Genomic DNA, 72,089 nt, shown 5'->3' with positions numbered 1-72,089 from the left:
GAGAAAAAATTTAGAATTTTAAAAAAGTGTAAAGGAAATTTTTTTTGAATGTTTAAGTGGAAATTATAGTGCAATGCTTTTATTGGCTATAATTTGTAAATTTGTGCGAATTTTTTAAATGAGTATCTGCGTTTAGATTTAAAAATTATATGTACATATATTTTAATTTCTTCTAGAATGAGCTTCAAAGATTTTCTGCCTCCATGGTTCAGACTATTACCTACTGTCGGTAAAGTACCATTCGCTAAAAATACAAAAGATTCTTTTTATGTATTATTATATCATTTTTTGGAAATTTGTTTCTTTATTTAATAACTGAACTTCGTGGATAAAAATTACTGCTGTGTTAAAAATTATTTTATAGTTTTTGAAGGTTCACCTCATCAGTTTGAAAACTTCATTATTTTTTTAAAGGTTCGTTTTTTTATAACAATTTTTAACCTTAAGATGTAAATTTTCTATTTTTTGTTAAACATTGATATTTTTACATTCTCATTTCTGAGAATGTAATGTAATCGTTCAAATTTTCGATCTCTGTTTTTTAACGGATCTTTACGTTTCTGCACTCGCAGAATCCGAAAATCATAAAATTGCATCGGTGTCTGTATGTCTGTACGTCTGTATGTCTGTATGTATGGTTACCTGAATTTTGTAGCCACGCTAACTTTTGAAGGATGTGTCCAATCAAGTCCGCATTTGATACACTTCTGAAGTTACCCAAAATGAAGGCTGAGTTCGTTAATCAGATGTTTTGAACCAAAATTAAAAAATTGGGCGCATTTACAAAATTTTGAAATTTTTTTTTGAAATTTTAAAAAATTTTGTGGAAGTTTCTTATAGATGGGGAAAAAACTTGCAAATTATCCAAATAAAATTTTTAATTTCGATGAAAATTATAAAAGTTATATATTTTTCAAAATTTTTTAAATTTTCAAAAAATAGAAAAATTTAATTTTTTTTAGATCTAAAAATTTCATTCAAAATTTTGCCTAGATACCAAATATATTTCAAAACTATTCTAGCCGAATTTTTGATTAGCCCAAATTAAAAAAAAATTAGAGCCTGTATAACCTATCTGTTAAGCGCGAAGCGCGATTATCACAATGAGAATGTAATTGTCAAGGCCGTAGGTACTTTGAGAACCTTCTTTAATGACAAATTTAAAAAAAGTGTTCAGCTTCACTTAAGAAAAGGGAAAATGATTAAACAACCACAGCAGGGCCCTATTAGGATCAGAAAAAAATAAAATGTGATCATTATTTGGCAATATCAGAATAAGCAGTACCAGACCAAGGTACACAAAAAAAGTTGTAATAGACATTTCATATAATAGTTTTCTACATAGAATGTAGAAAATTGCGCATTGTGGTCTGTGCACAAATGTGGAGGGTAATGCAAAGACCGACGCATTATCGAGCGCGGAGCGCGGGATAAATATATTATCGAGCGCAAAGCGCGATAACCAACAGTTCTGGAAATTCCTCTTTTTGTGTAGAAATGCAACGGTTGAAAATTCATATTATCAGTTTCAAATTTCAACTGTTTGACAGAATATTCACGTTTTAGCTTATAATTTCATCAACTTGAATGAACTTTTTTTCTTGGTAAATAATCTTTATTCATTATAAATGCGTCTTTTACGTTAACTGATAAGTTTATTTACTGACAATATAACTTTTCCGTTTTTTGTGTAAAACTGTTTTGTTTTTAATTGAAAAATTAACAATTTGGTTGAAAATTCGTCTTTTTGGGTTGATTTTAATGGTTTTAAATTAAAAATTGAAACAGTTTCTGGTTGCAATAACTAATATTATATTATTCACTGAAAATTAATCTTTTTAATTTCAAGGCTCAACATTTTCAGTAAAAATTACTACTGTGATCAAAAATTATTTTGTTGCTGAAGGTTCATATCATTGGTTGAAAATTGAATTATTTTCTTGAGACTTTTTTGCTTTTTGGCTTAAAATTCATTTTTACTATTAGAAATTTTAATTTTCCACTTTTGGTTGAAAATTGATCTTTTCATCCTCATAATTTATGATTGACAAAGTAATGAAAATTTCCGAAATTTGACATCACAGTTTTTCAACGGATCTCAACGTTTTAAGACCCCCTGAATCCGAAAATTAAGTTTTGGCAATGGCGCCTGTCTGTCCGTCTGGGCTCTTCCGTCTGTCCATAAATACGATTACTCGAAAAAATTAGCTGATCGAATCGGGCTTTGGTCCACTTTTTTTGGGTCATGAAAGAAAGAAAAAATTCGTTGGTTATAGCATTTGTAAGATTTAAAACATCATTCGAATGTGAACATTTTAATCCAAAAAACGCACATGTAAATAAATAAATCGAAGGAAAAGTTTGCTTTATGAAGCCCCCATTTTGTGGACAAACTATGGTTTTTGATTAAAGATGCAACAGTTGAAAATTCATATTATTAGTTTGAAAAATTAACTCTTTTTACGAAAATTCGTCTATTGATTTGGAAGTTCAACAATTTAAATAAATTTAGTTTCTTTCTTGAAAATTCTTGTTCGTGTTTTTAACTTTCTCTCTTTTGGCAGAAATTTGATGTTTTTTCGTTATCAATTTTTACTCTTTTGTTCAGAATCCAACCCTTTCTTTGGAAATGTAACTATTTAGTTAAAGTCGTAATTTTTGTTGCAAATTAGTATTTTTATCCTAATTAAACCATGTCTTTAATAATTTAAAGGTTTGTCATAAATGTTTTTTTTAATGTTACTATTTTTGATGAATTTAAATATTTTTAGGATTAAAATTGCGATCATTCCGTTGAAATTTTGTAAAATTTTTAACTAAAATTATAAATGGTTCCCCAGCCTAGCCCTACCTAAAAGCCTTTACAAAATGTATTCACTGTCATAAATATGCTGTTACATATTCAAAATTTGCAAATAATCTGTACTATCATCAGAGATATTTACCATCAATCAGTGCAGACATTATTCTCCAATCCGTGAAAATAGAAATCAACACTGCCAATCAAGCTTACTCTTCAAATAATAGAACATACTAAACATAATTGCAGACTAAAATGGTCCTGCAATTGGAAGTTCTGTGGTTGTATTCCCAGAGCAGCGAAGAGAATAAATCTTTTTTCAGAAAAAATTTCAAATTTAAGATTTTCATAAATTTATTCTCCATCTATTTTAAAATGACATTTATTATTTTATATTATTTGAAGAGTTGACTTGATCGATAGTGTTGATTTTTATTTTCGCTGACTGTGGAATGATGTCTAAATTGATTGACGATAACTTTCTCTGATGATAATACAGATTTCTTGACGATTTTTCTATCGATCTCTCTCATAGCTTAACAGAAAAGCATCCGACTGGCAATCGGAAATTCGGTGGTTCAGTTCCCAGTGGAGCCAAGAGTGTAGATTTTTGTTCCGAAAAAAATTTAATTTTAAGATGTTTTTGAAATTCATTTTGCATCTGGCCTGAAATGACATTTAGTATTTGCATTAAAAATTTATTTTTTGATTAAGCATTTAATTATTTGTCAAAAAATTAATCTACCGGGTTAAAGATGATTTTTATTTGAAAACTCATGTTCTTAAACAATCTTATATGTAGCAAATTAAAAAAATGTTTGACATCTTTTTTCATAAATGTTAAACCTTCTTGTTTGCAAATTCGTCTTTTGAATTTAAAAATTGAATTGCTTGGATGAAAAATCATCTTTTGAAATAAAAAATTCAATTCTTTAAAAATCATGCATTTTTTGGCAAATTCTTCTTTTTGGCAAAAAATTAATCTTTCAGGTTGAAATCCTATACTGTTATGAAAAATTCAATGATTGGTTTTAAAAAATCAACTTTGTAGAAAAATATATATTTTTGGTAAAAAATTATTTTTTTATGACGACAATTTTTTATTTCGAAATTATTCTAATTTGTACAAAATTAATACTCCTTGTAAAATTTTTTTTATTAAACATCCAACTACTTTAATGATTTAAATTTTAGTTTTTTTATGGAAATCCAATTCTTTATTAAAAAATTATTCTAATTTTCAGAAAATAATTGTTGCCGGTCAAATTTTTTGAAAAAATATTTTGTTGTTGTGAAAAGTTCAATTATTTTGATGAAAAATCATCTTGTTAGATTTAAAATTCGACTAGTTTGCTAGAAGATGTAACTATTTAACTATTAAATAAAAAAAGGCTTAACTAATTATGTTACAAATTAATCATTTTTTGTTTTTAATTCACGTGAGTCTAGTCCAATTATGTATATAACTTAGGTAATTCAGGGCAATCTGGAGTAATCTACCTTTTTATAACATTATTTGTATATAAAATATTTACTAAATATCATCAACTAATACCTATTTTTTTCTAGTTTAAGTATTGGTGCCAAAAAGAATGCTCTTAATGAATTTAATTAAAAGGCAATTTTTCTTCGTGATATACTTGGGTTTTTAATTCTAAATTTAAAAAAAAATATATCTCTTATGATTAATTTCATTTAAAAAATTGTTGAAACGTTAAGAATATTTTAACAGACAAAAATTATTGTCGCTTGACAAGGCCTTGGCCAAATTTTTTCACATGCTGGGTTCATTTCGGTGATAAAATCCTTTATCGCAGATATAGAAACTAGTTATTTTTGAGTAGAAGGACAGCTTACAATGTTTATTCAATGATATTCGTAATTCGAAATGTTTGTTCTCGCTTGAAAGCTATCGCAAAAGTCTCCACGGATTAGAAATTTTTTTCATTCTGTAGGTTTTCTGATAAATATTCACTGATAGTGACTAGCAGATATATAGAAGTCAGTTCTTCAAACATTATCAGTCTCTGTATAAGAAATCTACCGAAAAACATGAAAATTCTAATCAGCGCTCTGATTCTTGCCATGGTCATTTTTCTACATGTTTGTGGTGAGTGTGCGAAATATAATATGAATCTCAACCCTGACCTTGGGGGTCAAATTTCAATGCCATTTGAAGGTTAAAGCCAGTGTTTTTAAATTGGAACTCCTATTTTTGACACCGGATTCGCAAAGAGCGAAAAATTCTAAGTCCCTAAAAAAACAACGTATTACGTCCACGCCGTTGTTTCTGGGTAACGCTAAAGGTAAGATTACGGACGAAAGAAAGGTTGACCTTCGAATTACTGTTAAAGTTGACGTCAAGGTCATAATGGTTCAGATTTTTTCGCCCATAAATCCTCAAAACTTAAAAAAAACAGCTCCTGGAGGATTTTTGAACATTTAACCTTGACCTTTTGAAGGTCAGTTTTACAAATTATAAACTTTTTTTGACGTATATTTATTTATAAAACTGACTTTGACTTTTAAATGGCCTTGAAAATTGATCCCAAGCTCACAGTTATTAGTATATTCAGATTGCATGGTTAATAGAGAATCTTTCGGTAAGATAATTATGTCATCATACTGTGAATATAGATTTAAATACACTGGGACCGCGATTTACCTGGGATTTTGCGAGTACTCTCAATCAAGGCCGTAAACAGGGGGAGGGGGTTCTCAGATTTGACCACCTCTCCCGAAATTCTTTAACTCCGCTGACCCCGCAAACAAGCGCAACCCAGGAAAATAACCCCCTCCACTTCCAACCTATTCCTTCCAAGGCTATTGCTAAGCGTATGTGTGCCCTTTCAGCTTTAGGCAATATTTACGAAATAATGTCCGTGAAGGTAGCAAAATAACCATAAAATATCCAGCTTTTGTTCAATGTAATTGTTTGATCATCGTTTGGTCATGTTTGGAAAACAAGCTTTGTCGTTTGGACAAAAAAATGCAAAAAGATATTGAGTTTGCGAAAATTGAGTGCTAACTTCACGCTACACAACAAATTTTTGTATATTTTTTTATGCTTTTACCCATCGTTTTGATTTCATTTGGGCGCTTTGGAAACTCAACTTTAACGTTTAAACGTAGAAATTTCATGATTTATCGAACGAAATAATACCGATAATTTCCAAAAATTAAAAAAAAATCGATTATCTAAATTTCCGTATATTTTTGTAACTTTCTCAAATGTTTCAAAATTTACTATATTATAAAACTTCTAAACATTTTTGAATTTTATAAAATGGTCGAGTTTTCTGAAAGTTCCCAATGATTAGTGAACAAATTTGAAATAAATTAAAATTGGTTGTTTCTTGTGAAATTAGCACTCCAATTTTTTAAACCCATAATAAGCTTGTTATCCGTAGTAAAATTTTCTTAATTTTAAATTATGTTCCTTTAAAATTCAAATTACAAGCTTTTAAATTCACTAATGTTTAACTGTGCATGATATCAATCAAAATTATTCGAAATAGTTTAATGAACAAAGATTGAAACACAAGGTGGCCGTTTTAATTAAAGTCAAAAATGCCCAGTTGTTTCCCGGTTCACAAACATTTTGCACGGTCAATAAAATCAGAAAATTCAAACTCTAATGGTAAATTTCTCAATTTAAAATAATAAAAAGTAAACTGCAAATTAAAAAGCTCGGCGTAGAACTCTTGTATTTTTATGTTAAAAAAAGTTTTAAAGTTTAAATATCCTTCAAGAATCTCAACATTTTATTTTTAGTTTTTTAGAAGGAAAAATCGTATTCAATTTTCCTAGAAATCTTAAGAAAATGTTATCATCCTTTTCAAGCCTTTCACAATTTTTAAAAAGATATTTTCAATTTTTTGTTTGAAATACGCCAAAATCTGCCTTTTTTAAAATTAGGCTGTGACTTTTTGCACCGAAATTTCTGTACGAATAGCCGAATTTTTCGGCAAACACACTTTGTTCAATTCTTTTAAATCATTTCAAGTTTTAAATTTATTTTAAATCTTTTCAAAGCCTCTACAAATCTCTTAAAGTTACTAAAATTTTTTCCACAAATGATAAGTGTTTAATTGATATTTATAAATCAAAATTCAACAATTTAACTTACAAATTAAATACATTTTAAATAGAACATTTGAAATCGTAACGTTCAAAGTTGAAAATCTCTTCGAAACTTTAAAGATTCAAGACTTTCTATTTGAAAAAATTAAGTTTTAAATTATTCAATTTTAAAATTTCAGCTTCAAATTTTTTTAGTAAATATTCTAATAATGCTGAATATTAAATAAGCATTCTTCTTCTTGAATAAAAAATTTGATATTGAATGGGTTGAAAATTTAATATTTTAGACTGAAACAATATTTTAAATATAATGAAAACGTTTGAGTATGAATATTTTATTATGAAGTTATTTCTAAGTTAACAATTGTTTATAATGTTTCAATCTGACTTTTACATTTTTTTAACGACTGAAACTTTGAAATTGAAACAGTTTAATTTTTAACGTTAAAATCCTGAAATTCATACATTTTTTTAGGATTTAGAACCGTTTGCACAAATCAATCACCATTCACTTTTAAATACTTAAAGTACAGATTCATTTCTGGAATAATTCATTTATGTTTACGGCTAAGAAAATACAATTTTTTGGTTTAAAAATGTTCATTTTTATGCTTTTGAGTTCGTCAAAAATTCCTAAAGACTCCGAACTTCCGAAAATCTTTAAATTCCTTGGAATTATTTAATAACTTGAATTCTCTAAATTTCTGAAAATCTCTTAATTCCCTAAATTCACGGAATTCTTTAAATACCTGCATTCTCTGAATTCATAATTCGTAGAAAATTACATGACTTTTTTAAATCGCATAAATTCCCTCAACTTTTTGAATTCTTTTAATTCTATCAAGTTTTTAGGTCTCTTCAATTCTCACATTTTTTTAGAAACCCTGAAGTTTTCCGAATTCCCTAACATATTTCCTGAATTCATTGGAAATTCTTAATTCTTTCCATTTCTGGAAAACTCTGGAATATTCTAAATTCTTGAAATGCCTTTAATTCTCTGCATCGAATAATTTTCTGGAATATTCGCAATTCTTGGCATTCCTTAAATTCTCTGTATTTCCGAAATTCCTGGAAATGCCTGGTTATTTATAGTATTTAAAAAGTCTAACAATTTATTTAATAACTTTTTTCATAAAATTAAAAATTATTAGAGTTATAACATTTACAAAATTCCAAAAAACACACGAAAATGAACATTTTAAGCTATATAACGCAGGATATGAAAAAAGTAAAGAGAAGAAAAATGTTGCTTTTTTAATGCCCTACAATATTAGCATAACAACTTTTCGAATTTTCTTAAAAAATCAAAAATTAAAATTTTGACAGCATACAAAATAATCAACATTCCAAAAAACACATTCTTCGGCCATACTATGGAAAATACGGTAAAAGATAAATACACAAAAATTGTGCATTTGAAAACGATCTACAAATTTGTTATTAAAAATTTTTTGATAGAATGCGTAGTTTTGGCTTCAATCATGAATAACGTCATTAACAGTCAAAAAATGTGCCCGCTGCGTGGGCACATTATTATCATAACTTTTGCCTCTTAATTTGTTTTTCGTCTCGTGTGTGCGGTTTCAAAATATTTAACTTTTCACATTTTTGATGAGATTTTTTTATGATTAAAACGAAAAACAGAACTATCAAAAAATTACTAATGACAAATAAATCATTTCTACATTCTAATCAGAGAACTTATTAGATTTGTGTAAAATTTGATCTCCCTAGTTTTTGTCAAAAGGTCCACGTTTTTAAACACCCTGAATCCGAAAAACAGGTTTTTACGAATGTGCCTGTCTTTATGTATGTATGTCTGTCTGTCAGCACGATAACTTTTGAAAAAATTAATTTATAAGATTGGCTGTTGGTACACTCTTTTAATATCCTAATATAGCATTTACAAAATTCCAAAAAAACACACGAAACTGAACCTTTTAAGCCAATTAACGGAGGATTTAAAAATGGCAAGAGAAGAAAAAGTTTGATTTCTAAATGCCATTGAACATTATCGTAATAACTTTTTGAATCTTCTTGATAGATCAAAAATTCAAATTTTGACAGCATTCAAAATAATGGAAAATTGTTCGTTAAAGCCGAAGGAGCGTTAACAAAAGAGAATTCACAATCACCAAATTACTGCGTTTCTTATGCTTTCGCCTTTAGTTTTAGAAATTCTATGCACAAAGATCGAGCGCGTAGCGCGAGATAAATACATTATCGAACGTGAAGGGCGAGAACTAAAATGTCTGCAATCCGAGCGAATCCACCAAGCCCATACATTTCTGAGGTCGCTTAATCCGAATCTGGAGTCAGTTTGACCCTATCAGTTCAGGATCACGGTAAATTTAAGGTTAAAATGGATAAAACTATCATATCGGAGAAAACCTCCTCTTCCAGACATTTTTTGGTTCGCTAGAATCGGATGCAGGATCAAATTGACCGAATTGATCCGGGGACATTTTTACTTCACCAGGTCGGGATAAAGGGCATCCCGAGGTCATAATTAAGAAAACCTCGGAATCGGAGAAAACCTCTACTTTTGGACGTTTTTGAGGTCGCTGAATTTGAATATGGGGTTAGTTTAACCCCACAAGTTTGATTCCCTGGTTTTCTGAACTCAATTCAATATTGATTTCTCATCCTTAACTTGACCTTTATTCTAATCTAACAAGCTAAAAATGACCCTGGATTCAGATTCAGAGACCCCAAAAACGTTTAAGAGTAAAGGGTTTATTTGATCGAATGGTTTTCCTCATGTTGATCTTCACTTGACCTTCACCCTAATCTGACAGGGTCAAGCTGATATCAGATCCGGATTCAGCGACTCCAAAATCGTCTAAAACTAAAGGTTTTCCGCGATTCAATAGTTTCCTCTGATCCAATGGTTTTCTCCGATCCCATGGTTTTCTTCAGTTTGACCTTCAATCAACCTTCAATTGACCTTAATCCTGATCCGATAGCAGAATTTTGTTATGTGGCTGTGCTTTCAGTGCTTTAGTTTAAAATTATTTAGTGTTCAATTTTTTCTTAATTACAAATCCCTGCTTGCTTTTCACAGAATTGAATACTTCTAATCCTGCTGATAATACAAAACCCATTGTGGCATCAAGTTCAGACAATAGAAGACGCAGAGGTGGGGTGCCCGGTAACAAGGGCGGGCGTAAGCCGGGAAAACTTGTGCAAGGTACATTTCGACCGGGAGAAGTACCCCTTCGTCTTATTCGACGTGTATCAGATGGGTTCATCAATTTTATGGAGCACGATGTTCATTTGTGGTTATTTCCCTATCCAGATCCTAAAGGATGTTTAGTAGAAAATGCTTACTTTGTGGGCAATACTCTCCCTCATGGCCATGGTTCTCCCTTTTATAGAAATAATAATTTTCTAGTCCGTCTTGCTTCAATAGGAGGTTATGAAACGGTTATATATGTTAGACAAAATGGATCTCTTATGGGAGTCAGAGCACCGAGACCCACTCGTAAGTTGCCACAATTAAATTTCCCAACAGATTTTTTGCTTATTTATTACCCCACCCTTCCTCCTTATGAAGAATACTAAGTTATTACTGAAAATTTTTAAATTACTGATAAATGTTTTTAACTATTTAATATGGGCTCCAAATTTTTGTAAATTTTTCTATGAGCTAAACGTCAACTAAAATAACCTAAACACTGTATAGATCGATATTAATCGTAATACAGTAGAACCTCGCTAATCCGAGCTATTGTGGATCGGCCCAACTTTGATAAACAGGATACTCGGATACAACAGAATTTTAAATAAAAAGAACGTCAATATATATTAAACTGACAGTATAAATAAATAGTTTATATGGCATATGTCATGACGTATCTTTATTTAAGAGAAATGCACACAGTTTTCAACGCGAAAAGTATTCAGATTATTAACCAATCATAGCGGGTCAACTATTTTGTTTTAATCTTGGATAATCGCGAACTCGGATAAAGCGGGCACGCATAAGCGAGGTTCTACTGTAATCGCTAACCCCTCTAATAGTCTGATACAATTTCTTTAAATTCGTTTGAACCCTCTCAAAATCTTTAATATCATCATTATAGGTCCCGTAAACTCCTTTTAATTCTTAAAAAATTCTAGGAATTTCATTAAAACTACACGAAAATTTTTTTAATCTCTCATAATCATTGTCTTCAAAATTTGTAATTCGCATGGGAATCTTTAAATTTTTTGACGACATTTCGTAAACATTGGAGTCCACTTGTTAAGGGCTAATCTGAAATTAAGGTATCAGGTTATTTTGCTCGGATACCTACTCTCTACGATGCATCTGATTGGTCAGAGCGCCCCGCCATGAAGACTAGTCAGACCTGAGTGGCCAATCAAGTATTTTTTAAACCAGGAGGAGGGAAAGCCAAATCGGATTGGAATTATATCCATTGTCCTTATTGATGTTATTAGAACGTTTTTTAAGAGTTCAATTGCTTATCTGTGCTTACTTGGAAAAACCTTGTGTGTTTTTGCGATGACAATTGTTTTGTCAAATAAAATGCCATATCCTATTTCGATATGATGCTCAACTAGTGCTGATTGCGTGAAATGTTTAAGTAAGCTACTAACATCTTCACCTTTTATAAACTATACAGGGACAACAACATCGTCCCAGAATCCTTACAATTGAAAAACCATTTGGAGAACATCTAATTCTAAATCAATGCTACATAATATAAGTTTGCTTCTCTTGAAAGATGCAATACAACATAGCAAATATCTTATGCACACTAGCTCCAAAACACTATTAAAAGTTCACCTTTTCCTATCAAACACCCACAGATTTGACACTTTGTCTACATTGCACCTCATATCATTTGAACATTAAAAATAGGTTAAACATCTTTCCACTCAAAAGCAAAAAATAAAATGTGACAAATTACTTCCAATAGGGCACACGCCACTAACTAACACAGTGCAAAACACATATAACCATACTCTCAGCAATGAAATGATTTCAGCCTTGTCTAAAGGAGAACATTTCATATAGCTCCCTCCAAAATGCAAAAAGAAGAAATCATCAGTGATTTGGAATCCACAATATACACCCTTTCACCTGAAAAAGCGAATGACATACGGCGTAGGAGGGTCAACTTTTTACGCTATATCAACCTTCCCTCGTCAGACCTAACAAAACAATAAAAAACGGCAATTAAAGAACTTAAATTGAATAAGGACATGAAAATATTACCTAAAGAAGAATGCAACACAATAGTAATAATGAATAAAGAAGACTATAACTACAAAACCATGTACCTTCTAACTGATGATACACACACAAATCTTAAAAAGGAACCCACCAAAACAATATTCAGCAAAAAACCTTCTAAAAGACCATAAGCTTGATAGAAAGACAACATCTAAATTAATACCTACTAATACTATCTCTTCAAGACTTAACGGACTCCCAAAAATCCACAAAAACAACATTCCACTGAGACCGATCGTCAGCGCAATAAACTCCCCAATTTAAAACCTAGTACGCTTCCTTGCCAAAAAACTTAATCCTTTCACCGAAAACTTTGATCACTCACGTCAAACGCTCATCTGATTTTATTAAAAAGATACAACAGGTTCAAATTTAACCTCAAGACATCCTTTAGAGTTTCGACCTAGTATCTCCTTTTTACGAAATTACCCATCTCTTATACAATTGGTGTTTTGCCATCTTCTCGAAACTTCCCCTCCGATCTCGTACCTTTGATAAAACACTGTCTAAATAATACTTACACCAAACTCTCACTTTCAGTTACCCTGTTCTCAGCCTTCATAGAACTGCTAGATCCCTCGGTTTGTCAGGGGAGCCGCGTGAGAGCGGTTGCGACATTATATATAGATATATATTCCAATTGGAAGCAAGTCAGGCGGCCTTTACTGTTTACGTTTCGATCCCCCCGAAATCAGTCCAAGGTTATTTAAAGGCAACCTTCGACACTGGACTCAAATCGAGAGTTTTATGTACTTATTTTTCGATTACCAATTCTACGAACCAACCTCAGGAGCAATAATAGGATCCCCAATCTCACCTATACTAGCTGACATGTTTATGGAACATCTAGAAACTAAAATCTTTAACCAATCCAAATCCTGACCGGAATTTTGGTCCGGTTACGTCGATGACACTTTTGTCATCGTTGACATGCGCTAGATGAACTGAAGAAGTTTTTCGATTTCATCAACCGATTACATCCTAATATCCAGTTCACTATTGAAATTGAACAAAACGGAAAGTTGCCTTTCTTGGACGTTATAAATTACAAACAATCTGATAAAAAATTAGGAGATGAAATGTACCAAGAACTCACCCATACAAAGAGATTCCTACATGCCTCCTCCCACCAGCAGCGATCTCAAAAACAATTGGTCATCAACTCCCTTGTATGCTGTTTCTATAACAGATAAGGATAACTTATAAAAGGAATCACAAAACATTACAAAAATCCTACTTCAGAAGGATTACACAAACAAACAACTTGATAAATCAATAAGAAAATACACTCAAAAAACAAGTCAACACAACCTTCTAAAGAAAGAAAGAGGAAAAAGACCACTATCCTGTCTTACATCCAAGCTGTCATAGAACAAATAGGACAACAAACACAACATTCAAACTATATTTACACCACCTGAAAAAATAGGACAACTTATTAACAACCCTGAAGACAAAAAGGCACCTCTCAGTGATCCGGTAGTATATAAAATTCCATGTTCTTGTGGCAAAGTCTATATTGGAGAAACCGGAAGAGCGGTGAACCAACGTACGAAGAAACATGAGAGTGAAGTCAGGCTAAAGCATCTTACATAATCAGTACTAGCTGAGCAGCATACCAAAACGGGACATAACATTTTATTTGACAAAATAACAGTCATTAGTGGGAGGACCAACTCCTTCGGCTTGCGGGTTCGATTCTCGCCTCGCACTCTGGAAGAGTCTCGGTGGCCCATGCGATGAACACTAGCCTAGCAAGGTAGCCTAGTAGTTCATCTCCGAAGAGTCGTGGGATCGGTACCTCTAGAGAAAAAGGTTTTCTCTAAGTATTTAAGGCTGTTTCTCTTGGTGGTTCGGAACCCACCTTAAACTGTAGGTCCCCCTTCCACCACCAAGTAAGTGTGTGGAGGGTGTGTAAAGGAATATAGAAGAAGGTGTAAGAAAAATGTAAACCCTCAGGGGACACATTAGAAGCTTCCATTCCAACAACAGTCAATGCAGAAATACACAACATTATTCCAAGAAAACATAGAGAAGCAATCGTAATCTTAAAACAGCCTAATTATAACAATAGGTACAATGGATATAATACAACTCTAGTTTAAATTTCCGTCCTCCCAGATTAAGAAAAAACACTTGATTAGCCAATCAGGTTCGACCAGTCGCGATTGTGAGGCGTTCTGAACAATTACAGGCATCCCAAAGACTATACATCAGAACAACATAACCTGATACCTCAGTTTCAGGTTAGTCCTGGAGAAGTTAAGTTCACGAAACGTCGGCAAAAAATAGGTAGTTATTGTACACATTTGGAACCCGAAATAACTCTTTTTATCTCTTGAATATTTTAAAAAATCTTTCTAAAAAATCCTATCAGCCTTAAAATAACCTAAAGATTTGCGAATTTTATAATTTTTTTTTTAATTTCCTTGAATTATTCTAGAATCCATCCAATTTTATTGAAATCAGTGGAATATTTTGAATTTTGTAGAGCCACTTCACTTGTTTTTAAATTCAACCTGAATTTGCATGTCTTGTATAAAATTCTTCTCATTTACATTTAATTCCGCTAAATTTACTGGAATGACATTATATTTTTTGGTTTTGTAATTGATGTTATTAATTAGTCAATTTTGGTAAATTTCACAATTTAAATAGGCCAATATTTTCTAGTAAATTGGACTGTTTCAGCGCTGACTATTTTTTGTTCTTTTTCAACGGAAATAATATATTTGTGGACCTACTACAAACCTTCTGAAAAATATTTGCCACAATTTGAATAGTAAATGTAAAAAGAATAGTTACAAAAGCAATAACATTTGTTGATGGTAATAAAAAAACTCTTGTAAACTATATTTCGAAATGAACTATGAAAGCAACTATTTTTATAATAACCGTTACTGAAAAAATGTAATTATTTACCTATTAGCTACTTATTTACAAATGTAATTTCGTTGCAGCGCTATTATTACGAGCAAAAAAAACTAGTTAATGAAATCAGTTATTTTACATTACTCTTCTTTGATTCTTAACTAAACTTTTAATTTCAAAAGTTTAATTTTCAGATTGATTTTAAAACTTTTTAAATTCACAAATCATTATTGTATTTTCAAGATGCAAACGTTATGGAACCTAATAAAAATCAATGGTTTATCGTCTATTCTGGAAAGTACTTCAGAGTTCATATAGTTACTGATAGAGAAACTAAAACTCCCATTCCGGTAGACATTGAAATCGTGACAGGAAACCTTACACCAGGTGTTCGCAGGGAAATTGTTCATTTTCCTTGGGTCTCATTCATATTGTTCAAAACTCAGGGCTTCGAAGTTACGGGAGCTAGGCTTCCCGATGTACCAAATCAATCTGGAACTCCACCTTTGCCTCTACCTGAAGGTCTACGTCGCGCTATACTTCAAACTCCAGGTCGAGATCCACCTCCAGAGATGAGCGCTCCAGAGGATACCCTCCTCCAGAATACTCGTCCGCAAATCTCCTCTCCCCAACCATCAATGGGTAACGCATATTCAACGAACAGGGTACCCTGGCAGAGGGAATAATCGGCACGCGTGCGTTCACCGCGGATGACAGATGCGTCCTCACATGAGACGCATATCGTTCGCACGGGTGAGGGTCGCACGCGTGCGTGTGAAATGCAATCAGCGTGCGACTCTACCCTGAATCCTGAAATGCTATTTATATGGATAGTTCTCAACAGACAGTATACTTCGGGGTCTATGGATTATATTAATAAAATTATTGGCTGTATTGTTGTAGAACTTGGTAAACATCTTCATTTTAGTACCTAATAACGAGCTTCTCTAAAATTTATCTTAAAGAATCCTAAGGGACTTAAGAAGTACTTAAGATGGACTTAAGAATCCTAGAATTCTTCAATTTAAACAAATCATATTTAAAAAATGTCAACATCATAGGAATTTTGCTTGCAAAGCATGTTTGTAATTTGAAATTGCTTATCTTTATCATCACGATCATACTTGATCATTAAAATTTGTTGTCTGGTTTAATTTGTTTATTTTGTAAACACATGCATAATTTAGGCATTGATTGGCAGAAAGTAATCGTTTTTTTTTCTTAGTACCTTTATATTATAATTGTAAAAATATTTAGTGATAAAAATGAGTTATTCGATATTATTTGTTTATTTAATAAACAATTTTTATAATCAAATGCATATTTTGGTCACGTATAGACAGAATGTAATCGGTTTTCTTTCTAACCGCCTTCAAATTATATAAGTGATAATTTTTTGGGGTGATAAGTTCTGGTTCGATATTATTTTATATTATATAAATAAATTTAAAAAATAAATAGATAGTCTGATCATTTATAGACATAAAATTAACGTCTTTTTTCTTATCGCCTTCAAATTATATTACTAGTGATTTTTAATAATGAGGATTTGTTATTCCATATTATTTATATTTTTTATTACCAAATGCATAATTTGTCCATGTCCCTAAATATTATCATTTATGTGATTTAAAGACGATTTGAATAAAAAATACTACTTTCTATATATGAAAGACAAAACTATGCATTTCTTTATAAAATTTGTTTATTAAATAAACAAATAATATCGAATGACCAATCTGTACCACTAAATATTTTCATAATTATAATTTTAAAATACTTAGAAAGAAAAACGATTACTTTCTGCCAATAAATACCTAAACTATGCATTTCTTTATATAATTTGTTTATACAATTAACAAATTAAACCAGACAACAAATTTTGATGATCAAATATGATCGTGTAGATAAAATTAAGCAATTTCAACTTATAAATATACTTTGCAAGTAAAAATTACCATGATGTTGACATTTTCTTAATATAATTTGTTTATAAAAATTAGATTTAATTTCCTGCTAATTATTTATGTTCTTTAGATACATCGACATTCAATTTCATGAAGAATGGAATCAATTACGTTACTTATTTAAAGATAAAAATAATAATTGAAAAATGTCCAATTTTGGCTCTTTGTTTAATAATATAAAAAATATAAAATGATATAAATGAAAAAATCTAATCCTTAGACGCTTTTGTGCAACTATTGCTAATAAGTTATACAAAAATAAAAATCGGTGAAGAATTGCAGAATGTAGGTAATTTTGACTTGTAAATTCCCGATTCAGCTCACTGTGCGTCGGATTGAACTTTCTTCCTAGAAAAAAAACCGGGCCTTTTCACTGATTTTTCACTGATTTTTCGCCATTAGTGTATCTATATATAGTTCTTTCATATTATTTAATATTTATTTTTATTTTTGTGGCCTACAATTTCTATGAATTTTTTATACTATTCGTCTAATCAAGACCTCCTATGTATTTTCCAATTTCTTAATTATTATATATTCTAACATTTTTATAAAAATGTAATTATAATTACAAGTGACAGGAAAATTGTTCTTTCGGTTTTTAGATGTTAAGGGGGCAGTTCTAAGCCAGATTACGTTTCGCATTGACAACAAAAATTAGACGAACAGAATTTCACTGGCGCATTCATAAAATATATTTTAAAATAAACTGTAAAATATTATAATTGATACAGCTTACTTGAAATATTTACGTAAGTTATATGGTATACAATTTAATATACAAATAATATAAATATTATTCAAATTATTGTTGAAGTTTTTTCAGAAATGTTAAATATATTCTTAATGATTTCTATCTTTATCGTTAAATTTTTGTAAAATTCGAAAAAATTGTCTCGAAATCTTCCAGATTTTTTTTTACAATTTTATCAATCTTTTAAAATGTTTTGAAATATTTTTAGGACTAAAAAATCCCGAATAATAAAATTCTCAATACTGTAAACTTCCTGAAATTATAAAATGCCGAAATCTGAAAATACCTTATTTAAAAATTCCAGAATAATAAAATTCTGGATAGTTTACAATATTATTAAACTTGAAAATTCTCGAACAATAAAATTGCAGGCCGAATGCCGTCCAATTATAAAAGATACAAACTAGAAAATTCCCGAATGGTAGCAATTGAGAAAATAATGTTTTAATCAAAGTTACTTATTTATTAAAAATAAAATAATCAAATATTTTAATTATAGAAACTTTGTTTAGTGTTTAATTTTTTAAATTATTGTATTAATTTAAAATAACAATAATCGCATGCAAATGTTATGCAACATAAATATATAAAAACACTTGCGCTTCAAACAAAACAAAATTTGTAGGATTCCATTCATCACTGATTTAGCTCGAATTTTATTTTTATTTATTTTTAATTAATTATTTTATTTATAAGCTTCAGATTTGAAAAAATTAAGTGACACATCAAACATTTCTAACCTCAAAAAATCTTTCTACTACTTCACCATAATATTTTACGTAGAATGAGAAAATAAAAATTAGGCTTCGTAGTACGGTGAGGACAGCACCTCGATAGGGCAGAAAAGGTGATGTCCTATATATATATATAGTTCCCCCACTCTGACACCACGTACCGCATCTACGTTTATAATATCTTTGATTTTGTCCACCTAACATGAAATATAACTAATTAAAACTTGTTACGATCCTGAATATTGTTTGACAGATTCAGATTCGATTTATACCGGTGTGTTTACACGACGCTCTTGCGAGCTAGATTTGAATCTCGTTGTTTCTTTATATGTACTTAATTTAGTTAAAACAATAAATGCCTATTATTAATTTATTATGAGTGTTTTGTGGAAATTCTGCTTATTCTGATAATTAAATTTAAAGTATAAACTCATTAAACTTTTTTTGAAATGGTGTTTATTTATCAATTTCAACGTTTTTTTACTATGTCTGTGTTTTTCGTAAAAAAATAAATACCGAAATGGTCACTGCCATTTGTACCACCTGCTGTGTTTTCCTGTCCGAGCCGCAACTCGACCCCAGACCCCAGCCGCAATGAGAATGTATTTGTTAAAGCCGAAGGAGCTTTAACAAAAGAGACTTCAAAATCACTAAATGACAGTTATCGATGCTTCGATCTTTAATTTGAAAAAACTGGCACACAAATATGAGGTAAATACAAAGAGCATTCATATGTATTAAACTTTTTTTTTATTGCTCACATAGCATACTTCTAAAAAAATCTGGTATTTCCTTAGGATTTGTTTCAAGTGGCTGGGAGAAGGAACCAGATCTTCCCTAGGTTGTGAATTTCTTTCTTCTTAATTAAAGTAAATTAATTCTACAAATTTTTACAGATAATTCAGTGTTTTTAATGTAAATAGCTCTAATGAAAAGAATCGATTTGCATTTAGTCAAATTAATTTATATTAAAAAAGCGATGGAGATTTAGAAAATATCAAAAAAATTGTTTTTTGGAAAATTAAAATATTAGTGAATAATAATTTGTTTTCAGTAATTCCTGAAGGAAAAATTTTCGTTTATTTCGTTAAGTCCGAAAACTCGTTGAGGGCGGTTTGCTAATTAATGCGAAGTTTCAAGTTAAAGCATTCTTCTATTCTTGGCAATTATTCTCAGTTGCGGAAAAGGGTATCACTAGCGCTGCCACCGACCAAATGCGGAACTAATACTATAACCGGGCCTGCACGGCTGTTGTGACATTAGTAGCGGGAAATTTAAATTAGTATCTCACCCGATAAAAAAATGATACCATTTAAAGCCACCAAATCTAATTAAACTTTAAAAATTAGAAATCATCAGCCCATATCTTTCAAAGATAGACGGTAATAGTGAATTACATAGCAACTTACAAATAGTTCAATTATTGGATTAATTCCATTGCATCTAAGCAGGACAACATATATATTTGGATTAAATTTAATTTTAATACTGTGCATATTTTGCAACCCGATTTTTTCTTTAAACCTCTATAACTGTTGAACAAACTAAAGATATTCTCTTCCTTATTTTCATATTTTTTATCGTCTTATTTTGTTAACGGTCGGAAATTACACAAAGGTTTAAAGTTAACAAAATAATGTCAGCTTCTCGGAAAAGAATAAAAACTGTTTTTTAAGCCCTACCTTTACATTTTTTTGTATTTGTACTTTAATAAGAAATATAATTTGTGAGTTTGGTGCTGGCTGAATAACTTTCGCCGTCACGAAATTTTTTTTTATTATGATCGAATTTTATACTTCTTTCGTGATAACTTCCATCGTTTATGAGAAAAATGTTAAAATTACATTTTTAGGAAAAATAGTTAAGCTAGCATGATGGTGATAACACGTCTTTCTTATATGGAGAAGAATACGTCAAGTATTCTCACCTAAAATTAATTTTTTGGATCGGGTTGAAACTATAGGTTTAAGACTATTATGACGATATATTTTATTTATTATTTTTTCAAATAATTTTTTTTAATAAAAATTTAAATTGATTATTTTTTAACCATATCTAAATTTTTTTTCTTTGTCAAAAATAGCCTTTTTATACTCTTTGAAATCATGTATATTAAAATACAAATTATGTTATATATATTTCATTTCCATCCTTTTCTTTTATTCAGAATGAGCGTATAAAAAAGTTATTTTTCCACATAGACATTTTTTTTAAAATGTGTGTTCCTTCCAAAAAAAACTGTAATAAAAGTCCAATCGGATTATCCTAAAAAAGTAACACTAACGTGAAGGTAAGAAACGCGTGAAAACTTCACGCATCTGTATATTGAAAACCGGTTGATAAATAAATCTATGGTTTGGATAATTAATGTAGATTCGCTAGGACTATAATTCAGCAAAGTTTTAACCCTGTCAAAAAAAATTAATTTTAGATAGGGACGACGTATTCTGCCCCATATACCAGCAGAAACTGTAAAAAAAAATGTACAAAAAAATAAGAGGTGGATTTTTCCAGAAAATCTTTTTAATTTTTTTCTTCAAATTTGAAGACATTAAAATATTGTAGCTTCCAAATATTTTTGAAAAGTTGTTGCTAAAAGAAGTAAGTCTTTTTATCAGAATCATGCCAGCTAAACAATTTTTCAGGCCAAGAGGATTTTTTCTCCAAAAATGCAATTTCTAAATCCTCGCCGTTAACACTGAAATATATCGCAAAATAACAAGAGAAATTTTGATAACTTTGTTAAACGTGGAAACTTTCATCTTAAATTTTGTTCGTATTTATCTTTGTTTCCACTAAAAAGTAGAAAATTCGATTGTAAGAAAAAAATTTCTCCAGGCCACAAAAGTAATTTAGCCAACATTAAATTCATAAGAAATCTTCCTTATAAAATTTATGATTTCGCCGTTGATGGTTTATTTATCGCACATTTCGCGCTCGATTAAATCTCCTTCGATGTTAACGAACACATTCTCATCATGTATTTCAAGTTTTGCACTTTATTTGATCAAAATTTTCAACTTTTCTGCTCATAAAGAGTATTTTAATACCAGCTAAATCTCTACCGCTTTTTTAATACAAATCAATTTTTTTAAACATAAAATCGATGTATCAGTCGATTATTTTTATTAACACTATTTCCAATAATACACTGAATTATCTGTAAAAATTTGGCGCATTAATTTACTTTGATTAAAAACAAAATAATCACATCGGACATGAACCTACGTTTTAACCTAGATTACAGTATAGGTCTAAACTTAAAGCAGACCTGTTTTTTTTCTCTCGGCGAATTGGACCAAGATCTAAGGAAATACCACGATTTTCGTGAAAAGTGCTATGTGGGTTTGATAACACGAATTTACTCTTGGACTAATAGCCTAGAATATGCAGTTATCCGTTCACGTGTTCTCAAAATCCGAATACCAAAGAACCAAGTTTTTATTTTGGAATATCTGGGTTTTCGATTATAATAGTAAATTAAATATAAATATTACAATTTACCTACCTAAAAAAATGGTTAAATTAAAAAAATTACGAATTCTTGGACAAACTTTAGCCCATTTCAGTTTCACAAACTAGGTTGAATGTACAGTAGAACTTCGATTATCCGACCTTCGATTATCCGAGGTTCCGCGTTATCCGAGACAACGGTACCCATCCAAGCACTCCACATTAACCGAGGTATATGCACAGATAATACGGGGAATCATTCATAAAACAGATGAAGCTGCTACGCCTAATTTTGAATGCGCGCAGTAGTTTGCAATTATTAATAAATTAATAAAATAATAAAGAAAAATCCACATTCGTAAGTTGTTTAATTTTATTCGCTAAATGTTTATATTAATTTTTTTTTATTTAAAATATATCAAAAATAGAAAACTCTTCCGAACGTTATTTTTTCTTTCTTTCTTTCCTTTTTTCTTATTATCAAATTACAATAAGATAACATTGAAAATAAAAAAAACAATAAAAATAATATTATTGTTTTGATATTCATACTGCGCTTTTAATAGTAGGCGTATCTATTGTCTTAATTTAGAAAATTAAAAAGACAAATAAAAAAAAATTTTTGATAAATGACGAAAAATACGAAAAAAATATTAACAGATCTACGAAAACATACAAAGAAACAAAAATTGTGAACCCAAAAAAAATTTACAAATTTTTTATAAATCACTTATTGATAGGAAGCGTCGTTTTTGTTTTGTTTATATAAAACAACATTAATCATAAAAAACGATCTTTTTGATTAAATGACACAAGCTACTGAAAACTATAAATGGAGCGAAATTGTGCGCTCACAGCATATATAAAAATTTCTTATTAATAACTTTATTGATAGGATGCATAATTTTTTTATCGTAAAAAATTACAAGGTGCAACAAAATGTCAATTAACAATTTTTTTATATATGATGCAAACTTTTGGAAATGTTTTAAAAGAAGATAATGAAGAGATGTATTTTTCAATACCAATACATTTTAGGAATTGAACCGCTGGCGACCAAAAGGGGACACGGTCGGATTCATCCTGAGAAGTATTGTCCTGAGTGTCAATTTTAAAAATCTTTCTAATTTCAATTTTAAAGACTGATACTTGTACAGAGTTTCAAGGCGCATCTTTTTTTCCTCTTGCAAAAACTTATAGGTTTTGTAGTTTTTGAGATAATTGGTAAAAAGTGGATTTTTTGAAAACGAAAAATTCCAATCTTTTTTCACTTCAACTCGCGCTAATTTAGCCAATTTTCGTCATTTCCCGATTTCCCTAATATAAAGTACGTGTTTAAGTCTTCTGAAACTATCTAAGAAAGAAAAGCGAGAATATTGTAATAAACAAAAAAGTTATTAATTTTTTCTGAGGCAATGCAAAAATCATGAATTTTAACCTTCAAGCGCCTCGTTTAGCGAACGAATTTTAAGCTACGGAAAGCTTTCAGTGAGAAGGTTGTTCACTAAGGTTCAAAGAAGTTTTCTGGAAAGCTTTAGATCAATTGGATTAATAGTTCAAAAATTATGAATGTTTTAAAATCCAATTGGTAATCTTGACGCTGCCCAAAAACGTGCCTGCCCGGCTACGTACGCGCTGCGGCAAACGACGTGAAGGTCAAGTCAATCTTACTAAAACAAATGCATAACAGTAACTCCAGATATTATCATTAAAATAATTTATTTATTAAACATTTAACCTATAATATCATGCATATTATTGAACAAGAATAAATTAGTCAAACAATATTTTATTAGAAACTACTTTTAGTCATTTTCGTCACTCTCTTCAGTTTCTTCGGCATCTGGATTCTGAGTTTGCACTTTAAAAAAATATGATTCGGAAAATTCTTTTCCTTTAGCGCTTAAATACTGGAAGAGATTTTTTACATCATTTATTTTGGCAGCTTTTAATCCAATTCAGGGCGGAGGACTTTTCGAAAGATTTTCTATTTTAAGCGTAGGTTTAAAGAAAAAAGTGGTTGGATTTTGCAACTCATAATTGTCAAAACATCCACTTTTCCATCAGGAAAAAAATGCAAAACGAACGCTTTGCTGATCTGGAAATTTTTTGGCTTTCGCATTTTGCCTTTGAAACATTTTTCAAAATCCTGCAGAAGATCTTCACAATTCTCGACCATTGTGAATGAAGGTGAACGAGCATTGCGAATCATTTCTACATATTCAGCTTCAGATTCAATTCGTTCTAATTTTTTCAGCTTTTGCGAATATGTGCCAAACTTCCTATCGCACTGGCAATAGGTATGGCCTCGAACTGGAAACACATATTTAACCTCGCTTTGCAAATAAATGGACAATAAAACCAAAAAATGAAACACTGTGTAGTTTTTATTTTGTCCCGGACATGAGTCTGAAAATAATGTTATGCTGTTGAACCTGTCTTTAGCAAATTCTTTTAATACCGCGTGTTTGATAAAACTGCAAACAGAGTTGGCACCCTTCTTTACAATTCCCTCAAGAATAGGGAACATATAACTCTGGTTCGTAGTATGTAAATGTACGTTAAATAGAAAAAGCCATGCTAAACGTAAGTAACACTGCGCGGACACGGGTATTTTTGGTAGTGGCAAATTCTGTGCAAAATCAAATTCACAGCATAGACTATTATTTTCAGAGAGTATTTGCTTTTTTAACTTCAAATAAATTTCAGCATTGTTTTTGTGATTAATTACTACTTCGTTTACCTCTCTATTTATCTCGTTTTTATAGCAAGTATTGCACACGTCAGTTCTAGGTAATTTAAAACTGAAGCCAACATTTTGGTTAAAATACTTAAAATAAACGGTCTGACTTATTGTCAATTTAGCCCCCAGTCTTTCTTTATAATATTTCCTAAATAATTTGTAAAGTTCTACAAGATTTAATGAAGGATTATCAAAATTTTTGAACTATTAATCCAATTGATCTAAAACTTTCCAGAAAACTTCTTTGAACCTTAATGAACAATTTTCTCACTGAAAGCTTTCCATAGCTTCAAATTCGTTCGCTAAACGAGGGGCTTGAAGGTTAAAATTTATGATTTTTGCATTGCTTAAAAAAAAAATAACTTTTTTGTTTATTACAATATTCTCGTTTTTCTTTCTTAGATAGTTTCAGAAGACTTAAACACGTACTTTGTATTGGGGAAATCGGCAAATGATGAAAATTGGCTAAATTAGCGCGAGTTGAAATGAAAAAAGATTGGAATTTTTCGTTTTCAAAAAATTCACTTTTTACCAATTATCCCTGGAATTTCCTGAATTCCTTGAATCAGCTAAATGCACTGAAATCCCCAAGAACTCATAAATTTCCTGACTCATAATTTTCCTGAAAATCATAAATTCCATGAATTCTCGGAATTCTCTAAAACCCCGAAAGTCCTTAAATTGCTTGAATATTCGGAATTCTCGGAATTGCTGAAATTCTCAGAATTCTTTCAATTCTCTGGAATCCATGAATTCTGTGAAAAACCGGATTTACTCTGAATGCTTTAAATTCCCTGTTTCCCTAAATTGCTTGAATTGTCTGTATTCTTTGAATTCACTGAATTCCCTGAATTCCTTAAAAATTCTGAATGATTCATTTTCTTAAATTCTCTAAATTCCTGGAATTTTCTAAACACTATAAATTCTCTGAATTCCTTAATTTCTCCAAATTATTTGAAATCCTTGAAAACACTGAATTTTCCAAATACCTTGAATATTATGAATTTCTTGAATTCCTTAACTATTCTGGTTTCCCCTTATTTATTGCATAGTTTAAATATCTCTGGATTCTTTGAATTCTGTATATGCACTGAAATGCCTGATTTCTCTTCATTTACTTTATTCCTTGAATATTATGAAATTACTTGAATTCTCTGTTTCACTTGAATTCCTTTAATATTATGAATATTTAAATTCCTTAAATTTTCTAAATTTCTTCAATTCTCTCAACTTTTTCAAAACCCTGAATTCCTTTAATTTAATAGATATCGCGAATTTTTTCAATTCTACACAAAAAAAGGTCTTTTCCGCCAGGCGATATAAACATTTCTATATGCTTTTGGGGTCACTGAATCCGAACCCGAGGATGGTTTGACTCGGTCAGGTTGCATTTCGTTCCTGAACTCAAAAAAAAATTATGAAAGTTGTAACATTCATGGAAACACCCAGAAAGCAAAGCAGTTATATGTTTTCAGATTTGCTAAGTCCAAATTTAAAGGTCATTTAATTCGGCGAGGTCATATTCCATTCATAACCTTAACAAAATTAAAATACTGAAAACTGTTCTCGACATAAATTTTTTGTATTCAGCACACGGTACAAAGAACTCGTTAGTAATTCTTTGATCATGGCTATCAGTCTGTAGCACAAAATCCTGCAAAATCGAAGCCCCCAACAGATTGAAGATTAATTTTTGCGAAAATTGAAAAAATGTATCAAGAATGTTCTGGTCTTAAAATAACGTACGAAAAATGGATGCCACACAAAATATAACAAACCTACGTTGTGGAAAGAGCCATTGCATCAAAAGGATTGTTACTTTTGTATGAAGGACGTTACAGGTTGCAACAGAAAAAATAAGCACAGCTTTGTTTATACCAATGCCAAAACAGTGGAAAACCCAGAAAGACCGTGCTGCGATGAGAAAAATTCTGATTTAAGAAATAATTCCGATCAAGTGAACGAATCGAGGAAAAATATTGAATTTGAAGAAGAAAATGATTCCGATGAATATAGAGATGAATCGGAGCATCACGAAAATGATGATGATTACATCCCAGCAGGTAACGGCAAGGATAAAGTTTTTCAAGGTACGTAGCAGGAGGATATTAAAGTTGATTATTTACGAAACAGAGAAGTAAAATTTAAAAAATGCTTCACGAAAATAGAAGGCCCATCGCTGATGTATTGTGACAACGTGCAACGATTAATGAATGAACTGAAACCAGATGTTTATAAGGAATAAGTTCGTTCCTATACCAATAGCTCATTCAGCTGTGCTCAAGGAAACGAGTCAGGGAAACAATCAGGTTCGACTAAAAATCCATGTTTTTGTATCTGTGAGATGGTGGGGATAGGAGGAATCACTATATTAGCAAATAATGGCCAACAAGAATTTCATTCGAGCCAGGTTTGCACAAATTTAAGCAAGCCACGTTAGTCAATCCAGACAGAGTACTTCCACCTCCTCTCCATATTAAATTGCTTCATGAGAATTGGGTCTCATGAAGCAATTTGTTAAGGCTCTTAACAAAGAAGAAAAATTTTTTGAATATTTACAGAAAACAATTTCAAATATTTCAGACTTTTATATTTTTGTCGGTAATTATAAAAGTGAAGTCTTCAAGAAAATAGTAGCTGATCTGTTAAAAAACTTTGGAAAGATTGGTTGTTTGATAAACCTAAATTTGCACTTCTTGAATTCTCATATAGATCACTTTCCAATGAATTTGGTTGATTACTGTGAGGTGCAGGGAGGAAGATTCCATCAAAACTTGAAGGAGATGGAACATAGGTATAAGGAAAGGTGGAATGTTAATATGTTAGCAGATTACTATTCGAAATTGCAAAGAGAGATTGATCAAAAATAGGTGAAACGTCACAAAAACTCCCTGCAAAGGTCTTTCGAGAATAAAAGAAGAAGATATCATGGGGGAAAAATTAAAGAAATTTTTCTTTTACCTGTCAGGGATAGTCTTCGGTGTTTAAATTGATTTTTTCAAGGTTATGAATGGAATGTGACCTCGCTGAGTCAAGTGACCTTTAAATTTGGACTCATCGACCCTGAAAACAAATAACCGCTTTGCTTCCTGGATGTTTCCATGAATGCTCCAACTTTCATCATTTTTTTTTTTTTTTTAGGTTACGAACGAAATACGACCTGACCGAGTCAAACCGACCCCGGATTCGGATTCAGCGATACCAAAAACATACAGAAATGTTTAACTCGTCTGTTGGACAAGACCTTTTTTTCGTTTCCCTGTTGTTACTTTCCGATAGCCCTACACGATTATCATATGACCTTTTTTAATTTTTTCGAAAAATTAAAAATTTAAATTTTGACCGCACAAAAACTAATCCAAAATTAAAAATTGCATTTTGTGGTCAAACTATGCAAGATAGAAAAAAATAATAAGACAAATATTGTGCACCCAAAAAATATCTACAAATTTGTTCTCAATCACTTTTTTATAGGACACGCAGTTTTTGTTTTATTTATAAAAAGAAAACATTTAAAATACAAAAATGACATTTTTCAACACACGATACAAGTTAAGCAAAAATAAATAGATAACATTTTTTCACCGAAGGCAGAGCAAAAAAATTTTTATTAATGATTTTTTTGACATTCCCATAAGAGAAGGTATTAGATATGTGTAAAATTTGACAACCCCCCCCCCCCAGTTTTTGTCAAACGTCCACGTTTTGAGAACCCCTGAATCCGAAAAATGGGTTATTCATATTGTTTGAAAAGTCGAACAATTTATCTAATGACATTATTCATCAAATAAAAAATTATTAAATCTATAGCACGTGTAAAGTTTAAATACTAAAGAAAACATTGGAAATGAGCAAATTCAGTTTATGAAAGTTACGAATTGTAATAATATACACTTATGGGTTTGAGTAATAAAAAACATCATTCGATTAAAAAATAAATGTGTAGATTGATTTTCATTTTTTTAGTGCTGACTAAGTCTACACGAATTGAGATATCGTGTTTCAAATTTGAAAAAATCAATAAAAAGCAATAAAGAACGTTTTTATACTTTCAAAGAAAGTTTATTTATAAATTGATAAAATAGGATATTACCACTAGAGTTGTAGCACTTTGCAGGTAATGTTTCGTTTTATGCATTTCAAATTTTGTATTCGCGTATGTTGAGCAGTGACACAAATTTTGGACTAAATCGTTTAAACATTCCAAGAAATTAATATAAACAATAACCTTTGCACATTCGTTGCAAAAAAAGAAATTTTCAATGTCGATAAAGTAGAAATTACTCGACCTATATTCCCTATCCTTCATAAAATATCGCAGTTGCTGCATGGTTTGCGACAGTAGAAGTATGCAGATCAATGAATAAATCAAAGAACTGTAAAGTTATTTAATGTAAAAGACAATAAACAGGTTATTAGAATTCCTGGTTGAATGCTTCACAGTTTGATGTCGTTGGTATGATCTCGTGATACGCCAATTATTTTACTTCAGTTGAAGATAAAGTAGATAGACCTACATTTTATATACAGTTGACGCTACTTACCTTGCCGCTATTTACCTTGCCGTTTCCCCCACCATTCAGTCGAGCTTTTCCCCTACCACGACCACGCAGCAACGTACGTAGCGAGTGAAACAATTCGCATCAAGCACCGCGTATCGAGATCAGATTCGAGAGTGGGGGAACACAGTTTCCAGGAAAATTGCTCCCCTACGGTCCCATCCGCGGCATGGTAAATTGCGTCGACTGTAGTCTGAAAAATCAGTGTAGCGGCTCTGAAGTCTACAGACGCAAGTGGCTAGAGTTGGAATCGTTGAATTTTATCTTGCATTTACTACAAATTTAATAAAAGGACTCAACTAAATACGACAGAAAACTTATCATATAATATAATTATGTAATTTGCACATAATTCCTGCAGTAAATAATTGTACACCATTATAAAAAGAAATTGTTTATAATCTCAGGAGTAAATCCTAGATTATTTTTAATTGTTTAATGGCATTTTAAGAAAGTAATTAGAGACGGACAAATTTAGTCATAACACTACAATGTACATTGATATTTAAAAAATATCGTGCTTTTTCAGCTCCGACAAACTTTTGTTAGGAAAAAAAACTACCACTGGTATTAAATACAAATGGAATAGTTCATTTATTTAACCAGTCTAAATTGAAATGATTTTCTTTTAAATCATTTTATTAGAAATTTAAGTAAATGCAATTCAAAATTTAGTAATATTTTCGATATAATGCTGCTGTTTTTAGATTAATGCTTTCATTCAATTTTCAAAATTATGTGTAAATATATTTTCATTTTCTTCCTTAAATTAATATTAAAAGTCATGAATAAATGAAATTTTAATAAATAATATTATGTCATGAAAAGATTAGTTGTGTATTAGCTCATAAATTTTGTTTGCAATATTATCCTACATAAAGATTATTTTGATTTCAATTAAGTGCATAAATCGAGAATCAACTTGAGGGTTGTGTAATTGAATATTTGCTATAATTTGTATAAGTACAGTTTGTTTATATTTAAAATACCTATATTTCAGTTATATCAGTTTCCAAACGCTTATGATGTTGCCAAATGAATCTCTAAATACAATTTTCAAAATTATGTCTACATACGTTTTAAATTTTTCGGAATTAGTTTAAAAGGTTATTGTTAATTACAATTTTCATTAAAATATAAAGTAAAGTTTAATAGAATGATTGAATGCTTCTTATTTTCTAAACTGACCAATGAATTATTATTATATGTGTTTTAATTATATAATTTGTGTAAAGGTTTGCGACAGCATGAAGTGGTTATCTAAATACAAATTTCAAAATTATATATATATATAAACGTTTTAATTTTTTTTCTAAAATTCGTATAAAAGTTTATGATTTATTTTAATTTTAACTAACAAACTTTTTTTTAATATACAGTAATAATTATCCCAATATTTTGATTGAATAATTGTTTAATACTTTTTATGTTCTGTAATGATTGATTAATTAATAATTGATTATATTACAAATTAAATTTCCTGACATAATTTTAAAAGATTATTAATAAATCCAAATATTGAAAAAAAAGTTTGAATCAAGAAGAATGTGAAATAAAAATAATTTCATTGTTTCAATAAAAATAATTGTTTAACACATATTTTCACAATATTAATTTACATTTGGATTGCATTTTAATTTGTTTAACTTAGTACATAAATAGATAATCAACCTAAATATTGTCTAATTAAATATATGCTATAATTTGTATAATAAAACTTTACTAATGTTTAAAATACATCTAGCAGCTTATTTATATTTACTCTGTACCTGTCAAAATTATATAATTTCTTGAAATGTTTATGAGGTTGTAAAAAAAGTATCTGAATTTAATCTTCAAAATTATATATACGTGTGTTAAAAAAAGATATGAAGTGAAAATAACTTGATGGTTAAAAAAAATAATTTTCTGAGGCTCCATTTTCATAATTGTATGCAAATATATTTTAATTTTTGGTGAATTAGTTTACAAAGTAATTAATAGATAAAATGTATAAAAACGCTGCTTCAAATTTAAAGGAGAATACAATGTAAACATTATACGAATGTTTCAAGAAAAATAATTGTTTAATGCTTCTTATCTTGTAAACTGATTAATTAATTCTTAACTGATTTAAATAAAACTCACATTTCCTGGAATTAGTTTAACAGGTTATGATTGCTAAAAATTGTCAAAAATGAAACTTCAAATTAAAAGTTGCCCAGCAATTAAATTCTGAGAAATGAAAGATAAAATGAAAAAAAGCGTAGAGGGTAAATTATTTCAATTTTTGTATGAAAATTTTCGTCTAATTGTTTTTATGTTATGAACAGATTACTTTATTTCAATTGATTAATTCTTTTAAAAATGTTAAATTACATAAAGTCTATATTTTAATTTTTTAATTTTAGTTGAAAAATTGATTATTTATTCAAAAGTTATGTAATTGGATGCAGGCAATAATTTGTAAAATAACATTTTATTAATGTTTAAAATACATCTTTTTTATTTATATTATTTATGTGAATTTTTGTTATGTTGTGCAATTAGTATCGGAATTCTGATCTCTAAATGATTCGAATATATATTTTACTTTTTCCTGGAATATACTTTAAAAGGTTATCAATAACTAAAATTTTCAGAAATAAAAAAAAGTGAAAATTACTTGAATGATTCAATATGAAAAAAATTCTTCAATACTTTATATGTTATGAACCGATTAATTACTTATTGTTAGCTAAATAATTGTTTACAATATCACATTACATATTTTTTGAATTCATTTATATTAAGCATAAGCCTTATAATAATAGCTTATTTACATTTAACCTATTTCTATTACAACTATATAGTTTTTCGAAATGTTTACGATCTTTAGAAATAAGTACCTGAATTCAATTTTCAATTAATTTAATTTTAATTTCTGAATTCAATTTAGTACATGTGTTTTATATTTTACAAAAATAAGTATTGAAGCTTATTAATAACTAAAATTTTCAGTAAGGAAGTAAGTTTAAAATATATATAAAGTGAAAGTAAATTTATAATTTCAATGAAAAAATGGTTTGATGCTTTTTATGTTGTGAACCGTTTAATTCATTATCAGCTGATAATTTTCTTCAAATTTTTTTATATTTGTTTGAATTAGTTACAAAGGTTATTATTAAATTAGACATATAGAAATGATGTTTCAAAATTCAAAGGAGAATATAATGTAAACATTATTTTAATGTTTCAATGAAAATAATTGTTTCGTGCTTTTTATTGTGCGAACCGATTAATTAATTATCAAATGATTCTACAAAAATTTAGATTTTCTAAATTAAAAAATAAATAAATAAGTATATAAAGTATTTAAAAATTATTTAAATGTTTTATAAGAGAATTAAATTTTAATGGTTTTTCTTCTGTAAAATGGCCAATTGATTATTAGCTGAACAACTTTTTATGAATATTGAAGTGAATAAAAATTAAAACTTAGTTTCTTAAATTTAAGTGACATGAAATAATTATTCACTTATAGGTTATATAATTACTTTAAAAGGTTAATAGTCATAATTAAAATTTCCAGAAAAATACAAAGTAAAAATTATTTCAATTATTCAATGAAAATAAATCTTTAATGCTTTTTATGAAATGAACAGATTATTTAATTATTAGCTGATTAATTGGTTTAAAATATTATTTTACATAAAAAATAAATGTAATGTTCCTGTATTAAGTAACATAAACTAATTTTACGTTGGATATTAGTCTTATAATAAAAGTTTACTTATATTTAAACTATCAATATCACAATTATATAGTTTCGGAAATTTTTATGATGTGAAATGAGTATCTGAATTCAATTTTTAAAACTGTACGTACATGTATATTAATTTTTTCGAAAATGAGAATAAAAGGAAATTAATAATTCTGTCCTTTACAAAAATATAAATAAAAGCTATTCGAATTTTTTAATGAAAATAATTGCTGATTGATTTTTATATTGTGAACTAATTAACTGATTGCTAACTGATAATTTTTTTTCGTATTATTAAACTACCCGTGCAGAAATTTTCCAACTTATTCCCGAGTTCCGATCTGGGCCCGATCGGATTTTCCACATGTGGCCCCAAGGGGGCAGATGATGTGGCTCGCATCAGAACCACGTCGGGTCGGGTTAGGTTAGACAAGATTATGTCAAGTTTTCTGTTATCTTCGTGACATCGTTTTTCTTGCATGTAACTTAAAATGGCAACAGCAAATAGTAGATTGCGAGTTCCGAATCAGAGAATTGTTGAATTGCGAAGACTTAAGGAGAATGAAGAATATTTTTAAACTGTAGAAGATTAAAAAATGCAGATTTATGTTACAGTTTGTAAAGAAAAAGAAACCCAGACGTAAAAACGCGAACGTTCAAACACTAATATTTTTCTGAAAAATTAAAAATTGTGGATAAGGAATTGTGGGAAACTGAATACTCATATGGTAAAGTATCACATGCCCTAAAATTAAAATAACTTTAAAAGATTTCAAGTAAATAAATAAATTTTATTAAAGTCCTTAGAAAAATTTAGAATATTTTGAGGCAATTATCTACATTGTCTAGAAGTCATAAATGTATTTTAAAAGGGGTCGAATTTTTCCTATTATTTTATAAAATACTGTAAAAAATATATTTTTTTTAATATATTTTTCAGGGACTTAAGCGGCTTTGCATAGATTTAAAATATTATAAACTTTGGAAGAATTTCCGAAAATGTATTGATTATTTTTTTCAAACTTCTAAAGGTGCTAAATATCTTTTTAAAATTCTGAAAAAAATGCTAATAACTTCTTTCCTTTTAAGTAATTTTTCTTAAAAACAAAAACTGTATATTTTTGAAAATGATCCAAGCTTTTGAACTTTTGCCTAATTAAGTAATTTCATAAGAATAGTTTCAAAATACATATATTTTTAATCTAGTAGAAATTTGGATTGATATTTCTTAAACTATTTTTAAAAATTTTTTGTTCTTTTTTTTAAATTTACAAAATTTTGAAAAGCATATGACTTTTTGAGTTTGTATTGAATTTAAAAATGTCAATTAGGTAATTTGCGAGTGTTTTGGCCGTTTACAATAAATTTGACAAGAATTTCTACAACTCATAGAAAATTTTTATTCAAATTTTGAAAAAGCTCTAACTTATTGAATTTTTGTGTAATCGAAAAATCTGACTGAGATAGTTTCTAAATACATTTGATATCTAGTAACGAATTGAAATAAAATTTCCTAATCTGTCAGAAAAATTTATTTTTTTTATTTTTCTGTACATTTTCAAATTTTTCAAAAGTATATAACTTTTCCAATTTTCATCAAAATTGAAAGTTTTATTTGGATATTTTTATTTCCACAAGTGTTCCCACACTTGTTTTAAATATGCACCAGCAACATTTTCAAATAAGTCTCTCTTGCCACTCGGTCAAAAATTTAATTATTTTGTCAAACAAACTGTGTTTTTTTGTTAAATATTTATTTTTTAATTCAAAATTAAATTATTCTGTTTTAGGTGGAACATTTATGTTTTTTATCAGAAAACTTAACCATTTGTGGCAAAAATGTAAATTTTTTATTGTTCTATCATATTCAAAAAGTTGTGATGATCACGTTGTAGGAGTTTTTAAAAGCAACGTTTTTATTCTTTTACTTTTTTTATACTGTGCGTTGGTTGCATCAGAAAGCTCCTTTTCGTTTTTTTTTTTTTTTTTTTTTTTTTTTTTTTTTTTTTTTTTTTTTTTTTTTTTTTTTTTTTTTTTTTTTTTTTTGAAAATGCTATAAATCTGACAATTTTTATTTGATCGAAAAATGTCTTGAGAATAAATTGTTCGAATTTTGGAAGGGTACGAATAACCGTACAAAGAATTTTTTAATTTTGTTTAAATTGTTTCAAAAAATTTTGACAGACACCTTGGTAAAAGTCATTTTTTCTGATATTTGATGAAAACCGACTAAGTCAAATTTTACTCAGGATCCTTTTCATTAGGATCTTTATTCGTATTTTGTGTGGTTTGATCGCAAAAGTGAAATTTTTGGTTTTTCTTTACCTTTACATTCTCATCAATTATTATTACAATCGGATTGGATTGTACTTTGGAACACAGTTTTAGGGACTAAAAAGAAAGGTCCAGTTCGCTAACCAGCTTTTTTTATAAAAATTCCAAAAGTTAGAGCATTTTTCCAATTTTAAGACCTCTTCATTCAAATTTTAAACATTTTATCGATACTTGTTTATAGTAGACTAAGTTACGAAAAATTTATTTCTACGACTTTTTTTGATAAAATAATAATTATGGAAGTTACGGCATTTTCAGAATTCAAAACACCAAACAAAAATGAAAATGTTTAGAAATATCTAAAATTAAAATATTGACCGTACAAAACATAATGAAAAAATCTTACCACTGCGCGTGCACATTCTAGTGATACTTTTTTAACTAATTTGAAAATTCCATGTCAAATTACAAATTATACAAGATTATCATACTCGTAACCATTTTTTTTTAATTTCTTAATAAAATCGAAATTTCAAATATTCGTCGGACAAAAAATAATTAAAAAACAATACCTCAATTTTGCGATCAAATTATTTGAGATACGAAAAAAGATGAATCAAGAAGAAATTTTCTTGTTTTATTAATTAAAAACAGCATAAGAAAATTAAAATTAAAATTTTTAACAAACGAGACCAACTATGAAAAAGATAATGGAACAAATGCGGTCAACAAGAAAAGCTACAAAATTTGTTATTAATTGTTTTTGTCTAGGGTGCGTATTTTTTGTCTTATTCGTGAAAAAACAACATTGAAAATAAGAAATTTAATTTGGAGAGATACAACACAAACTATAGTTGATACAGTGAATTAACAAAAATGTTCACCCAAAAAAGATCTGCAAATTTGTTATGAATAATTTCGAAACAGAATAAGCAAATTTTATTTTAATCGTATAAAGCAAGATTAAAAATTAAAAAATTATAAAAACAAGGCAAAAAAATTGTTGTTTTAATAACGATGCATATTACGAATTTTAATGATACAAATTTATTAAAACGATACATGTTTCAGCGCAGCTAAGAATAAAATTAAATGCGACAGGCGGACTCAAATTTGATTCTTATAGGGATTCCTAAAAGCTACTTTTTCCTTTTCTTGAACTTTTTTCATATCATTCGTTGTTTTACTAAAAAATTTCACTTTTTTTTGTGTCTTGAATTTTGAAAATGCTATAAATCCGATAATTTAACTTCTATCGAAAAAAGTCATAAGGGCAAATTATTCATATTTATTGAGATAGATTCTTCTGAAATTCGAAATCCAAAAATGTCAGAAGAGAGGTGGGGGGGTATATTTAAACAAATAATCGCTGACTTCCCTGAAATGCTTGAATTCCACGGATAGTCTGAATTCTTTAAATATTCGGAATTCTCTGAATTCCATGAATTTTTGGAAATCCTTAAGTTTCTGAAATTTCATAATTTCGCTGAATTCTCAAAATTCCTCAGATGACGTGAAATCCTTTAAATTCCCAAAAATTTTCCGAATTCAAAGGAATTCCTAAATTTCTTAAATATTTGTAGTTCCCTCAATTCCTGGAATATTCTGAATTCCTAAATTCAAGGAATTTACATAATGCAGATCATTCTTGTTCAAAACAATTTTCTCTGAAAATAGTGTTAGAAAGTCGTGGTTTTTCTCAATTTTTTAACTTTATTTCAACTTTTCAGCCCACTTTTCAATTAGAGTAATGTAATAGTTATTACAATGTTAAGAAGCATTATTTTCTAAACAATTAATTATTATTTATAACTATCATTTCTTCCAAAGGGCAGTTTTAAAAAAATTCTTTTCTTTCTGTTCACTTTTAAATAAGAACGGTTAAAATAATTATTAAATGTTAGCAAAAATAATTATTACTACAATTTATTATCATTTATGGCCTTGCTTTGGCTTTTTAGTTATAAACAAATGATAAATAAACATCAGATGGAATTATTTTTTAAACATTTTTTGTGGAATTATTTTTCGAAAATATAATCAGATATTTGAAATCGTCTTTAATTTTCTATAAGGCTGACAATAAATGTAACTTTTTCTAGAAGCAGTAACTAAGAGGCTTTTTGTTTAAATAAACATTTCTAAAACATTAGCAGAAAGTAAAAATACTTTATTCTGCAAAAATCAAAAACTATTTACAAGATTATCCTTTTAAATGTTTATTTATTATTTGATCTAAACCAAGAGTCAAAGAATATCTGAGAATTTGAGAAAAAACTAAACTTTCTAGCTTCACTCAAGACTATTATTGAAAATAATAATAAATTTTTAAAACAATTATATTTTTCAAGTTGCAGTAATTATCATCTGACTAAGTAAAAAGTGGTGAAAATGTTCCAATTTTCAGGAAAAACCGCCACCTTCTAGGATTATTTAATGAATATATTATAGAATCGAATATTAAATTGTTTAAACAATTACGTTTCGTAACTTGACTTATTATAACTTCACACTAAATAATTTTTGGGAAACGATAACTCTACAGTTTTTTATACAAGGCATCAAGAAAAAATTTGACTGAACAAAAATTAAAACAATTTCGGCATCAGAAACAAATTCCGATTATCTTTTACAGTGCCATCTCTAATTTTCTTTAAAGAAACAACCATTGATTGGCCAAATTCAATTTTAATTTTTTTATTCAGTTTTCATTTTGGTTTTACGAAAAAAAATGTTTTCTAAAAAGAAGATTGTAAATCACGGGACGATATTAGCAAAACTACAAAAATGTTAACTCTTTCCTTAATAAAAAGTGGGCTCGTCCGGGATTTGAACCCGGGACCTCTCGCACCCAAAGCGAGAATCATACCCCTAGACCAACGAGCCGTTGTATTTAAAAATTGTTAATCATAAGTGCGCATTTCATGCATTCTTCTAAACAAGAAGTACTCACAATCAGTATCGCATGCAGCGATTTAAGTTGCACTATATCGTAAATTGCATATTTTTCGTGAACAATCTTATCAACAAAAAAAATTGCATCTAGATAATGTGTAGCTCGAGCTCCATCGATATTAGTGTTTTTAACCAAGTTTCTCGTTTCAGATACAGATTCTTGCATTATTTTCAGAAAATAGATTTTTTTATTTATATTTTAAAATAATTTGTACGCTCGAAATAACGCATTAAATTATATATTTTTACATTTTTATTTATTTAATTATTGTCAGTAGCCAATTATTGTCGATGAAGCCTTTCAATCTTATCAGATTGGCTTAATCTTTTGAGCAGAATTTTTAAATTTTGAAACAACAAATTGTACATCGATACCAAATAATAATTAACAAAATTTAAATCTTTAAAATTTTTGAAAATTCGGAATTATTTGAAGTTATACCTTGTTTGTTGTTACTCACTGTACAATTTTCATAAAAATAGCTGGAGACGTCGTAGACAAATGCATAACGAGAGCTCATAAATAAATTTTTATAAAATCAACACAGAATTTTTATTGGTTATATTATCCACGTGACTATGATGAAGCCATTTTTATCTAGGTGAGTCGATTTTGATGCACATCAAATGTGATCATAATATGTATAAGATTTTCAATAATATAGATATCAATTTTTTTAAGACCTAAGAAAATTATATTTATTTTTGTATATAAAAAATCCGACTGATCATTAGTCGAATTATCTAATTTTCCACAAGTTTTTTAAGGTTTGAATGTTTTTTCATTATCTATCCTTTCATATTTAGTAAATATTTAATACAAGAATAATCTTTATTATACACGTACCAAAGAGAAGATGAAAATGGAAGCTATGAGGTGAAAAAGCAATTTGAAATAAGAATACGTACGCCTGCCAACTAAAATAAAATACAAAATTTTAAAAATTAAACATTTATTTACAATTTTGAAAACCTGAAAAGCTTATTTTATATTGAAGTTGAAATTCAAATTAATTTTTATAGTACAAAAAGTTTCTAGAATTTTTAGTACACTGTAAGGTTTTATTGAAGTTGTGACGAGGTATTTTTGACCTATCTCATAAAAGGTGACCTGAGTTGGAAAGAATAATCACTACCTACCCGCGAGACAAAAATCGATTCAATTGCGTTGAAATGGACTTTTATGCATTTTGAATTATGTATATCGAATATGACCAGATACGAATATGACCAGATTCAAGGAGCAGAGTAAAGAAGAGATAGGCCTTGGTTACGTAGAATAAAAAAAAGAGATTTAAGAGGTTCGATACCATTAACACTTGAGGACGAACAGCTTCTGCTGCAGGACCAGATGGTACCAAGAACTTTTTCTGTCAAAAGTTTCTTTCCCCACATCAGCATTTGGCCATTAAGGTTATAACGTAAGTGAAAGAGGCTTTCTGAAGTAGATGCAAGCGTCTTCTTGAAGGAATTTGGCCTATCAATCTATCGACATTGAACAATATATTTACAGTTATCATGCTTTGCCGCTAACGAAAAATGCCGAATGCACTGAAAATGCATGTTCTCGAAATTAGTCCCGATTACACACTGGAGGCCTGACATTGTTCTCCTTGACTTCGAGAAACCAACGATGTTCGCGATCAAATTTTCGGTTCCACTCGACGACAACATCACAGTTAAGAACACGTTTAAGGAGATTGAAAGGTTTTAACGGCCTGTCTTTGCGATTCCATCGTGTTCTATGGCCACTCACATAGCGATCATGAGACGGACTTAGGTGTGATTGACCGCATTTCGACTAGGAGTCAGTGTCACTTTTTTGCATGGTAGTCGCTGCCAGGGGTTTCTGATTTTTTCAATCATAATTTCGTCATTTTTTCAACAATTCATAATACCAGGAAAAGTATTATCTAACATCCAGAATGTATCCACATTTGTATTATTTACCTCGATTCTGTTTGCTGCACTGGAGGATGGTGGGATTACTTTTTACTATTTTCTACATTATCATCATAATAAGTGGGTATTCGTTTTATATGAAAACTAACTATAGTGGATTTATCTAAATCTCTACGTTTCAAGACCTCCTGAATTTAAAAAAACAGGTTGTACGTTGATGTCTGTCTCTCGCTGTCGTTTTCGATTTTGTTGTTCTTATCTTTTGTTTACCGTATAACTTTTAGAAAATTATTTGGATTTGGTTGCGCTTTGGTATACGTTCTTAAGGACGAGAAAGTATGATCGAGTGCATTAACCACCATTTTTTGACCAAAGGTTTTGGTTTTAACCACAAAAGACATTAATCGAAAAGCAAACATTCCATTGAGCGGTCAAACTTTACAAGACTTGAAAAGATACAAATAGACAAAAGTTGTTTATCTAATAAATATCTACAAATTTGTTGTTAATTATTTTATGGTAGGACGTGTAGTTTTCGTTTTAATCGTAAAAAATAATATTAACAATATAGAAAATAAATTTTTGAACAAACGATATAAACTACATACAAAAATTAATAGACACAAGTTGTTCAAGCAAAAAATATCAACAGGTTTAAGTTCACTTCAGATTACATTACATGTAAAAATTACTCTTAAATGGAAATTAAGATTACACTTTTTTGTAACATTTGAGTCAGAACGTTTATTTATTATCTTCTTTAAATAAAACTTCGCACATATAAATTCATTCTAGTCCGATTAGGTACTTCTCTCCTAAATATAGTTCTTCCAATCATTGAAAACATTTTTTCAAAAGTTGAATTAAAAAAAAGTCGGAAAGAAGCTTTTTTTATCCATAATCCGTCACCATGAGGTCAGGAAATAGGAGGTTTACATTCTTTCTGGTCGCTTCTAGGATGTGTGCATGCTTTTTTGTGCGCAAACGTATAAAATTTAGCTAAAATAAGTATTACGATAAATATTTTATTAAAAAATTATTGTTAAAACTTGATTAAAATTGTTATTATTAGCTTTTTAAGCTTGTTCAAAGTAAAAATATTTATATGTACAACTTACGATTCATGCAATCGTCCATGCAATCATATGTGCAGCCATATCTCGGTCCCTGACTACAGTATTCTTGATTAGGGGGGTTTTGATCCTGAAAGCACATAATTTATTTTCATATTCACATTTTTCATAAGAGTAAATCTTTTAACAAAAAATAAAATAAAAAGAAAGCACTCACCTTGCACTTTGTGTGACAACCTGTACGTTGCGCTGCATTAGGAGGAAGAGGAGGAGGCTTAACGTCATGCAAACATTGTCAGGAAGCAGAGGATCATAAAAAATATTTACTGAACATTATTATTTAAAATGTCAATTATTTTATTATTTTATTATTTATAATTAAACAGGAATTTATCTTTTACTCTTATTAGTCAAAACATTTCTTTATGGAAGAGAAAATTTATTTTCTTATATAAAGAAAAAAGTGCTCCAAAAATGAGAAGTTAAACAGAAAACTCGTACGCTTATACAGTCCTGTTTTGGAAGAACAGCTTTAACTAAGAATAATCAAAAAACTATTTTTTATGTATACATATAATCGCAAAACAGTTTTTATTTCGAGAAACGCCGTAAAAAGATAAATAATACTTGCTATTAAAAAGGTAGTAAGACATCTGTCAAATAATAATACATTTAATTAGCTGTATTCAGTTGTGAACTTGTTCTGAATAATGGATTTCTAAATTTAAAAATGTTTGTTTTAGAGGAAACATATTTAAAATAGTAAATTTTTTTATTTAGTACTTTTTCCTGTTTTAGTAGCTTGAAAATGCTTTTAAATATTACTTTTTCTTTCCTTAAACTGAAATAGATTATAATTATTATATAATTATATAATTATCAATGTCAATAAAAAGCTTCAGAATTTAACCCTCTTAGCCCGGAATGGGTGAATTATACCCGGGCAATATTTTCGGTCCGCTATATAGTTGTTTCAGTTTCAAAAAAATATTTATAGTAATATTTTGAATTCATCTTATTAATTTTACATTATTTATTCTTGTGAGACTTTTGGCTATAATTTAAAAAACGAAAAATCTCGATACGTTAATTAGAACCAAAGAGATTGAAGTCTAGGCTAAGACGGTTAAAACAATAACAACTTAAATTTAATTATTATTCAGTAAATTGTATAATAGTAAATTATTTTGTTAGTGCGGAACTTAATATAAATTAAGCGATGACAATAATTAATATTTATTTTAGTCAAAGTTTCGTTAAATTAACTCTAAGACATTTTAGCAATTTTCAAAGTTTAACTCGTTTCTGAGTTGAATGTATTTTTTGAAAATAGTACTGCAAAGCAATGTTGTCCTTGGCGAGTTTTTAAATTCTTATCAATCACTATGAAAAATAAATTTTTTATGTTAAACTTACCGGTTTAATGGCGGCAATCGCAAACGTCAATAAAGTGGCAATTCCTTTAAAAATCAAATATATCCAAATTATTTCAGGCTATTATTTTTGAGACTAGGAATTATTTACGCTTCTTTTAGACAATTTAAAAAATTCGAAATTACTTTTAGATGTTTTTTTTAATTAAGTTCATATGAACCTACGTGCAGTAGGCGCTCGCAAAGTGTCTTTTTCTTCAAGATCCCCTCACTTCCATTACCTTCCAATTCAGTAAACACTTTCAGCGCGTCATTTAATGCAAATGCGCGTATCGATATTTGAATATTCCGCCAATGCATCTCAGACATTTTTCCCGCCAAGCCCTAGGCATGGCATCGTCATATAGCAGATCGAGCGGAGAATACATTTTCCGTTTGTGTAAAAACACTATAAAGAGAGTGGAAGGTGACCGTACACTGAACACTAGCACACTCTGCCGCTTCGAGGAAGAAGCTTAGGAATTTCTAAGGGAAGCTTACTTTCTACAATGCGTCTTCTCTGATAGTAAAAAATGTTTTGTACGCAACTTTCATCTTAACGGTTTTAAATAAAAATACCAAATTACTGCAGTGTTAGTGGTTGCAACAACAGTACAAAAAAATAAACGATGTTCGTTTTTTGGAATTCTAGTAGCGAACCCGAAAAAATAAATACAATAATACTACATAGAGGAGGAGGATGGTCGTGGGGGCTAAGGCATAGGCTTTGGACCCACTTCGTCGGCTTGCTGATTCTATTCCCGCCTCGAACTCTAGGAGAGTCTCGGCGGCCCATGCGGTGAACACTAGCCTAACAAGGAAGTTCTTAATCTCCGGAGAGTCGTGGTACCGATACCTCTAGAGAAAAAGTGTTTCTCTAAGTACTTATAGCTGTTGCTCTTGGTCCCAGATAGCGAAATGTCCGCATGGGGCACGCATGGATCTGGCGCGACGTGCAGATCAATCCGCACGTCGTGATGGCAAGGTTAGAGACAGATGTGTCAACAATTGAGTCGCATATGCGCCTCATGGCGTGCCCGCACGCATGCGTCGCATATCGAACTGGCACGAACTATGAGCACTCAACGTATTCACAGGACTTACAGCAAAAGACTCTTGCAGTGACCCGCGCATCTGAGAAACCATGCGAACGAAAAACTTACATGCGCACGTGATATTTTACACGGCAGAGTTTTAGAGTAAACTATAGAAGATATTTTCAAAGCAAATTTCTTTATAGATAATATAAAAGAATGAAAAATAATTATAGTTTAAAATTTTGACTTCTTTATACTGCATAAAAATAAATTGAATAAGTTATATAATCTTTAAAAGAAAACTTTTAATCAATGAGGTTTCTTACATTGAAATCATTTGTGGCACGTTCTGATAAAAAGGACTCCCTCGTATAATTCGTTTTTCTGTTTCTTGTATGGACTTTTAAAGTTTTTTACATATTTTCAAACAAATTTAAATATATTGACCGTAATGATTTCTATGTACAAGAATATATTTTACCGTGATGAATAACGTTGAAGTGTAGTTTTCCTTTTGCAGAATCATAACAAAGGACATAGATGAAAGTTACAGTTTTTTTTAATCCGCACGTTACTCCGACACCTTGTCGCGATGACGGTCACATGCTATATGGCACATCGCGCACACCGTTTTCGGGTACCGTGGGGATTTACGTACTATCTGCAAGTCGTGCGGTCACTGTGTCGGTTCTCCCGCAGGCATATCGCGCTCTCACGATGTGCGGCTTACGTGCTGCATCGCGCACTGCTATCTGTGGTGCTTTTATTGCACCTTCCAATCTCTTAAATACTCTCTGGCTTATATGTATATGCACATGTATGCGCTTCGCCAGTATCTTTCTTCCGAACAACGGGCCCTTTATGAGAGTCTGTTGTAGCGATTTCAAAAATCTGTGAACAAAATATCACGCCAGTCTGATAAAAAAAACCGATTAAAAAAACAATGTTTTAATTTAAAATTTATAAAATTACCTCAAAAACTCATAAATAATTCATAATAATTTCTTAAGATTATAATTAATTATTAATTAGGATTATCACACCGTTAAATAAAACCTTATAAGGGGCCGTGCATAAATCATGTCAAGTATTGCATTAAAAGATTTTAATGAAAACTCCTTTTTTTTAGATTGTCTTTCATTCGAGTATTTGCTATGTTGCTTTGTTAATTCACAAAATCTACTAATTATTTAAAAGAATTTTGATTTAAAAATTAGAAGTTTCGCCTTCCTTCTATGAGTTAATTTGTTTATGGAATCAACTAAGAATGTCTATCCTTTAAGTCTTTTCCATTTTGCTTTTTAAATTTACAAAAAATATTAGTTGTTTAGAAGAATTTCGATTAAAAAATTAGGAGCTTGGCCATTTTTTACGAGGTAATTCGTTTGCGAAGCCAACCTAGAATGTTTATCCGATCAATATTGTCTATGTTGCTTTGTATATTTACAAGAATTGTTAAGTGTTTAAAAAAATTAAAAGTTTCTTCATTTATTAACGAACATGCTCAATTTGTTTACTGAATCACTAAGAATGTATCTCTAATAAACCATTTCTACGATACTTTCTACATCTGCTATAATTAATATATATTTAAACAGTTTCCATAAACATATTCAGACTTTAGTTTTTTTTCAAGGAATAGACACAATTTTGTTAAAAAGTCAAGGAGAATTGTCTTTTCTATGAGTCTTTTCTATGTTTCTTTGTCAATTTACAAAAACTATTAATTATTTAAAAGAACTTCGATTAAAAAATTACGAGTTTGGTGTTTTCTGCGAGTAAATTTGTTTATAGAGTCAAATAAGAATGTCACCCGATGACTTTTTTCTATGTTCCTTCGTAAATTTACTAGAACTATGAATTATTTAAACAAATTAAGATATAGGCTATTTTTCAATGAATGGGTCCAATTTGTTTATGGAATCACCAAGAATGTGTTTCTAATAACCCTTTTCTACAATACTTAGCACATTTGCAATAATTATTAATTATTAAAACAGTTTTCATAGACAAAATTTAAAGTTAGGACATTTTTCCACGAATATGCTACATTTTTGTTACAAAATTAAGTAAGAATATCTTTTCGATTACTTTTTTCTGTGTTATTTTGTAAATTCCCAAATATTATTAATTATTTAAACAATTTTATATGTCACAGTGAAGCTACTTATCTTTCCGCTTCCTCTAACTCTCGGTCGAGCTCTTCCCCCACCACGACCGCGACGGCTCGACATCCGAGAATTATTCCGCTCGTTATTTAGGTTGCCGTCAATGTTTTAGGTCTTTTAAGGCAATTTTAGAGTGCAAAATGTCATTATATGCTTTGTTAATGAGGCTTATAAAAGAATTTCGGAACCATAATATGTATGTTTTATGATAATTTCTTTGTCACATGTGATAACCTCAAGTATGGCAAATTTAATGAAAGGTTTATCAATAATTCGTGAATACTAATCTCTTTTTCAGTTTTTTCCGCGAGCGAAGGATGTGCTCACAATTTTTTCGAACCAAATCTGAGATAATTACTTCCACAATATGTATTCTGAAAATCGAACTTTCTTTGTTTGTAAACACTGAGCCGCGCGCGGCAACGTATGTAGCATGAAAAACAATTGGCATCAAGCACCACGCATAAAGATTAGAGCCGACAGTGGGGGAACATCGTTTCCACGAAAATTACTCCCCTGCGGTCCGATCCGCGGCAAGGTGAATAGCGTCAACTGCAATTAAGATTTTTTATGCTATTCTAAAACTAATGGGCTTAATTTGTTTACGGCGTCAATAAAGATTGGATTTTTGATGAGTACTTCCTATGGTTCTGTGCATTTAAACAAATATATTTATAAGATAAATATTTATAAGAATTAATAATTAATTAAACAACCTTCATAAAAATTCGGAATTTAGCTATTTTTGAAAAATAGGGTCAGATTATTATATGATTAACTAAGAACGTCTTTCCGATGACTTCCTTCCATTATACTTTTCAAATTTTCAATATTTAGTATTATTCAAACTATTTTCATGAACAAATTAAGAGTTTGGCCATTTTTCGAAGAATAAGCTCTGTTTTTTTATGAAATCAACAAAGTGTATAAATTTACAATAATGATTAATTATTTAAATAAGTTTCAGAAACAAATTCAGAGTTCAGCTATTTTTTAGCTTACATAAAACATGCATACAGCTTTAAACTTTTCAATAGTTGTAATAATAGTTTTATTTGAATTTAATAAAGATCACTTACTTAGCAACAAGAAGAATATTACTGCTCCCCTCATTTTTAACAATGGAAAAGTTGAATTTAGCTTTTTTGTACCTGTATCTTGAGAAAAAAGAAAAGAAAGGTTTTTAAAAATGTCGTTATAGATGTAAGCCACATACAGAAAATACTTACTCATTAAATTTTACATAACTATGCTCAACAAGCAGAGGACATTACAGAAGTTTTTAAAAATTTCACTCTTAGCCACGTAAGATGGAACAGGTTAATGTTTAATCTAAAAATAATAGAAATTCATGATAAAAATTTATGTAAACTTAATTTAGAAATCAGTAAAAATAATAAAACTATGAAATAAACATTATCTTACAGTTCAGTAACACGAGACGTACTGCTAACTCTAGTGCCACTTGTGACGGTCGGAATGAAAACTCACTAATTTTATTCAAATTCAACACAAGTTACAGCTGTAGCAGTAAACGTACGCGTGATAAAAAAATGTGCAAAAATTTATGAATTTCTGTTTCTAAAATTCCTAATCTCTGTCAAAGTGATAAGTTTTATTAGTTTAAAAACTTCTGCCATAAAACTTTTCGCGCTTTTGCAATAAAATTTAATGTGCTATGAAACTGTTTACTTCTAACAACTGTATGAATAATAGCAAACAAAGCTCACGTTATTTTTAACGATTAAAACAAAAATTACGCTTTTATCAGAAAATAATTTTTCAAAAACTTTCAGCCCTTTTTTTGGGCGAATATTTTTTCCTATTCCCTTTTTCGTGATATAGTTACTCTTACAAGAGAATGAAACTATTCAAAAAATCGGTATTTATTTATGAAAGTAACTTCATCACCAAAAATAGTTACATTTTTAATTAAACAAATGAATTTTTTACCACAATCTTAATTTTCTACAAAAAAATAATGTTCCACAAAGTTCTTGAATATTTTACCAAAAATTTCAATTTTTAAAGGAACTTTCAACGTATTTGCTGAATTTTCTCAAATAAATTTTCAATTGAAAAACTAGTTGTCAACCAAGAAAATTAATTTGAACCGAAAAGATTAAATGTCTACTAAACAAGTTTATTTTAAAAAAAGATTGGTTTTGAACAAAATACAGAAATTTTCATTCAAATAATTGAATCTTCAACTGAGGATGATAAATATTCAACTACACCTAAAGTAGTTGACTTTTTAAATAAAAAATAGTTTGAAACATTATTCTTAACAAAATATTTAAATTTTTAATGAGAAAAAAGATTTTTTAACTAAAATGATGAATGATCAACTAAACAATTAGATTAATAATTTAGATTGAATAGTTAAAATTTATTTAAATAATCATATTAGAAGAAATACCATATTTTCCCGATTTTCTTTCCATGAGGTTTTCATGAATAAAATGTGAAAAACTTCTGAAATTTAATATGGTAAAGTGAAATTTATTATATACGTTATCAATATGTAAAGAGAAGCTAAAAATTTTCGATAGAACTAGCAAATATTAACCATTCATGCTAAATTTCATTATGAAGATATAAGCAACATTTTTCGTACTTTTGAACTGTGAAAATAAAATTTGGATGAAAAAAATAATCATTTAATACATTCATGTGGCAAATATGTTCTAAAAACGAGTAAGTGTAGCTTCACAGAAAATCAAATTCAAATATTCGAATTTAACTCTACCTTGATGAATAGTTCATGCGAAAATACCTGGCAAATACTTTTTCAATTTTTTATGCTTAATTCCTCGAAAATTCTAATTCTCCCTAAATTCCTTAAATTCTCTAAAATCCTAAAAAATGGCAGAATTCCTTAAATTGTCTGAATTGTACGAAATTCTATGTATTCCCCGAAATCCTTGAATATTCAGAATTACTTAAACTGTGTGACTTCCAGGAAATCTCTAAATTCCTTAAATTTCCTGAAATCCTTGACAATTCTCAGATGTCTCTGTTTTTCCTAATTTCCTGGAAATACTTTTGTCTCCCGGGTCATTTTTCAAAAAGTTTTATTTTTATTTTAATTTTAAACATATTTTTTTACGAATAAAAAATATATACTCCTCCTATCTAAAAGTTATTATTTAAAAATGTGGTGATATTGTTTGGCTGAAAAACTTTCATTTATAATTTTTTTCGTATTTTGTGTAGTTTTGCAAATTTTTTTTATTAAAACAGAAACCACGCGTTCTATCAAACGCGTGTTGCTTGTGTCGTTTGTCTAAGAATTGAATTTTTTTATTTGTAATATTTTATTTATGAATAAAACAAAATCTTTCTTGGTATCAAATGTTTAATTTCGTTTGTTTTTTCGGATTTTAAGAATGCTATAACTCGGTTAATTTTCGTTTTATTGATAAAAGTCTCGTAAGGATAAATTTTTCGAATTTCCGAGATCTTTTAAAATCTCATGAAATTTTTTAAAGCTTCAGATCGAAATTTAGAAAAGAGAACATTTTCAAAAAGTTAAATATTGAAATGATTGTCAATTAGAGTTTTGCAAATCGGATCAATAAAAATGCAAAGCTTTCGAAATTGAAGTTTCCGAAATTTTCAACTATTCAATAAAAATAATTTTCAAATCGATAGTTTACAATTCAAATTTTATAGACTTGAATCCTACAAACATTTCAGTATGTAAAGTTTTGAAATTTTTCTCTTTTCTAAATTTCAATTGGAAGCTTTACAAAATTTCAAGAGATTTCAAAAGATTTTCAGGGATTTTAAATATTTGAGTATGTGTTAAAAGACTTGAAATGTTTTAGGGTATTTTTAAAATTTCAAAGAATTTTAAATTGAGTGAAATAATTTAATATGAATTGTTGAAAGATTTGATATATTTTAACAGATTCCAAGGTATTTTCAATTTATTTCAATAATTTCGAATGAAATTTTAAAGGATTTAAAATATTTTAGGGTATTTTATCAATTGAAAGGAATTTTCAAAAGCATTGAAAAATTTCAAGAGATTTTAAAGTATTTTAAATATTTCAGGGTGTTTCAAAACATTCCAAGGAATTTTCAAGTAGTTTTAATAATTTAAAGCAATTTCAAAGAATGTTAACGATTATTTTCAACTTTTCTGGTTTAAAGTGGAACTACTTTATTAACATTTTTTAAAAATGATTTATCAATTTAGTTAAAGTATTACACAATTCAGCTTTTGAATGAAAATTTAACTTTTTGTTTAAAAATTTAACTATTATGTTGAAAAAAAATTTTTTAATTTTTTATTATAAAGAGGGATATATTATAAAGAGTCATTATAAAGAGGGATTATATTATTATAATTGTAAGTGTTATTTTAGACCAAAAGAAATGATGTTACAATAAAATATATAAATTTTCAATCCATAGCAGAAAATAAATTTTGTTCTTAAATTGTCATTTTTTGTTAACTTATTTAAAGTCATAAGTCCATAATATGGCATTTTTTGTTAAAATTTATCTTTTTGGTTAAATTTGACTATTTTTTATTGAAAATTAAAGTTTTCTCTTAGCTGAAATATGAACTATTATCGTTTTTGCTGAAATTTTCAGTATTTTGTCAAAAATATTAGATGGTCGAAATTTCATGCAAAAAGGATTACAACACAACCAAAAACAGTTGTATTTTCAAACACACTGTTAAATTTATAAGACATAAAGATGAATTTTATAGAATAAAATTGAATTTCTAAAATCAAAAGCTTTTTTGGAAAAAGATAAATGATTTTTCGATTCAAATATTACAATTACAAGAAAACAGATAAATTTTCAGCCTAGAAGATTTTTTAAAAAATATATGAATTTTTAACCAAATATTCGAATTCTCTACTAAGAAGTAGACATTTTGAATAAAAAATGGAACAAATGGAATAATGTTCTGTTGAAACCATAAGTTTTTTTCAACAACAGAAATATTTTTCACCAAAATAATTTAAATTTCGATTAAAATCAGGAATATTTGCACTAAAATGAACGAATATTAAGCAAAATACATTAATCTTCAACTAAAAAGATAAATCATCAACCAGAAATCCAATAGTTATATTATCAGTTTAAATAATTGCTTGTCCACAAAACACACAACAAATTTTGAAGCAAAAGGATAAACTGTCAACTTAAATGATAAACATTTAACTAGAATAGTTGAATTTTCAATCAAAAAAATGAATTTTTAACGAGGAAGATTAATTTCTACAAAAAAAATACTTTTTTCATATTTTAATAAAATGCATGAATTCTTAACCAAACAGTTGAATTTTCAATTTTAAAAAAGCAATTTTGATCAAATAGCTACATTTTCAAATAAAAAGATTAGTTTCAAAAAAATGGAATAGTTCGATTTTCATTTTAAAAAATTAATTCCCAACAAAAAAAGTAAAAAATATTCCAATCAAAGTGATCAATATTCAGGAAACCGAAAAGATGTGTTTTTAACAAAAGAGATTAATTTATAACCGAGAATGGGAAACAAGAAGATTAATTTCTACCAAAAAAATACGAACTTTTAACTAAAAAAGATAAATTGTCAACCATAAATGGAATAGATAAATTTTCAGATAAAATGTTGATTGTTTTATTTTTAACAATTTTTAGGTAAAAACATTAAAAGTTAACAAATTCAATGCTTTGAAACTGATCTCTTCTTAAATTAGAAGTTAAATTATTCTTATCCTAAAAAGTTTAAACATCGTTAAAAAGCTTCAAAAATTTAATTCAAGATTTCGATTAATCTAAAAGTTTTTTCAAATTTTGTCAAATTTAAAATTATTTTTGAAAGTTTTCGGATTTTCTGAATATATTCTTCAATTAATCAATTTTTTCTATGATTTTTAAAAAATCCTGAAAGTTTTCAAAAAATTCCTAAAAATCTTCGACATTCCTTTTTGAAATTTTTGAAAATCTTTTAAAATCTTTTTAAATATTGTTTAAAAATAAGTTTTGAACATCAAAAATGATTTTGAATTTTCCTAGGAATCTTAGACAATTTTTTTTATTCTTTTGAAGCCTTTCAAAATTCTTAAAAAGTTTCAGATCTTTTTTTAAATCTGCAAAAATATATATAAAGTCTATATGTGGCATCTTTTCGAAACTTCTAAATATTTCTGAAAATAACACAAATTTTTATACAATTAGTAAGTGTTCAATTGTTTTTTATACATCAATATGCAACAATTTCACTTGAAGATAATTTTTTTGTTCAAACAATCAAAATTATAACATTGAAATTTTAAAAGCTCTTACAAATTTTTAACGGCTCAAGGCTTATTAAACAATTAATAGTCAAATAAGGTCTAAATTAAAAAAAAATTGTATTGAATATACAATAAAAATTTCTACCAAAAGAGAGGAATTTTCAATTGCATAACTGCAGTATATCTAAGAATGAAGAAAATTCGTAGCCAAACGCACCAGAGAGTCTTTGGACATTTTTCCATGTCACACCTCAGAAAAAAATAATTCATTCTAAAATTGTTTATTTAACAATAGGTCTCATTTTATTCTCCGAAGTATTCTCTAAATTTTTATTTGGGTTGATTTTATTTAGAAGATTTACTTGATAAATCATACTGTTATTATGGTTTATAAAAAATTATACTTTAAATTTTAATGAACAGCATCAAAATAAAATCCTTAATAGAATCGTTAAAATAGAATCCTTAAAATAGAAAATCCTTCAAAGAATAAAATAAGGCCTTGATCATTAGGACTTAATAAAAATGGCAACTTCTCCCTAATGAGAAAGGAAAATTTAAACCTTAAAATAACTATTTTTGAATTAACAATTTTGACCCGAACTATTTATTTCTGAAGTGTGCTTAGAAGCCTCCATCAAGATTTACAGAAATTAATAATATAATTTTTGTTTTCGATTTTTTAAATCATTTTAAAGATAGGCAACTTTTGAGACTTATTGTACGTAGTATACATCCTTAATATGCATATGCGCATGTGCCATAATACCATCAGTTGGTAAAATATTTTCTTTTCAATTTGTTTCTTTTGTTTTTAACAGTGAAATTGGAAATTTTATGTAAATAATGAAACAATTTTTTAAAACATTCGGATAGTCAAATATTTTCTTTTCTATTTATTCATTTTCTTTATAAAAGTGAAAATGGAAATTTCATGTCTATAGTAAAACAATTATTCAAAATCTGCGTATATTGTCTGTAACAGTAAAAATGAAAATGTTATGAAGTATTAAAATAATTATTGGAGATCTACGCGTGTCCTGCGAAACCTTAGATTAATCAAATATTTTCTCTTCGATTCGGTTGTTTTATTTTTAACAGTCAAAATAAAAATTTCATCTAAAGAATAAAAAAAATTTTTAAATCTGCATATTTTGCTCATAGCAGTAACAATGAAAATGTTGTAAATATTGAAATGAATATTTAAGATCTGCACACGTGCAGGGAAACTTTTGATTGGTCAAATATTTTCTTCGCACAAACACACCCACGCACACACACACACACACACACACACAAATTTCATTCATCATTCTATAAGTATAATCAAAACCAATTAAAAAATTTAGGGATAATCGGGGTACTGCTGTAAAGATTCCTACTATAATAAGAGATGATGGCAGTTCTTTATGTATTATTATAAACTTAAGCCAGCAAAAATTAGTATTCTCGTTTAGATTCTCTAAATTAAAACTTATCCTCAATTTCAACTCGCATTAAAAAAAATGAGAATAAATTAAAGACGTCCCTCTTCCAACTCAATAAAAACGTAATAAAAAAAAAGTTTCTTTTAAAAATATAGATTGCAATGAATTTAGATCAATTAAAATGTACAAGTTAAGGCTGATTCACATAGCCTTGCTGATAAATCCAGTGAGTCAGTCCGGTATAAAAGATAAAACACAAAACAATTGAATACGATCGACCCTAATGTCAATAATTAAATCGTCTTTACTCTTATAATAGTTAATCAAATTGAAAAAACGTCATCTTCTAAAAAAATAGCAAAGCTATCATCTAACTATACCCAAAAATGAGTGCATCTTCCTATTTAGAAAAAGTTAAAAAAACGAATTTCCTTCCTTCTAGTTCTATAACAATTGCAACAATACAAAAATCCCCCTTTCAAATTCAGAAAAAATCGAAAATCAATACTTCCTCTCCTCCGACTTAATAACAATATAAATTTTTTAATTGCCCTCTTCTCATTCATAAAAAAAAACGAATTAAAAAATTCTTTCTTCAAACACAATAAGAATCTTAAAAATAAATAAAAATGGCATCTTTCAATTTAAAAAAAAACTGTATCTCTTCCAACTCAATAAAAACTTTACAAATATAAAATGTACTGCCAATTTAACAAAAATGACAATTTTCTATATTTTTTAATTATCCTTTTCTAATTCAGACAAAAAAAACGAAAATAAAAAATTCTTTCCTCAAACACAATTAAAATACTGAAAATAAAAAAATGGCATCTTCCAAATAAAAAAACACTGTATCTTTTCCAACTCAATAAAAACTTTACAAATATAAAATGTACTGCCAATTGAACAAAAATTACAATTTTCTACATTTTTTAATTATCCTTTTCTAATAAGAAAGAAATTAAATAACAAAATTAATATTATTTTTTAAAATTTTTATCCATGCAAATTAATAATTTTTAAATTGTTAGTTAACGTTACAATAACAATTGTAACGTTCAAAGTTTAAATGTCTTACCCTTAAATTTTTACCATTCAAGGCTTTATATTTCAAACAATTCAGTTTCAAATTGTTAACAGATATTTTTTTCAATGAATGAATATATTAATTTTAAGTTATTTTCACAATAAAATTAGTTTATGAAGATTGAATCAGACATTTCACTTTTCTAATTATTCGGGCTTTCGGGTTGAAAAAGTTGAATTTTCAACGTAAAAATCTGTAAATTGTTTAATTTAGAACCGACTTAGAATCATATTGTAAAATAGGTTTTGTACCATTTTTAAAATACGAAATACAGTTTACTTTTTTAAACCATTAATTAATTAAATATTGTTTTATTTTGAAATCCTTTCAATTAAAAATTTACGTTTCAAAATGAAGACATAAAATCGAAGAATTGTAAAGTAAAAGATTTTTTAATTAAGCGTTGTATACTAAATGATGTAGTAATTAAAACAGTTAACAACTAAACGTAAAATTTAAAAAAAAAGTTGAAAGCGAATTTATTTTCAATTGAGCTATATTATGTGATATGATATTTGTAATATTCCAGTGATTTAATAGATGGTTCTTCTAAAAATTTATGAAATTCCTTGTGAATAAATAAATTCACTATCATACTTATTTCTCGGCTGTTTCCCGTTTTAAAACATTCCCGGTCATTTTCCGGTTTTCCGTCCAGCGGCCAACTGCACATTTTTCAGGAGGTTCGAACAGAATTTCTTCCTAAATATATTTTTCGGAAAATTTGAATATGTTAAATATGCTTCGAATTTTATGAAAATATTAAAATATTAAAAAGAAATTTAAAAAAAAATGAGGAAGCGAATTTTTCTCGTATGCTCAAGTAGGTTAGGGTTCTATATATTTAAGGCATTTTTCGTTAAGAGTTAGATTTTTTTAGTGGTAATTATAATTTTCGTAAAAGCTTGTACCATTAGGAAATTTCTTGTCGTTCCATAATGTTACTTTCATAAATTAAGAAACATTATTTGATTTCATACTTAAAAATTATATTGTTCCTACACATTTATATATTTGTAAGGACAAAGGAAAATATTATTCATAATGAACTCGCATAATTATTCTATACTTATTATAGTGGTCTAAAAAATATCCTTATTTTTTCTTCTAAAATGACTCGATGCCTAAAAATTGTTCCTTTTCGCGTAAAATGTCCACTGTATATTGGCAGAATTTAAAAAAATTATGGTATCTCTTAAGCCCATGATTTGCTATAAATTGCTTATGTTATTTTAGCTTCCGCTGTTAATTGTTTTTTTTTTACTTTAGAATAGAAAAAGTATAAAATGCATATGTACTGAAGTAAAATTATAAAAAATAATAGTAGAAATTGAAAAAGCAATTTTGTGCAAAACTGGACTTCAGAGATCCCTAAATATTTTTTATAAATAATGACAATATTCAGGGGACATTTTGACACCGAAAGAAACAATTTGTAGGGAAGAGATTTTTGAGAAAAGCATTTTTTAGACCACGTTTCATTTATTCCTACTTTTTTTGCCACTTTCAATAAACTTAGATAACTACCATTTAACCATTCACAAATGAATAACGAAAGTTTTTTTAAAGTATTATTTAATACTTTTTAAGGGATGTAGGATCAGAATTGCTTCAAAGAATGTGATATTTAATACTTGAGTGGCTCATTATTCAGGAAAATTATACCTTGGGGAAAATCTATAGATACCTCGCAACAACCTAAAATTGCCAGGGAATTTTTTTACAAAATTTGAGCAGACGCCCTGAGATAATCCTAGGGATAATATTTTTTAATATTTGTATTGATATCTTTCAACATATAAAATATCTACAGATTATTCCGATTCTTAGTATAAATTTCTGCAATTCTTTCTCAAATGAGCTAATAATTACTTTTACATTTTATAAAATAAAAAAAACTTAAACTCCAGAATTGTCGCTTAATACAGAAAAATATATTTTTAAAATTATTCTGTCTGCCTGATAGTCTGTAGATTTTTAGTTTGTTAGCACGATAAATTTCGAAAGCCTTTGGTATATTTTTGAGTGTCCTAAGCTAAAGGTCAAGTTCTCTAGCCAGCCATTTTGGATACAGATTCAAAAAGTGGGAGAATTTTAAACATTTTTGAGACAACTTTTTTTAGATTCAAACATTCTCTGTACGGATATTTAAAGTATTCAAAAAGACGAACAGTTTATCCTGATGATGATTCAGAACTTCAAGCACATGCAAAATACGAAAAAAGATGAAAAGACTGAAATTGTGCACTGGAAAAAGATGTAAAAATTTGTTATGACTCACTTTTTAATGGGGCGCGTATTTTTTATTTTAATCGTGAATAACCTAATACAGAGTAAAAGAAAAACAAATAAAATTCACCTGCTGCGTGGGCACATTATCATCACAACTACAAGTTTCTCACAAGTAGTAATACAGCGAGTGACCATCCGAGCGTCTTTCTTTTTGCCATGCACCAGCGTGAAACACAACATCACGTGACCCCCATTTTTCGTATAGTGGTTTAGAAAGATTGCAAGGCGTTCGTAACGAAATGTACAACATTCTGTTTCACTTCTTTCAAAACACTATACTAATTTTCCTTATTCGAAGCCATTACAAATGTAATACAGCTACTTAAAAATACTGTCATTATTCGACTTTTTCTAACCTAACCTCGATTATCCTAAATTCTTACACTTTATTTTAATTATGGATATGCGATAAAAGAAATATTCATGTCCAAAGTCTCTCCGTGCACGTTTAGTTCATCAAAAAATGTGAAAAAGTTATATAACTAAGTAATTTTTATCATGTTATTTGATAAACATTCTTGTAGCAGACGACACAGCTTCACATTCGTTTAAATTGTCAAGCAGTGTATACTTACTTTGCTGAATTTGTTAAGGAGGAGGAGAAGGATAATAAACGAGAAAAAGATCTGTTGCGAAAAAGTATGGAAAGCCCTAGAAATCTCGGTGGTTTGTAAAAAAAAAATAAAACAAGATCACACCCTAGGTAACTTTCAACAAGGAATCTAACGCTGACCTTGGATTTGACCTGTAGATGTGACGTTCACCCTTGATCTAAACACATACCCAAACGTAAAATTTTCCGCTTTTTTTATTCTGGCATCGGAAATAGGGGTTCCTATTAAAAAACAAAGCTGACCTCAAAATGACCTTGAAAATGAGGTTCAACGTCAAATCCAAGGTCACCGTTGGATTCATCGTTGAAATTTACCTCGGGTATTATCTTGTTGTTTTTAACGAGCCACAGAGATTTCTGGCTGAAAATACGAGGAACTAGAAAATGATTGCATTCACAAAAAGTATAAGTGAACAGGAAAAGTATTATCCTTAAAGTCTGATTTCGTGATACTCGTTCTTTCAGGATCTACCGCGACGGCAATATTCTTCCTCACATAATCGACAGACCCACTTGGCGGGCCTTCAGCAAGAACTTTTCGAGACACTGGCCGGATGATTTCCGTGAAGTTTGTACAACAACCGCAAAAAAATCTAGCGTTTGTTTAATGGAATTGTTTGCTAATGTATGGAATACAAATTTTGTCGTTTGAAAGAAAAAACTTAAAAATATATTGAGTTTGCAAAATTAGAGTGCTAACTTCACGGTGCACAATAAATTTTATTTGTTTAGAAAAATTCTTCTGCCATTTGTTTGAACGTTGTTAGGTCGCGTTTAGAAACTTACTTTTGATGGTTGGATGTCGAAATTGTGTGAGTTATCAAACGCAAAAGTTACTAGCCTCATATTTTGCAAGTGGCGTCTTTTCAAGTAGTAGTGACCTTTTTTGGTCAGCCTGGTCCTTAAATATGGCATTAAGAGTCAGGCATCCTGCCCACAAAACTTTTCAAACTACCAGATTTTTCAAAGAGATGCATAATTTTAGCCCTTTCTCATACCGATGAAGTAGGGCTAAGATTTTATTTTTTATGAGTAAAAAGTGAGAACATTATACATCTGTGAAAATCCATTTGAAAAATGTATGGATTATCTTAATTTCGGTCCATTTTCAAAATTTCTCAAATTTATAAGATGTTCGAAATCACTAAAATGTTCAAAATTTCTCAATTTTATAAGATGTGCAAGATTTCTAAAATTTCTAAAATGTTCAAAATTCTTAAACTTAATAAAATTTATAATATTTCTAAATTTTATCGATTGTTCAAAATTTCTAAAATTATTCAAATTTCTGAAATTATCATATAATAATAATCTAAAATTTTTAAAAATTCTAAAATTTTCAGAATTTGTTCAATATCTTTAAAACTCTCAACTTTTTAAGTTTTAATGCTTTCAAAAGTTTTGGTTATGTATATTTATCATAAAATTTTAATCTTTTAAAACTTTTCAGAATTTCCAAAATTAATGCAAAAATATGAAGCCACTTTGTTACTCCTGAACAGTAGAAATTTAGCCTCGTTTCATCATATTACATTTAAGAACGCGGCTGACCAAAGAAGGTTACTACTACTTGACGGGGCGCCGCACGCGACTATATTTTGATAACTTTTGAATTTAATAACTCGCACAATTTGAACGTCCAAAGGTCAAAGCTGTGTTTTCAAATGGGCAGAAACGACATACAAACGATTTCGTCAAAGAGTTTTTGAAAAAATTAAAATTCTTGTGCAGCGTGAATTTAGCACTCCAATTTAGAAAATGCAATATCTTTTTGGGGTTTCCCGAACAAAAGACAAATTTTGGTTTTTAAATATGACCAAACAATTTTTTTAAACAAAACTTGGATATTTAATGGTTGCTGTGATAACATCACGGACATGGTCGGGCATCCACGCTTGCATTTCAAACTTGATCCCTCATTTTCAATAGCATTGAAATTACGTATAAGAAAACAAAGATTTATAAAGAGAAAAATTTTAATAATAGACTTTAAATTAAACACTTATTAATTCTATACTGAAACACAAGAAGGAAATTCAGATAATTCAAAGATTTCAGAGAGATTTTTATGAAGTTAAAGAATTAAAAGAATTCATGGTATAAGTAAAGGATTTTAGAGAATTCAAGGATTTCCGGGAATTTTAGGGCTGTCCGGGAATTCAGGGAATTTATGCAAATTAAAAGACAGTAAAGAAATTCAATATGAATTTAGAATTACTTTAATAATAATTACTAAATTAGAGAGACTATTAATAACAACGAGCCAATTCATAAACAAATTGAAGAATAATCTTCAGTAGGTAATGTCTTAAAACTTCGAAATTGTAAAAATATTCAATATTATGAAAATTTGACAGAATCTTTATAAAAAAGTTCGAAAAAAGTTGTAAGATTAAGCATTAAATACGAAACAATTTTAATTTTTGCAAGGTCAAAATTAAGTAACCTAAAGTTTTTGGCATTTATAATGAAATGAATAATTAACAAAAACCATAAGAATAAAATGATATCAGTTATCTAAAAGTTAAGGAGTATGAGATAATAATAATTAACCAAGTGTCTGCTCGTTCCAAAATTCGGGATGACTAGTTCATCCCTCCTTCCAGTTCAATCAATTTTTCGAAACGTCTAGACTAACAGATATTAATTTAAAAGAATTCAATAGGTGCCTATTTTAAATGTTGACTTCAGATTTAAAAAAAATGTAATTTCTCGAATATTTCATGTTTCATATTTACATTGAGATATATATTATTTTGAACGATATCGATCGCTCGCTTGAGCGCACTGTACAAAATTTCGTAATTTTTCGTCAGGGAAAATCAGTTTCCCCAAGATTTGAGGAATTTTCCCTAAAAGTCCTAATAATTCATTAAAAAATTGGAAAAAATTCCCAAAAATGTAGGAAATCAGATAATACCTACAATTTTTGGGAAAATTTTCCTAAACTTTTGGTCATTTGTACACGTGCCCCATTAAAAAGTGATTCATAACAAATTTTTACATTTATTTTCATTGCACAATTTCTATCTTTTCATCTTTTTTCGTATTTTGCATATGCTTGAAGTTCTGAATCGTCATTAGGATAAATTTTTCGTCTTTTTAAATACTATAAATATCCATACAGAGAATGTTTGAATCTAAAAAAAAAGTTGTCCCAAAAATTCTAAAAATGCTCTCACTTTTTCAATCTTTATCCAAAATGGCTGGCTAAAGAACTTGACCTTTAGTTTAGGACAATCAAAAATATACCAAAAGCTTTCGAAAGTTATCGTGCTAACAAATTACAAATATACAGACTATCAGACAGACATAATAATTTAAAAAATATATTTTTCTGTATTAAGCGACAGTTCTGGACTTTCAATTTTTTTTTATTTTATAAAATTCCCTGACTAAAAAAACATCCGTTATTCATTTGTAAATGGTTAAATGGTAGTTAACTAAGTTTGTTGGAAGTGGTAAAAAAAAGTAGGAATAAATTAAGCATGGTCCAAAAAATGCTTTTTTCTAACTTTCGAAGGAAGTAATCCTATAACAATATTTTTCATCAAATAGCACTTGCTATCAAATCAATGGAATATCACGAATATCATATGATAAAATATAATTCAATTGAAAATAAATTCTATTTCAATTTTTTTTTAATTTTATGTTTAGTTGTTAACTGTTTTAATTACTACATCATTTAGTCTACAACGCTTAATTCAAAAATCTTCTACTTTACAATTTTTCGATTTTATGTCTTCACTTTTAAACGTAAATTTTTAATTGAAAGGATTTCAAAATACAACAATATAAATTAAAGAATGGGTTTAAAAAGTAAACTTTATTTCGAATTTTGAAAATTGTACAGAAACTATTTTACAATATGATTCTAAATCGGTTTTAAATTAAACAATTTACATATTTTTACGTTGAAAATTCAACTTTTCCGATCCGAAAGCCCTAATAATTAAGCAAAGTGAAATTTCTGATTCAAACTTTGTAAACTATTTTTAATGTAAAAAAAAACTAAAATTAATATATTCATTAATTCAAAAAATATCGGAATGACCAATTATACATCATGTATTCTAAAGTAATAAATTTGTAAATGAATCGTTTGAAATAGAAGGCCTTGAATGGAAAAAATTTAAGGGTTCGACATTTAAACTTTTAACGTTACAATTTTTATTATAACGTTTAGTAACAATTGAAAATTATTAATTTGAAAGGACCAAAATTAAAAAAAATAAAATTAATTTTGGTATTTAATTTCTTTGCAATCGCAAGAGGAACTTTTTTAGGTTTACATTTTTATTGTGTGGAAAAATGTAAAGTATTGTATTTTTAACATTTTTATCAACATTAAAATGATAAAATTCTAGATTTTGTTAAATTGGCGGTACATTTTATATATATATATATAAAGTTTTTATTGAGTTGGAACAAATACACTTTTTTTTAATTAGAAGAGGTCATTTTTTATTGTCGTTTATTTTTTGTCTTAATTAGAAAAGGATAATTAAAAAATATAGAAAATTGTAATTTTTGTTAAATTGGCAGCACATTTTATGTTTGTAAAGTTTTTATGGACTTACGATTGTTATAGAACTGGAAGGAAGGAAATTCGTTTTTTTTTTAAGTTTTTCTAAATAGGAAAATGCACTCATGTTTGGATATAGGTAGATGATACCTTTACTGTTTTTTTACAAAATGTGGTTTTTTCATTGACGATTCTTTTATTAAAATAAGTTTCGATCGTATTCATTTGTTTTGTGTTCTGCAACTAAATTTAAATATATTAATTTATTTTTGATTAAAAATACAATTTAGAATTTTTATCTTTTATTCCGGACTGACTCACTAGATTTATCAGTAAGGCTATGTGAGTCAGTCTTAACTTATACAGTTTAATTGATCTAAATTCATTGCAATCTATGTTTTTAAAAGAAACATTTTTTTGATTCTTTAAAAATATAACCTGAATTTGAATGAATTTCATCAAATTCTTCTTATTAACCTTAACCTAAGTACAAAAACATGAATTTTGTGATAACTGCTAACAAATTGGTATTTGGATGGGATTTTGCATACATGTTATTGTTCTTGGGATAAGTTTATCCAAATTCGATATCATTTTATTTAATTTATTTTCTTTTTTAATTTATTCCGAATTCTTTAAAATACTTCTGGATTTCTTATGTATTTCATGGAAATTTTTTCGATTCAAAAGAACTTCAGTCACATAATAAATACACGTTGTCACTTTTAGTCACTATACGTAACTTTTTTAATTTGAATAGATGACTTTTTCAAATAAATGAGGTTCTGATAGCTCTTTGTAGTATTTGCTTATTTTCAGAAGAATTTTTTTTAAAGCTTCTTCTTTCAAAACTGTTTTGTTCAAAATTCAACTTTTTTCTTGAGGATTCTACTGTTTTTCTGAAAGTTCGTCTTTTTTTATTGGCTTTAACTTTATTTTTACGTAAAATTTAAATCCATGTTAGCTAAAATATCGATTATTACATCTTCCATTGAGAACCCATCTCTTTTGATTTAAAGTTAATCTACTTTTTAACACATTCCAATATTTTGTTAAATAGTCATTTTTTTGTTTAGCTATTCTTTATTTTATTTGAAAATTACAACACTTTGTTGAAAAATAATTTTGTTTTAGAATATTAATTTTTCAACTAAAAATGTAACTATTTTATTTCAGGGTGAATATTTCTCTTTTTATCAGAAAATTCAACTGCTTGGGTGAAAATGTGGCTTTTTGAGTTGAAAATGCAACTACTTTGTTAAAAGTTTATCTTTTTATAGAAAATTTACCTTCTTGGTTGGAAATTTCACTATATGGTTGAAAGTTTATCTGGTTTGCTGAAAATTCAACAAATTTTTTAAAAAACAATTCCATTTAACAAAAATTCATGGAGGTCTAGTTCTGGCAATTTAATCCATTGTGGTTATTTTATCACGTGTTCTGAAATCCCAGAGACCTATTTTTTTATAAATAGCAGTATTGGTGACGTAAAAGGTTTATTTGACGAAAATACAATTTTTCCTGATGAATTATCTGGATTTTCAATTGTAATTCTAAACTAGGTTTAACTTTTATAATATATATATATAATTGAACAAATTCTTGAAACTTTAAACAAATATTAGCCCGGATACAAATATTTTCTATGAGATTGATCTAGGAAAAAATCTGGGAACTCCAAAGTTTAGGCTTAAACAAGCACTAAACCTGATGTTCAAGGGGATCAGAATGTCCGCAAAGGTACTGCAGAGCGACCGTACTGATTCTTGCAACCTCTGAGAATCCGAAGACCGTTCTAAAGCTCCTGAGCTTCTTGCTCCCGACTCTGTGAACCGATTTATGGAAGGTGTACTCTGAGAATCAGGACAATCAAAGCCGTAATAACTATGTATGACCGAAACTATCTAGGGGCGGGTAAGTTTGCTTTTCGAGTGACATAACTGCGATCCGTACGAAGACCAGAAGCGACCGAAGATGCCCCGAATTAGCCTTTAAATAGCTAAGACGAGAATCCCTATGATGTAGAATAATTTACACCGCAGCAAAGAGGCCTCTGCTGTTCTTTCCAGATGCATATCAGTGGTGCAGACAGGGTTTGTCGTAATCCAAGAACCCTAGTTATACAGGCAAAGGATTATTGCCTTGTCAGGTTGTCGCACAATATTGTATAAGAGACGGCGCGAAAAAACGCTCTGTTATAGCTCACAATAGTACGCATGCCATCTTGGTGCCTAAGCTCCGCTCCAGTAATCTCGCTGTTGTTAAGGTGAGACTTAGAAGCAGAAACAGAGAGTGACTGGAGGTGGTAATTTCCCAGGCGCAAACATAAATGACAGAGGGAGGGAGTAAATGGAATACATAGCGGGTACACAGCTGGAGATTCTGAACAAGGTTGATTTTCCCACATTATAGATTAAAAGCAGAAGTGCGTTTCTTGATTTGACTTTATGCTTGGTTGACCTACGGAGTAAGAAAGTGGACTGGAGAGTCTTCGATGATGAGTCTCTCTAGGACCACAAATATATCTTGTTTCGGTTAACCCTAGGAAACCCGACGGTTTCAAACATTACAAACTCGAGAAATACAGTTTGGGACTCACAGGACTACGAACTCAAAGGGAGGCTTGTTGAATTCCTCACAAGCTATGGTACCATTTATCAATTAGAGTACGCCACAGATTTTCAGCGAAGGACTCTGACTTCATCATATGAGAACAATTGCCCTACAAGCATAATTAAGTCTAGAAAAATGAGCAGTATGGTAGAATGCAGAACTGGAGACACTCGGTCAAAGGACAATAGAGCTGTGCAACTGGGCGAAAAGAACTAAATTGCCTTTAGACTGGGCCATATACAAGACAGTCCAGTATGAATGCAATAAAAAGATAAGAAAGTATAATTAGTAGGATTGGAGGGATTTCTGCGAGAAATCGAAAGACATTCCGAAAAACAGCGAGGTTCCAGAAGATCCTTGCAAAAAACTGTGAGGAGTTTGCTAAAGATGAAGAAGCAACGCTGAATCGCCGGATAGAAGATCACATCCAGAGTTTTTAGCGAATCCGAACCGACCAAGAGTAGAAAGACTGGGGTGAAGAGTTAAACAAGGCTGATTGGAATTTCGTCACCAACCTCTTCGATAACTAGGAGCGGATCGTGCATATCCAGGGCTTTAACAAAAAGGCATAGCTTTTTACTACTGCTCCACTGACAAAATTATATGGGGAAAGCAATCCCCTAAAACACGTACATTGGTCATGGGTGAGTGGCCTTTATTCCCTAACCTGGGAGAGAGGGTTACGCTGCTGCAAAAAATTTCCTGCCGATCAGCTTAAAGTGTTTATTCTAAAGTTGTTGAAGAAGCTAGTCCAGAGATTTATTAGGGGTAAGGTTCTTCTGTCGTCCCGGCTTCACTGGTGGGAGCATGCTTTCAGACAGGCTGCTTGGTAGAAAATGCGCTCTTTTCATTAGTGGCAAAGTTGAAGTAGCTAAACCAGACATAATATCAGAATTGATACGGGAATGAAAAATGGCATTAAACCAACTTTTAGAACAAAAAAAAACAAAGTGGCTCTGATATGAATCTTTGTTCACATCGGGATCAAGGGCAACGAGAAGGTGGACCAGTTGGCAAAATTAGGCGCAGCAAATGAATATATACGACCGGTACTAGTACTGGGACTAGTGTCTTCGTGCATCCGGATGGCCATCAAATGCTGAATTCGAACAAAATACCAAGAATACTGGAAACAAATTCAAGGTTGTGGCAGGTGAAATCAATCCTGGGCTATACGTACAGTATGATCGATGCCATGGAAAGTATAGCTGAAGTATAGCTCGAGTGTTTCAGAGGTGTAAAGTATGCCTAAAGTATAGGGAACAAGTATTGTACAAGTATAATATATAAACATACGTTTTTCATTTTCGTTTATTTGTAAAAATATTTTAATAAAATATAAGAATGTATCTCATAATAAAATGAGATGTGTTTCTTTTAACTGCTGTACTGAGAGGCATCTGAGATATGAGGAATATCGGAATTATTTTTCTTTTTAGAAGATTGAAAAACAATTACAGTAGACGATATTTACCTTGCCGCGGATGGGACCGTAAGGGAGTAATTTTCCTAGAAACGATATTCCCCGACTCTAGAGTCTGTTCTTGGTGCGTGGTGCTTGATGTGAATTATTTCGCTCGCTAAGTACGTTGCTGCGGTCGTGGTGGGGGAAGAGCTCGACCAAGAGTTATTGGAAGCGGCAAGGTAAATAGCGGCAAGGAAAGTAGCGTCGACTGTATCACACAATTTTCTTATTTACTTAACAAAATTAATTATTCTAAAATAAAACCTAAAGTTCTTTTTGTATATTGTTGTTAAAAATTTATATTTCTCATCAGAAATGTCATAGGAAAAGAGCGCAAAAGACAAAAAGTTAAATTTTTTGTTCTTGATTTCTTTAATCTAGAGTCGAACGATTTAATTTAAAAAATAAAATTATAATAATTGAATACTTAAACCGAAATTTATATTACACGTGAAATTGTCTAAAAAAATGTTCATTACATTGATTTTGTTTTATATTTTTCGTAGAATCGAACGTTCGCGTTCGTCTGAGCCAATATGAAAAATTTGACAAAATCTTGTAAGCAACAGTTATAGATATCATAAAAACACATATTTTTTGTGACATACAAGTTACACATTTTTTGCTTTAAACACTTTCATCTGCGACTGATAGTTGTGGCGAAAATTAGTGATACATTGATTTCTATGAAAAAGACCTTAAAAATCAACGTTTTTTGCGTTTAGCTCAGCGAATTCACAAAATTTTGCAAAATATTTTGAATAAAAGTTGTAGATCTCACCTAGGTGCACATTTTTTGTTGTGACCATTTTCTTCTACGAGTGATATTTTTTGAGAAAATTAGTGATGCATCTGATGAAATGTAACAACTTTCAATGCAATATGCGACAGGTTTTTCTCTACCGTCCGCGCTTAAATTAATTATTTCTTTGACCAGTCACAGGGGTGCATTCCCGCCCCCACGGGCCCTGACAAACGAGTAGGGGTTTTGACAAACATTATTTTTATAGCCAGCCACAGGGGTGCCTTTTCGCTCCGCACGAGAAGCTAGAAATGTGTAAGAGGAAATGGTAGAGATTTGACCAGTATGCTTAAAAAAAATTTGTATCCCAATGAGATCCACAACTTTTGTCTAAAAAATTGTGCAGAATTTTGCGTGTTGTCTGAGATAAACTAATGAATTCATGATGTTTATGGGTTTCTTTACATGAAAATCGATATAGCATTCATTTTCCCGGAAATTATCACTCACAGAAAAAAATATTCAAACAAAAAATATGTACCTCAATGGAAGCTACAACTTTTGTAAAGAACATTTTGCAAAATTTTGCATTTTGGCTCAGATAAACGCAACTATGAATATCGTAAAATTCGGCGCTTTCAAAGAATAAAATATCGCATGAATATGTCGAGTGAATGTTTAATGTAAATGATAATATAGAGATTAATTCGTATTAAATAAATATTTAGACACCAGAACAGACAATTGTAATGAAATACAAGTCAAAGAATAAAATAAATTATACTCAAGTCAACAAAGTATAAATTGTATACATCTTAACAACAGCTGTATCTCGCACTGCGTTCCCACTACCAGCACTCGGGCGGTGTTATCCCGGATCGCGCCTCGACCAATCCGTGTTCAGTTAAAGATTGTCGCGTCATTCTCTAGAGTGTCCTTACTTCACAGGCTTGGCTATAGATGCTTTGTTTTGTGTTGTCTGGGAGAGCTTCATTGACTATGCTTTACGCTATCTAAGACGTCTCAGACTTTTTCAAGCATCAGTTGTATAATCTTCTCATCATGATATTTCAGAATTTTCAAATACTTTTGGACATACCGTAAAATCACAACCTCGATCTAGAAAAATTTTCAGCACTTTTTTCATCTTGATTTTTAAACCCGAATTATATTTTGCAAGATCAATATGGCGTTACTGGGATATCTTTAGAAATAAATGAAAACATATTGCGTGTGAATCTTTATCCTTACTCAATGATAGATAAAGTATATCATATACTTCATACGTAATTTAACTATACTTTATGTGAACTTTATATATACTTTAGTTATACTTTTTCGATATGCTTGAGGTATGAGATTTTCACATTTACCTTACATGTTCTATATTTCTGAAAGTCAACGATAGATCAATGCCTAGTTTATGATTTAGGATAATTGTGATGCTAATTTTTACTTGAGAGGTAAAATTAGTTATTCTATTAATATAAGAAGAACGCACAAGGTCAATTAAATGATATTCATACTTCAAAATGTTTGTTCTGGTTTGAAAGTTATCATAACGCTTCTTCCACGTAATTAATATACGTTGGAAGTTTCCATCGTCTTGCAGGTTTTCTGCGAAATAATCGCTGTTAGCGATAAGTATATATGTGAAAATCTTAAAAATTTCTCAGTCATCTCTACCAAATCTACCGAAAAGATGAAGATCCCTATCAGCGGTTTAGTTTTTAACACGGTGATTTTTCTCAAATTTGTTGGTAAGCTACTGAGCATAATGTAAATTTTAATGTAAATATGGAATATTACATATTCCAAACATGAGTTGTTTTAATATTTAGCTAACATTGAAGATACGTACTTACTAAACCCTTTTAAATAACCATCTGCTAGACTTTAAAGCGCGTGGACTGACGATGTACCAATTTTTTTAATTAAATATGGAATTTTGCAATTTCATGCTATTCAAATTTTCGATACTTGATATTATTACATTCATCTGACTTTCTTCAATTATCCATTTAATTCCTAACTCCTAAATGTTGGATTGCTTAACTTCGACCCTACCGAAATAAAATTCGTTTTATTTACTTCCTAAGTTTAAAACTTTCTAATGAATTTCTTTATACCGCCTCTATCAAAATTGTCTCCATATTGAAATATATTTATGATTTCAAAATTTTTACACCTTTTTTTATTGAGATTAGGAAGAACCACTCTACAGTAGATAATCATTAAGTATACGCCCAGATACGAATAAAATAATTATTTATAATTTTAGTATGTTGAAACGTATCATCTCTTAACTAATAATGACATAAAATTAATCATTTTTGCATACATTAATATTTTCAATTGATAATTATATACTGTAAAATCATTATCTACTTATGTTTTTCTCTCCTATTCAAGTTAAACTATTATATGCAACACATATATGTTATCAAATTTAAATTGTTCTGATGTTAAATAGCGCAATCTTAAAAACTGTTCAATTTGTCTAAATGAAACTTTAGCAAAGATAACGTTGAAGCAATATACTAAATATTAATATTACGGCCAATAATAGAAAATCTGTTGGGAAGACTTTTCTTTTATACTATTAATATAACTTTAAGTAGATCTTTTCATTGATGCAACAATAGGGGCCATCCATAAATTACATTACGCAGTCGGGAGAATAAAGTCTAGCACGGAATTACACAAGAAAGAAAAACTAAAGGGAAAAGTCAGAAAATTGTGTGACGTAGTCTTTGAATGTGCCGTTATCTCAGCCGAGGTTTTGAATGTGACTGATCGTGAGAAAAGGGACTTCAGGGTTAGCAGGCGATTTTTTCAGTAGAAGCGGTTGAAGAACGGTCAAATTCAGACACTTAGAGGTCGGCTTTACACCGACGAGCGGAATTTCAGCTACATAGAGAGAGAAATTGGCCTCCTAACCTCCATAGGCTAGTGGCGCTAGTTGCTTATGGCGCTTGGCTTACTAACTTACCACAAATTGGCAATAACGCTCTGGGCGAGAGTCAGCGGTCTACGCTCTTGCGTGACTGGTAGTGTGGTTTTCCTACTACTTGGACGCTGAGAGTCCAACTCTCCTAGAATGAAAGATTAATGCGGTGCGGTCATGATGCGGGCATAAGAAATATAAGTATAGGTGCCAACGCCAGTCGGAATTAAGAGTTACTCCGAGATGGAAGCCTAGAGTCCAACATTCGCTATTTCTCCAAGTTCCAACACTGGCGACCCCACGCTCTGTGTGAGAGACAGTGGGACCACTAGTCCAATAGATCTGCCATGGCGCATGCGGCTGATAAGCTAGGAGGCCAATTTCTCTCTCCGTGTACACGCGTGTAGAATTGTTGAATTTAAAATTTAAAGAAAAAAAAAATGACGCAGAGAATAAGAAAAACGTATGTTTAACAACTTTTGTTTGCTTCTTGATTTCCTATAAATCTACGATATGCTATAGTTGGCACCGGAAAATATCGTTTTGAAAAGGCGTCCTCGATAATGCTCGGTCGCCGGCTTATTTTTAAATATTTTTCTACAAAAATTTGAAAAAAAAATTCTCCGGATGATGCTTTGTAACTGTAAAAATATGACAACGAATTTACCTTAACCTTTTCTCTAAACAAAATGCCTTTAAAAGTGCGTTTTCACCCTCTAGGCCCTCCTCCCCCCTTTCAAATCTGAACATCGATTTTTTAATCCTAAGGTCCCTTTTCTCGCGGCACGTCACAAACATTGCTCAATTTTAAGCACTATGATGAGCACTATAATGTCTTTTAACTGCCTTGAAATCTTTTTAGTTTCACAGAAATCCCTGTTTTCTCTGAACTCCATAAAGATTTTCAATTTCCTGTATTTCCTCAATTTGCTGAATTCGAATAACTCCCTAAATGCCATTAACACCTTTAAAAACTCGAAATTTCCCGATATCCTTGGATTCCCTAAGATCCTTGAATTCTTTTAATTCCTTTGAAATAATTTTTGAAGTACGGTCTCGAAACCTGGACATACCAATAAAGGGATAAATAAAATTAAGGCGGTGAAAATGAAATTCCTGCACAATGTAGGCGGTAAAACGCTAATGGACAAAGTAATAGTAGGATTCTCAAGGAATATAATAATAATTTTTTTAATACTTGGAAAAGGTAGATCATCGATCAACATCTAGATCATTTGGTTTATATATGATGAGTTTCGCATATATCAGCAGGCTTTTTACAGAATCATCAAAAAAGCAAGAAAACTACTGGAGCCCACCTTCTCCTGAAAATAACGACTTTTTTAATGCGCATGAGGTAGCAAGAATACTAAATGAATTGGATTCTCCGGAACATTTATATGGCGGGGATTTTGGACACCATACGTTTATGCCTCCGACTCATGCAGAACATACTAACCAGGATCATCAACTTATACCAAAACCACGGAGTGAGTTTAAAGTACATTTATTTTGTTGCAAAATTTAAAAAATCTAGACAGAAAATTCTTTTCTTCATTTGAAAATTGTTTGCTTGTAAGTTAAAAGGTAATTATTTATTTTTTATAGTAAAATTAAGATCGTGGCTTTGAAATGTATTTATGTGGGAAATTGATCTTATTCGTTGAAAAATCACTTAATCTATAGATAATTAATCTTTTTAGAAAAGAATTTTTTCATTTAAAAAAAAATTTGTTGAGTTAGAATTTTTAAATTGAATGAACTGCAAGAACAAAATTTCTAGATGATTGCCATGCTTGCTGATCGTTTTTTCGATGGTATTTCGAAAAGAAATTGGCCCATCAATTAAAAAGAATTCATGATTGCATTTTAGAGAGTTCACAGGCGGACTCTTTTACAGTTTGCGAAATGCTATATCTGGGAAGTATTCATTCCCGATACATCTTCGTCATTAGGCTTCGGTCAGATACACGCAAGTGGGTTTTTCGAAGTTTGTCAGCAGCTGAGGCATAGATTTGCGTTTACGGAATTCATAAGTGGAAATAGATGGAAGGGACAAAAGAGGAATTGCTTATACAGCCTTCTATGGTGCATCGCCTGACTCATCACATTATTTAAATTATGTGCTCTTAATTGAACGCAGAATGCCTGATGCCAAAACTGACGAATGCAAAAAGAACGGGAACACGCGTGCCACCCGGATACTGACCCATTTCTTATCAATTGATGATAATAAGGTTATTAGGATCGCTGAATCGAAATCTGATGTTGGAAAATAAGCCATTTCTAATTTTCAAAATTCAATACCTGATTTCAATTCAGCGAACCCATAAATATAGGTATCAACAATATTTTCAAGGTCAAAACATTTAGGATAATTCA

General features: G+C 29.4%; 1 protein-coding gene and 1 non-coding gene across 2 annotated transcripts; both read right to left on the bottom strand.

Annotated features, from left to right (window-relative positions):
* Positions 1–38,015: 38,015 nt before the first annotated feature.
* Trnap-ugg lies at positions 38,016–38,087 on the bottom strand. Its single transcript has one exon. It is a non-coding gene; the product is annotated as a tRNA-Pro (tRNA).
* A 2,695-nt stretch (positions 38,088–40,782) lies between these two features.
* LOC117169473 lies at positions 40,783–47,284 on the bottom strand. Its single transcript, XM_033355875.1, has 7 exons — positions 47,174–47,284; positions 46,978–47,080; positions 46,828–46,905; positions 42,548–42,591; positions 41,349–41,405; positions 41,177–41,261; positions 40,783–41,057 (listed from the first exon to the last, which is right to left on the bottom strand). The coding sequence occupies exons 2-7, from the start codon at positions 46,979–46,981 to the stop codon at positions 40,975–40,977; spliced, it is 351 nt and encodes a 116-aa protein (XP_033211766.1). The 5' UTR covers positions 46,982–47,080; positions 47,174–47,284; the 3' UTR covers positions 40,783–40,974.
* Positions 47,285–72,089: the final 24,805 nt, after the last annotated feature.

This window comes from Belonocnema kinseyi, chromosome 3 (assembly GCF_010883055.1).
Source record: "Belonocnema kinseyi isolate 2016_QV_RU_SX_M_011 chromosome 3, B_treatae_v1, whole genome shotgun sequence".
NCBI lineage: Eukaryota > Metazoa > Arthropoda > Insecta > Hymenoptera > Cynipidae > Belonocnema > Belonocnema kinseyi.
The sequence above is the reverse complement of the archived record's forward strand: the minus strand, read 5'-3'. Positions and strand labels throughout refer to the sequence as shown.

Excerpts from the sequence above, each read along its gene's own strand:
- LOC117169473 (XM_033355875.1), bottom strand. Across the intron at positions 42,592-46,827 it reads AATATTCTTCTTGTTGCTAA|GAATTGCCACTTTATTGACG; the intron begins GTAAGTGATCTT and ends TGATTTTTAAAG. Across the intron at positions 41,406-42,547 it reads CGATTGCCGCCATTAAACCG|CCTCCTCCTCTTCCTCCTAA; the intron begins GTAAGTTTAACA and ends CATGACGTTAAG.